The following is a 72,089-nucleotide window of genomic DNA, read 5'->3' as shown; positions in this document are numbered from 1 at the left end:
TGTCTCCTCCCCTTCATCTACACTGATTGAAGTGGATTTAACAAGTGACATCAGTAAGGGATCATAACTTTCACCTGGATTCACCTGGTCAGCCTACAGTGGGGCAAAAAAGTATTTAGTCAGCCACCAATTGTGCAAGTTCTCCCAATTAAAAAGATGTGAGGCCTGTAATTTTCAACATAGGTACACTTCAAATATGAAAGACAAAATGAGAAAAGAAATTCCAGAAAATCACATTGTAGGATTTTTAATTTATTTATTTGCAAATTATGGTGGAAAATAAGTATTTGGTCACCTACAAACAAGCAAGATTTCTGGCTCTCACAGACCTGTAACTTCTTCTTTAAGAGGCTCCTCTGTCCTCCACTCGTTACCTGTATTAATGGCACCTGTGTGAAGTTGTTAGCAGTATAAAATACACCTATCCACAACCTCAAACAGTCACACTCCAAACTCCACTATGGCCAAGACCAAAGAGCTGTCAAAGGACACCAGAAGCAACACTGTAGACCTGCACCAGGCTGGGAAGACTGAATCTGCAATAGGTAAGCTGCTTGGTTTGAAGAAATCAACTGTGGGAGCAATTATTAGGAAATGGAAGACATACAAGACCACTGATAATCTCCCTCGATCTGGGGCTCCACGCAAGATCTCACCCCGTGGGGTCAAAATGATCACAAGAACGATGAGCAAAAATCCCAGAACCACACGGGGGGACCTAGTGAATGACCTGCAGAGAGCTGGGACCAAAGTAACAAAGCCTACCATCAGTAACACACTACGCCACCAGGGACTCAAATCCTGCAGTGCCAGACGTGTCCCCCTGCTTAAGCCAGTACATGTCCAGGCCCGTCTGAAGTTTGCTAGAGAGCATTTGGATGATCCAGAAGAAGAGAATGTCATATGGTCAGATGAAACCAAAATATAACTTTTTGGTAAAAACTCAACTCGTCGTGTTTGAAAGATAAAGAATGCTGAGTTGCATCCAAAGAACACCATACCTACTGTGACGCATGGGGGTGGAAACATCATGCTTTGGGGCTGTTTTTCTGCAAAGGGACCAGGACGACTGATCCGTGTAAAGGAAAGAATGAATGGGGCCATGTATAGTGAGATTTTGAGTGAAAACCTACTTCCATCAGCAAGGGCATTGAAGATTAAACGTGGCTGGGCCTTTCAGCATGACAATGATCCCAAACACACCGCCCGGGCAACGAAGGAGTGGCTTCGTAAGAAGCATTTCAAGGTCCTGGAGTGGCCTAGCCAGTCTCCAGATCTCAACCCCATAGAACATCTTTGGAGGGAGTTGAACATTTGTGTTGCCCAGCAACAGCCCCAAAACATCACTGCTCTAGAGGAGATCTGCATGGAGGAATGGGCCAAAATACCAGCAACAGTGTGTGAAAATCTTGTGAAGACTTACAGAAAACGTTTGACCTCTGTCATTGCCAACAAAGGGTGTATAACAAAGTATTGAGATAAACTATTGTTATTGACCAAATGCTTATTTTCCACCAATAAATTCATTAAAAATCCTACAATGTGATTTTCTGGATTTTTTTTCTCATTTTGTCTGTCATAGTTGAAGTGTACCTATGATGAAAATTACAGGCCTCTCTCATCTTTTTAAGTGGGAGAACTTGCACAATTGGTGGCTGACTAAATACTTTTTTGCCCCACTGTATGTCATAGAAAGAGCAGGTGTTCTTAATGTTTTGTATACTCAGTGTAATATCTACTGGTTTTCACTGTACAATCTGGACAATGGATTGCATTTATACATCTCATTCTTTAAAGGAGTTTTGAAATATGTTAAATACTTGTCTTTGCTTTTAAAATACCTTCAAAAGTCATTTAAATCAAGAATGTACCTTTCAAGTTGCTTTTTGGAGGACAAAGGTACTGCTTAAATGGATGAGCATTCCAGAAAAAGGAACAAAGCTGTGTGTGTGTGTGTGTGTGTGTGTGTGTGTGTGTGTGTGTGTGTGTGTGTGTGTGTGTAGTCAACCATTAGCCCCCTCCATCTAGCTGTGTCGCCTGTACCACCATAGAAAGCCACAGGGCCCATCCGAGGTATCTGAGCACTCTGGGATAGGTATAAGCAACGCCTAGTCACTCAGTGGTGGGATAGAGATGTGTTTAACACACAAAAAAGTACACGCCCACACACAGACAGTCACACACGTGCGTGAAACATGTGTGTAGTTTGACGCGGCTTTAGCTCCAGATAGATGTGTAAATGTGCAGACTCAAAGGGAGTAGGATGCAGAGAGTAGGATGTAAGAAAGAAAAAAAAGAACCTGCCTGCCACAAACGTCCAGAAGACAGGCATGCGAGAAGGGAGGGAGGTAGGGAGGGAGGGTGACAGGCAGGCAGGCAGGCAGGGAGTGCCCTTAAGGTGCTCTGTGTAAGCAAGGAGGTGTGCCCTTTGAACTCTGCTCTGTTCTTTCTTCCGTTTGGGTTTTGTTTTGTTCGAGGCAAGGAGAGATGCAAAGTTGAATGCAGTGGGGCCACATCCACTGAAAACCAGTTGCGTATTAGCAGCTACAGTATATATTTTAGTGCTCTCCAAATACCTGCACAAAACATAAAGTACCTTGTAATATACACTGCTGTGCTTACCCCCAAAAATGTCAACTGCTGGACAGCAATGTATAAAGATGATAGAAAATGTATTTATCCTGAATCATTTTTACACTATTTAAAGCAATAACCAGCCGTATCTCTGTTGAAACTCCAGTAGCCCCAGCTGCTGTAGCAACATGGTATATACTTTCATAATGCCCCATAAAGGCTACCATGCTTGTCAGCAGCCTCTATACTTTCGAGAAACGTGATAGCATAATACCTTGTTGGAGGGAGTGTCTGGTGAGAGAGTGGGGGTGGGGGGGGGGGGGGGGGGGGGGGGTGGGGGGGGGGTGTTGTACAGAGGATCTGAACCCAGGTTGGGGTGAGTGTAAGGGGGATCTGATAAGGCGTTCCCCAGCTCCATCGCCCCATCGCCCTATGAGAGAATAATAAGCGTCTGTAACACATAGACACTCCCAGGCCTTGTGTCCCCAGCACAAAACCTGGCTGTCTTATCCACTTCTAAGAACATAATGTAAGGCAATACATGTGAGAAGGCCAGGGGAACAATGCGTGGAAAGTGCAGTGTGATATGAGGGAGACTCATGTCAGGAGCCATTGTTGTGGCCCTTTGTTGCTGTCGAGTACCTTGGGAACTTTGAACTCAGAGTCCTCTTCATCTGCAGGCCTGGAGTTTGTATGTGGTGAAATGTATGCAAAATGTATAGTAGAAAGTTCACTCTTAGAAAAAAGGTTCCAGAAGGGTTTAGGTGGGAATTCGTGCTTCAGCAAACAAAAGACAGTAGGGGTGTTCAACAACAATGACAAAAATCACGAGAAGGGCGTAACAAGAAAAAAATCCAAAAGGACTAATTCAAGGTAGAAAGGAGTTGGATCACTCAAAAAAAAGCAAAGATTTATTTATTTTAGGGTTATTCTGCGGTCCCCACAGGATAACCCTTTTTGGATCTGTGGAAAGGGTTCTACCTGGAACCCAAAATAGTTCTAGCTGGAACCATAAAGAGTTAGTCACAGGGTTATCCTATGTGGACAGCTGAAGAACCATTTTAAGTTATATATGATAAATTCTTAGAAAAAAAGTTGCTATTCCGCGTGTTTTTGACAGTAGCTACAGCATGTGTGTTTGTTGTGCTGTACTTGTAAGTCATATGTTTGGATGAACAGTTGGTTTGAATCAAAATATAAACTGTATTGTAACATACAGTGGCTTGCGAAAGTATTCAGCCCCCTTGGCATTTTTCCTATTTTGTTGCCTTACAACCTGGAATTAATATGGATTTTTGGGGTGTTTGTATCATTTGATTTACACAACATGCCTACCACTTTGAAGATGCAAAATATATTTTATTGTGAAACAAACAAGAAATAGGACAAAAAACGGACAATTTGAGCGTGCATAACTATTCACGCTCACTATTCACTATAACTAACTATAACTATTCACCCCCCCCCCCCCAAAGTAATTTTTTTTGTAGAGCCACCTTTTTCAGCAATTACAGCTGCAAGTCTCTTGGGGTACAGTATGTCTCTATAAGCTTGGCACATCTAGCCACTGGGATTTTTGCCCATTCTTTAAGGCAAAACTGATCCAACTCCTTCAAATTGGATGGGTTCCGCTGGTGTACAGCAAACTTGAGATCTGGGCTTTGACTAGACTATTCCAAGACATTTAAATGTTTCCCCTTAAACCACTCAAATGTTGCTTTAGCAGTATGCTTAGGGTCAATGTCCTGCTGAAGGGTGAACCTCCGTCCCACTCTCAAATCTCTTGAAGACTGAAACAGGTTTCCCTCAAGAATTTCCCTGAATTAGGCACCATCGATCATTCCTTCAATCCTGACCAGTTTCACAGTCCCTGCCGATGAAAATCATCCCCAAAGCATGATGCTGCCGCCACCATGCTCCACCGTAGGGATGGTGCCAGGTTTCCTCCAGACGTGACCCTTACCCACTGCATGATGCTGCCACCACCATGCTTCACTGTGGAGATGGTGTTCTCGGGGTGATGAGAGGTGTTGGGTTTGCGCCAGACATAGCGTTTTCCTTGATGGCCAAAAACATCAATTTTAGTCTCATCTAACCAGAGTACCTCCTTCCATATGTTTGGGGAGTCTCCCACGTGTCGTTTGGTGAACACCAAATGTGTTTGCTTATATTTTTCTTTAAGCAATGGCTTTTTTCTGCCCACTCTCCTGTAAAGCCCAGCTTTGGGGATTATACGGCTTAAAGTGGTCCTATGGACAGAGAGTCCAATCTCCTCTGTGGAGCTTTGCAGCTCCTTCAGGGTTATCTTTGGTCTCTTTGTTGCCTCTCTGATTAATGCCCTACTTGCCTGGTCTGTGAGTTTTGGTGGGCAGCCCTCTCTTGGCAGGTTTGTTGTGGTGCCATTTTTGAATAATGGATTTAATGGTGCTTCATGGGATGTTCTTGTATATTTTTGTATAACCCAACCCTGATCTGTACTTCTCCACAACTTTGTCCCTGACCTGTTTGGAGAGCTCCTTGGTGTTCATGGTGCCGCTTGCTTGGTGGTGCCCCTTGCTTAGTGGTGTTGCAGACTCTGGTGCCTTTCAGAACAGGTGTATATATACACTGAGATCATGTGACACTTAGATTGCACACAGGTGGACTATATTTAACTAATTATGTGACTTCTGAAGGTAATTGGTTGCACCAGATCTTATTTAAGGTCTTCATAGCAAAGGGGGTGAATACATATGCACGCACCACTTTTCTGAAACAAGTTTATTTTTTCACTTCACCAATTTGGACTATTTTGTGTATGTCCATTACATGAAATCCAAATAAAAATCAATTTAAATGACAGGTTGTAATGAAACAAAATAGGAAAAACGCCAAGGGGGATGAATACTTTTGCAAGGCACTGTAAACACATAGCTGTCCATTGGATAACAAAAGGAAAATACTATTCATTGCCTGGGGTATGAAAGTAATGCCCCTCCAAGTTCAAAGTTCCAAGTTCACCCAAGACACAAGAGTTTAACATGAAGAGAATGATCACTTGTACAGAGATTATATTGTTAAACTAATAGTGTGTGTTTGTCTTGTCTAGGTGGAGCATTGATCTGGGTGACTCTCTACAGCTGTCTCGAGTGGAGAGAGAGGCATGGACTGTCATTTCCATCTGATCATCAACAACAGTCAAGATACAGTATGCTGATGAAGAAGGATACAGCAAACTACTATTTCTTATCAGCATGCATAGTCAGCACTCAGTCATTTCTGTATCATTGTGATTTAAAAATCAGTTGCAACTGTTTACCTTCTACTGGGCTGTAAAAGTACAACATCATTTATTCTGAATTGTAAAAGTCTTTATTGTTGTACTGGATTTCAAGTGAATCTGTCCTTAGAATTGAGTATAAAACCCAAATGGAACCCACAGTGCACTTGCTCTTCATCTGAAATATGAATTGATTGAAACGGTACATCAAGACAATATTTTTGTACGTTCTCAAATCACTGTATTTTCTCAATAAATGGAATAAAGTATATTCAATAATATTTTTGAGAAGTATTAATTTTCCCCACATGATTTCTATCTACAGTAAGCCTTGTCTTATCTACAGTAAGCCTTGTCTGTATACCTTTGACATAATTAGGTCCTCTGTTGGATCAAAGGAGAACAGTTGCTGACATGGCTGTAGTTGTTTCTGATGGACCCTGACAATGCTGAGAAACATACAGTTTGCATACAGTACAAAGACAGTATGTATTCCTACATTGTCAATGTGTTAGTATATGTCAAATTAGACAAAACTGTAAAATCTAAAATGGATAAGATACTAGCTATGCTCATTACCCGAAGCACCTTGTCAACCAGAGAAAACTTTGTAGCATAGCATAGCCACATGTCAGGTTAGTGTTTGAATCTTCTACGTTTCTCCTACATACCCACATGTGACATGGAATACTAAATGCAAATAGATTTAATTACATTTTGAAATGAATGAATTCACATACAAAGCATACACTTAAATTACACACAAGGCATACGCTTAAGTCAACACTGGCATTAACAAAGCATTCATAATCTAGGTGTCATCAGAGAGGAAGAGAGAGAGAGAGGTCATGGCTTGAAAGGCCATGAGGAGGAAAGGAGGGAGAGAAGTGTATCTCACCATAGTAGTACGGAAAAAGTAAGAAAAATGTATGCATTCACAACTGTAAGTCACTCTGGATACACCTCTTCTCTCTCTCTCTCTCTTCCCCTTCTCCCTCTTTCTCCTTCCTCACCCTCTCCCTCCTTTTCATTTCCCTTATCAACTCTCTCTCTCCCTCCCCTCTTTTCACTCTCTTTCAGATGGTAGATCAGAGTCTAGTCTTCCTATTCGCCCTGTCATCACATTTTTCACGCAGCCCCATCCCTTAATTGGGCCTGTATCATCATATCATGTAGAGTACCTGGACGCTGCAGGAGATGAAAGATGGCTTCAATCTTTCCCTTACTTACACACACACACACACACACACACACACACACACACACACACACACACACACACACACACACACACACACACACACACACACCAGTGTGTGTGCCAGTGGAGGCTGGTGGGAGGAGCTATAGGAAGACAGGCTCATTGTAATGGCTGGAATCAATGTAATGGCGTCAAATATGTGGTTTCCATATGGTTTGATCTGTCTGATACCGTTCCATTGATTCCATTCCAGCTATTACAATGAGCCTGTCCTCCTTTAGCTCCTCCCACCAGCCTCCACCGGTGTGTGCTAACCTCGCTAGAGTGGAGCTGCGATAAACTGTCGTTATGTCCCATATTTTATTAACAAATTCAAACAGTACAATTATTTTTTCAAAGGTCCTATGTACCGTATTTCAGTCAGACAATCCAATGTGTCTCTTGCAGTCCCGTTGCGCTTATGAAAATATATATATATATCATAAGGATGTGGTACTGGTGATGTTATTAAACACTTCTCCAATTGTTGTTGAGATCTGATATTTGGCGCAGCAATCACATTTCTCAAATCCTAAATTCCAGCTAAATATATAACTACTTACAAAAAGTGTGCTTCTGACGAAGTGTGCTTGAGACCCACCAGAAATGTTTACATGGCCACATATTCACAGATTTTCTGCATTACAAAATGTATTTTTATTGTATTAATATTATTTTTCTGTTATTTTTACGGTATTGAAAATCATACCGTCGGTATTTCGAAATACCGAGGTATACGTAATAAATAGTTTATTGATATTGAATTCATTTTAACCTTTTTTTAACATATATCGCCCAAGCCTACAATGTTGCAACACAAGCAAAACACATGCTTGAGACTACAGTAGGTACACTCTTGGAGTAAATGGTTCCAAAATAGTTATTTGGCTGCCCCCATAGGAGAACACTTTTTGGTTCCAGATAGAACCCTTTTTGGTATCAGGTACAACCATTTTGGGGTCCATGTAGAACCCTCTGTGGAAAGGGTTGTACATGGAACCCAACAGGGTTCTACCTAGTTCTGCATTGGGGACAGCCAAATAACCCCCTTTAGGTTCTATGTTTTTCTATGATTGTACGCAGGGACTGGTAACTCCAGTCCTCGAGGGTCTGAATGGTGTCACACTTTTCCCCCATCCCTAGCAAACACAACTGATTAAACTAATTGAATTATAAACTGAAGATCATGATTAGTTGATTATTGGAGTCAGGTGTGTTAGCTGGGGCTCGGGCAAAAATGTGACACCACTCTGGCCCCCGAGGACTGGAGTTGCCCATAACTGGTGTAAAAAGTAAGGAAAGTGGCCATTCTGAAAATGAAACTACACTACCCATAACACCTTGGCAGTGGGGACACAAGGTTTCCTCCCGCAGTACACAACACATTCTCTCAGATGTAAATATACTTCATGTATATTAGTATTATGTGTGTTTTTTCCTTGACCAACTTTTTCAAATATTTGACCCAGACATGTGTCATGACTTTTACTGTTACCAGTATAAAGACATAACAGAGAATACAAAATGTAACCTCCCATCAATCTCAACTCAGGACCTTGAAGCCAGCTCCACTGCTTGTTTTCATTGTTCCCCTCTAATCGGGGACTGATTTAGACCTGGCACACCAGGTGGGGGCAATTCATTTTCAGATAGAATAGAAAACCCGCAGGCTTCGGGCCTCGTAGAGTAAGAGTTGAATAGCCCTGCGTGGACTACTCTATAGTTGACGAGAATATAATTTGATTATTCATCAGAAATGGTTTAGTGTAAACATTCAGATTAAGTATTTCTTGTCATATGTAATCCAGCATTAGCAATGAAAAATGGATGCCAGGGATCAAATTCTATCCGCCTGATTGTTTGACGAATGTCTATTGAAATCCAATGAAGACTGATGCAACATTTGAAGTCATGGATGACGGGGTAAACCATTCTTCCTGGAATCGTAATGCTGGGCTCTACATTTTTCAGCACAATTGAATTGAGCCAGGAGCATTTGGGAACCACAAAAAGCTCTGCCGGCCTTGCTCTGGAGTCACTTAGGATTGATCCCCAGTAAACAGTGAAGAATTTCACTGTTGACACGTCATTTGAAGGAAAAATGTTCAGGAGAGTTTCTTTTGACCTTGGTAGGGCAGGCGAGGAGTATCTAACTTCTAAACTCCATTATGTCTGAGAGAGAGGCTTTTTTTCCTCTCTTTTTTTTAAAGTCACAGTATTTCACTTTTATCTGCAGTTAACGGGACTTTGTTATCTTATTTGGTTTGGGAGAACACTCCCAAGTACCATCCACCTCATGATCCCAACGGGTGGCCAGATAATAAACCCAATTCTTTAAGTTTGTAAACTTCTCTGCAAAAAAAATGACATATAACTGTATATACTGTAGTGTTTTCCACACAATTCTCCCCAGTAGAAAGAGAAGTAAAGCAGGGCTGTTAGGAGAAACTTATTTTTGTATTTAAAAAAAATATATATATATTTAACCTTTATTTAACTAGGCAGAAGAGGAGAAACTGTAGGAAGAGGTAATGTGAAGTAGCATGCTTGTAGAATGGTAGAAAGGTAAACAGACATACTGTACTATCTTACAGGCAGTGTGATGCATATGACGGAACATAACATTGGAACGTATTGGCCCTGCTCTATTTATACATTTTAGGACCCTCACTCAAACCCTCCACCCCAACCGTGCCCCATCTTCCAAAAGTATCTGAAACTCGACATCTTCAAAGAATATCTAAATAATTCCCCCCCTCACTTCGCCCCCCCACACAACAAAAAAAATATATAATTCCTAAACCCCATCCCCGCTTTCTGGCACTGACTCTGCTGATAACTACTTTATTGAGGAAAAGTGTACTTACTATGCCGGTGATGTGATTGTCCCACCCAGCTATCTTAAGTTGAATGCACTAACTGTAAGTATCAAAAACAAGGATAGTGTACAGCACGTGTCAAACTCATTCCACGGAGGGTGTCTGCGGGTTTGCGCTCCACCCTTAGCGTCTGCTAAATTACTAAAGTGTAAATTAATTGTATTGAATACTTTCTACTGAAACTAGATTTTTAAAAATATATATATATCTTTACTACCATTTAATGTCCTCATTTGTCCTCTTGTATTTGCTCAGTGTCTCTGAAATGCATGTATGAGTGGACAGTGGACAGTCTGTAGGACATGGCCAGCCCAGGCACCAGACCTCTCTGTCTTCACAGGGAATCACATCTCATGTTATCACACTGACATGACATACTGAGACTGCTCAGGTGGAGCTGGACAAGACATTCTCAAACACATTCGGTGTGTGTGTGAGAGAGAATGTGTGTGTTTAAACCGGTGGATAGTGATTGATTATGAAGTGTAGAATCTTGACGGAGTGTCCGGGTATCCCATGAGGCACGAGACCACAGGGCCGAAACAGACAAACATCCTCTCACTCTACCTTTTTTCTTTCGTCCTCCATCTCTGTCCCTCTCTCATTCTCTCTGTTCCTCTGCCTGTTCCTCTCAATCTACTTATCTGCCTCTCTACTGTTGCTTCTCCCCCTTGCTTAGATGTTTTTATTGATATACAACATTACTATTTATGGCTGTCAAAATGAGCTGCCGTCTAGCGGGTGCGGAATCCTTTTGTGTGTCAATAATAGACAGTCTGCCTCTGATTTGATCTCAGTAAATTCACAGATGCTATATTTTCACTCTTGAGATATGGGCCCATGTCAAACTCTTAGAAGACAGGTAAATTAGAAAGGTCTCTAATAATATAACAGTGTTTTCAATAGCCTGAATAGCGTAGCCGTACACCAGGGGTGTCAAACTCATTCCACGGAGGGCCGAGTGTCTGCTGGTTTTTGTTTTTTCCTTTTAATTAAGAACTAGACAAACAGGTGAGGGGATTTACTTACTAATTAGTTAATTCATCAATCAAGTACAAGGGTGGAGCGCAAACCCGCGGACACCCTCCGTGGAATGAGTTTGACACGTGCTGTACACTATCCTTGTTTTTGATCCTCTACAATTTCAGTTAGTGTCCATAACCAAAGTGGACGTGTTTATTGTAAATGTGCAATGAGGGGAAAGCATGGTAGTAATAACAATGGTAAATAATGATGAACCAAATGGATTAAGGCCCATCGTCTCATTAGTCAATCGTGTATTCCCTTTTCTCCCCTTATCACCTGCACTGTAAAAATAGAACGTCTCAAAACACCATGATTGTGTAATCAAACCACGAAAAGTAGATCTGGTGTTTGGAGGGGGTGTTTAATGTAAGTGTTTTAATGCACAGAATGTGTTTTACAACATAAATTAAGTACTCCCAAGTACACCCAAAGTGGTTCTTCAACCTTAACGTTGGTGTATTTAAGAGTGTTGTGAAAACACTTTTTGAAGGTTGCAGCATCAAAACACAAAAATGGTGTTTCTCATACAATCAATGGTTTATACATGCAAATGTTGTTTTTTTTTTGCCTAAACACTGATTTATGATAAGGGCCTATGGAAAAAATGTTGGGGAATTGCACTTTGTTATTTTATTTTAAAAGTTTAGAAAACAGGAAGGGGCAGTAAGATGGTACATTTTGTTTGAATTTTACCCACTCAACCACTGGTAAGAAATTATTCTTGGGTGAATGGCAATTTACAAAAAAAAAAAAAAAAAAAAAAAAAACAACCAATATATACTTAATAAAAATGTATGCAAGTCATGCAAAGCCTGTGGTCTAACGATAAAGCACCCGGCTTGGACACGTCATCCCTCTCCCCACCGAAGACCGGGGTTAAATTCCCTGCTCTGACCCTTCAATCTGTTTCTCCCACCTATCTGTATCCCCTCTGTCAATTCAGAACTGTCTCAATGAAGTGTCAAAACACCCATTTATGCAAGTTGTTTCAATGATTTGTTCATTTCCTTTTACCAAAATGATCAAAGAATAGATCCAACTGAATATGTGGCTGAAAATGTAAGTATTTTTCATGACGTTAAACAAAGAGAGAGAAAATTGAGTGATTGATCATTGGAAGGTTTAAATCAACATATCTTGCCAGATTTTAGAGGCCTGTGATTTTAGAGGACTGTGGTTAATTAATTAAAACATCTTTTGACCTTTTGATTATTTCACACAATGTTGCATACATGTTTATATGAAGAAAATAATATTTCAACATTAAAATTAAGCTTGTTGTGCCATGAGGTGTAATGGTTCATATTGAACGGATATAAAACCGTTAAGGTTTCATCTTCTTCAGCATTGGTGGCAGCTCAGTTTGGTGTTACAAAGCACAACATTTTAACAGTGTGGAGAAAAACACCTGAGATCATCATAGCTGTTTCCAATGAGTAAAGGAGATACAGTATTCTATACTCAACGAGACCCGGTAACACATCCTCACAGAAATTCTATGGAATCCGGCAAAATATGCACCCCTCCCTATTATTATCAGAAGCCCACAGGCAGCCGCACTAAGCACGTCTCTTTACTACATCAGCTGGGAACCAGAGGACTCTTCTCGACTACTTGAAGACTGCATCAATGGCAGAAAATGCAGAAAATGCAACTGGCCAACATTTACAGGCTGTGGTATAGCTTGGAAGGAGGTCATGGAAACGATGACTGACAGCTAAAGGTGCAGATGGGAAAGTAAAACAATTCAAATAAACGTGTCAAAAGCTAATGATAATGGAACATGACACACACACACATTAACATACACATACCAGCGCACGCACACACACACACACACACACACACACACACACACACACACACACACACACACACACACACACACACACACACACACACACACACACACACACACACACACACACACACGCACACACACTCACCTATCCAGCTACAAAAGGGCCCGTCATTGTCCAGTCTCTGTCCCAGTCCTTCACACACAGAGTCAAGGGAGGGCCTGAGTCATCCTCAATTACTGTAGTATTTATAGATGCTAGAGTCAAGAGTAGGCCCTGGGTTTCTCCTCTACACACAGTAAGTCAAACTCAGCAGTCTGGGGTCCAGTGACTCACCATCTACACTGAACACGCCAGCCCAGCGATGACATCCCCAGGATGAGACGAACACACAGAGTTACTGCCCGGAGAGATGACATCACTCTGGGCCAGGCTGAAATAGGGCCTGCACTTACAGTATGTGTCATGTCAGAGCAGACCGCAATGAGGCTGCCTCATCTGGAGAAGAATGGGAAAAGGGTCCAGCCCAACCAATCAAGGAGGTGCTGCCGTAGCGTGATTGACGTGATTTCCCTCTGACCAAGGACTCTGATGAAGAGTCATTCAGATTAAGAACTGTAGAAATGTTATAATAATGGTCAAAATATCCTGGGTTGTATTTTCATAATATTAGTCACAAAACAATAAAGGTGAAAATATTTACTCAGTTGATACATTTGTTTGACAATTGGTATCTACATCTACTTCTATTTACCAAAGTCACATTCTCATCCAAATTGCTTTCATGATATTGTACGGCACGCAATCCAATATCAAAACTTACATTTTGTGCGCAACGACTTCTGCTACTATTGTCACTGCCATTTGTCCGCAGCCAAGTTAAGGTGTGTGTGTTGATTTAGACAAGGATGAATGGCTGTTCACGTTCAAGTTTGGAGGACAGACAGAGAACTAGTTCACACCAGCACTCCTCCCATCACCCCTCCTCACCACACACACACACACACAGGCTCTCAGGTCTCCATGTTGTTGATGTTTGAACATTTCAATTCAGGGGGCTAGAAGGCCTGCAGCTGCCCGTCTCGCCTGGCTGAATAGGGGGGGCTTTTCTTGGGCAGGAGTGCGAGGGGCCTGTGAATGCTTTCCCGATGAGAGATGAGGCATATTGAAAACTATATTAAATTACCCTGATTAACAATTTAGCAAGGAACAGGCGAGCCGTGGGGGCACTCTATGGGGAGGCCTGGGGGCTATTCATCGCCACAGCACCAGGGTCGAAAGGTGCCCCAAGTTCACAGGCTCTGGCGCTTTGTTATGCTAACGCTCAATCCAAAATCAGCTGCCTGCTCCATGGCCAGACACAAACACTTCCCTGAGAACTTTCAGGGAGTTGTCATTCCACTGCGTGCCTTTCCCCCCACTCCTCTCCCCTGCCCAAATACTGGGGACCTTTTTTTATGGATGTGTGCATTCATTTGTTTGTGTGTGTGTGTGTGTGTGTGTGTGTGTGTGTGTGTGTGTGTGTGTGTGTGTGTGTGTGTGTGTGTGTGTGTGTGTGTGTGTGTGTGTGTGTGTGTGTGTATGCTAAAATGATGAGCAAATGCATCAAATGATCACTATTTGACCATCTTACAACTGGGACAAAATAACCATATAATAATAGCAATAATAATGTTGTTGTTAATGTATTATTGAAAATATACTTTTATCCCTGCTTGGTGAGTCAGTGCGTCAAGATGTATGTAAGCCTATTAGCGCATGTTTCAATCGGCATCAGCTCATTTAATGTCAAAGTTTTTGACACTGCCAGCTACATGACAGACGTTTTCATGAATTGGCCATTTGATTTTGAAGTATAAGCCTACAGAACAGTGATTTTTCACATTCTTGTCCAAAAGCGTATCACTATATATGAGCATTTGGAGTCTACTTTTCTTTTCGTTTATACAGTCAGATCGACTGCAATGCACCCTATTATTCTCTACAAAGGATTGATATCTATACCTCAAAACTCATTTAAACAAGGCATGGTGAAATTTCCCAAATTATATGAGCAACAAAGCACAAGAATTGACATCAATAATTAATATAAACACTGGAAATCTACACGTAATTAATGTTCCTGATTGATTTGGCCTAGCATTGACTGAAGAAAAATAAAATGCTGTATGGGGTGGGAAGGGAGGGGAAAGGGGGTATTAATTTATACAATTAAGTATTTCATTTTCGTTGTTAGGTAGATAGTTTTTACTTACCTTTATAAAATGAAAATATCCAGTGAATATTCAAACATTTAATTCAAAGTAGGAAAAATCCAATTTGCAAGTAACAAGAATCAAAACAAACATGTACCAAACCTGTACAGTATCAATAATGTTTTGTTATTTTGTATCATTATTGTGTGATGTCTCCGGGGAGAGGTGATCAATAGCGGTTAACAAGCAGGGGTTGATAAGGTAACATATGTGAGGTCAAATGATGGTCAAACACCCTTAACCCCAAGGTCAAAGTCTTGCATGGAAACATATATTGTTATTATCTTACAATTGACTCATTTCTCAATAAACTGCTGGTGCTTTTCAAATCATTTTTGTATTAGGCTGCAATAACCTATCAAATGCAAATGTGTTAATTAAATGTATTAAAATACATACAAAAAGATTGCATAATTATATATCTACATAAAAAAAAGATATTGCTTAACATTCGTTTTCATTGAGAGCAATGAAAATTGACTGTTGTGGAGAAGCAAATTGCCAATATTATAAGCCTAATGCAAAACTGTGCTTCTTTCACATTGAAATTATAAGAAAGGTATCTTGATAATATAGGCACAACAACAAAAAAATATGACCTAGCCTATCTTTAAAGCAGTCTCTAAGTTAAATTTATAATTGACATTAAACAAATTCATTTGACTGGCAGGACACTTGACAAACACACATGTGACATCTCACAAACAACCAGTACCAAGTTCATTTAGTGGCAGGTATTATCCTACATTCATTATTGACGCAATTCATGGTTTACTATATTTGAATAGGCCTACTTGTACATATTATACATATATGGACACTGTACATACATATAGTTTATATTCATAAAACAACACAGAGGATATACTATTACATTGAATAACAAAAGTATGCACAAATATACAAAATATCCTATTAATTGGTAACTGGGTGGGTTTGTAAGTTGCATCCAGTGAGGCCAGAGACCTTGGTGAGAAGGATGCTGGGCCCCTCTCACTGTGCTGTGGTTATGAAGAGCTAAAGCATGAAGAAAATCCTCATCAATACAAATGACTGCCCAGAACCTGGGGAACACTGCGACCAGGCGCTCCCAGGCCTCACCTTAAAATCCAGTTGTCTTCCACCAGCCTACAGCCACTCCACATTATCCCAGAGAGTTTGCTCTATCCAAGGATTAAGTCTGGAATCACTTCAACGTCTCTATACTCCTGAGAAAATAAGGATACTTCTAATTCCACTGGCGTAATTACCTGATTAAAATAAGCATTCCTCTCCCTCCCTCCATCCCCTCCTTACTCACGCTGAACTGCTTCAAGAATGTTAGAAAAGCATTCCAGGTGAAGCTGGTTGAGAGAATGCCAAGAGTGTGCAAAGCTGTCATCAAGGCAAAGGGTGGCTACTTTGAAGAATCTCAAATATAAAATATGATTTGATAGATCTGGGGAAGGTTTCCAAAGCATTGGTCTGAAAGGAAGAAGTTTGGAACCACCAAGACTCTTCATAGATCTGGCCACCCGGCCAAACTGAGCAATCGGGGAGAAGGGCCTTGGTCAGGGAGGTGAGCAAGAACCCGATGGTCACTCTGACAGAGCTCCAGAGTTCCTCTGTAGAGATGGGAAAACCTTCCAGAAGGACAACCATCTCTGCAGCACTCCACCAATCAGGCCTTTATGGTCTTGTGGCCAGTTGGAAGCCAATCCTCAGTTAAAGGAACATGACAGCCCGCTTGGAGTTTTCAAAAAGGCACCTAAAGGACTCTCAGACCATGAGAAACAAGATTCTCTGGTCTGATGAAACCAAGATTGAACTCTGGCACCATCCCTATGGTGAAGCATGGTGGTGGCAGCATCATCAGTGGGGATGTTTTTCAGCGGCAGGGACTGGTAGGGACTGGTAGGGACTGGGAGACTAGTCAGGATTGAGGGAAAGATGAACGGAGCAAAGTACAGAGAGATCCTTGATGGAAAACCTGCTCCAGAGTGGCCTCAGGATAAGTCTCTGAATGTCCTTCAGTGGCCCAGCCAGACATGAACCAGATCTAATATCACTGGCGAGACCTGAAAATAACTGTGCAGTGACAATCCCCATCCAACAGAACTTGAGAGGATCTGAAGAGAAGAAAGTGAGAAACTCCCCAAATACAGGTGTGCCAAGCTTGTAGTGTCATACCCAAGAAGACTCAAGGCTTTGTCATTATGGGGTATTGTGTGTAGATTGATGAGGGAAAAAACAATTTAATCAATTTTAGAATAAGGCTGTAATGTAACAAAATCTGGCAAAAAGTCAAGGGGTCTGAATACTTTCCAAATTCCCTATATATAGTGCCTTCAGAAAGTATTCACACACCTTGACCTTTTCCGTATTTTGTTGTTACACCTTCAAATTAAAATTAATTAATTAAATGTAGATGTTGTGTCACTGGCCTACACACAATACCCCATAATGTCAAAGTAGAATTATGTTTTTAGTAATTTTAATTAAACAAATTCATAAAAAATGAAAAGCTGAAATGAACATTTCAAACACAGATTCAACCACATAGACCAGGGAGGTTTTCGAATGCCTCGCAAAGTAGGGCACCTACTGGTAGATAAAACACTTTGAAAAAGCACCCATTGCATATCCCTTTGAACATTAGTGAAGTTATTAATTACACTTTGGATGTTGTATCAATACACTCAGTCACTACAAAGATAGAAGCATCCTTCCTGACTTAGTTGCCGGACAGGAAAGAAGCCTCACCATGAGGCTAACGGTGACCAGTGACGATTTTAGCATGTAAATCTTGGTGGTGCAAAAAAGTATAAATAGTAGTATAAATAAAGGGGGCATATAAGCATGGAATGAAACTCTTACAATATTCAATAATTGCATTTCTCTAAAACAGGCTATAGGCTGGCTATATGTGCACCACCAAGTCAGAACTGTAGGTGAAATTAAGAGGGAAAAAGGGAAAAAATGATTAGGGTGAGGCACATGGGCTACTAACAGCTTACTACACAACATACACTTAGTATTACTTTTTAGCTACAGTATCTTCCTGGAATACTACATAATTTATGCAGCAGCATACAATACATGTTTGGACTCATCTTGTTGTGCTGTGCTCACTTGAACAGGAAGGTGTTGTGGCAGTACTTCGTGGGCAAATGTTGTCATCAAACTTTGTCATTCTCTGTATTCATGGTGCTTTCAGACAACTGGGAACTGTGAGAAAAAACAAGGTTGAATCATGATGACGTCAGTGATCTTCAGGTCAAAGCTCTAGAAAGAGGCCTGAGTTCCTGACTTACAATTCCGAGTTGAATGAAGTTCAAAACTTATTTTCCCAGCTTGTTTTTTCCTGAGTTCCCAGTTGTCTTGAACTCACTAAAGTCAGATTTCCCAGTTCCTGAGTTTCCAGTTGTTTTGAACAGATTGACTGGATTGACAGCATGGCCAATGTTTCATGCTTATCATTTTAAGCTTGGAAAATAAACCCTTAAACCCAGACTTGGACCACACATCCACTCCACTGAATAGCAGGCTAGTGACTACATTGCAATGCTTGCAGTTTACCACTTATTCCTTTCAAACCACTCATTGTTGAATTTGCGATTTCCAAATTGTTGTGCAATGTGTAAGTCCAATGGCCGATGAGCACCGGTTGTCACGCCCTGATCTGTTTCACCTTTGTGTTGTCTCCACCCTCCTCCTGGTGTCGCCGATCTTTCCCATTATCCCCTGTGTATTTATACCTGTGTTCTCTTTTTGTCTATTGCCAGTTCATCTTGTTTGTCAAGTCAACCACTGGTTTTGTGTCTCAACTCCTGCTGTTCCCAGTCTCTTTTTCTCACCCTCCTGGTTTTGCCCCTTGCCTGTTCTGACTCTGAGCCTGCCTGCCTGCCCCTGACCTGTAAAGTCGCCCCACCTCTGGATTATTGACCTCTGCTGACCCTGACTGCAGTCAGTACCGTTGCCCCACCTCTGGTTTACTGACCCCTGCCTGCCTTGACCTGTCTATTGCCTGCCCCTGTTGGATTATTAAACCATTGTTAATTCGACGTTGTCTGCATCTGGGTTTTACCTTAGTTTCTGATACTGATATGTTATATCTATAATTTCTCTTAATTATTCATCTTCATATGACAAGGATTAAAAAGGATTAGCCAGTAGATTGTCAACTTGATTCATGATGATGACTGCTAGCTAAGATTGTGAAAGTGTGATGTTGACATGATGAGTCCAATCAAAGCTACTGTACATATAACGTGATTTGACATAATTTTATCTGTGGCCAATGACCTTGAGCCTTATTGGATAGACACTTCTAATGTAAATCTATGGCAGCCCTCAAGGGCCTTGAATTTTCAAGATCTACCCTTAGATTTGGCGGTGATTTAGTGTCCCCATGAATGACAGAATGCTGAGCCAATCAAAGCGCAACTAGAGAACATTACCAACCCCTCCGCTCTGTATTTTCCAATGGCTGCCCCACCACCCGAGTGGCGTAGCGGTCTAAGGCACTGCATCTCAGCGTTTGAGGCGTCACTACAGACACACTGGTTTGAATCCAGGCTGTATCACAACCAGCTGTGAGTGGGAGTCCCATAGGGCGGAACACAACTGGCCCAGCGTTGTCTGGGTTTGGCAGTTGAAGGCCGTCGTTGTAAATAAGAATTTATTCTTAACTGACTTGCCTAGTTAAATAAAGGTTCAATAAAAAACAACAACGGAAACGACAGAAAGCACTGAGCTAGGCGGAAACACCTGCATTTCAGAGCTACAAAAAGGAAACCAAGATTGTATGTGGCCTTATTAACTCAATGTTATTTATAAAAATGTTACATTATTTGCAAACTGATATGTGACATATATCAATGCCAAAATAACATGCAAATCAGGCAGCCCAAAAAGTATTTTGTATTGTTTAAGCTAAAAAAAGGTGTAGCTTAAAACTGTTGGGGCTCGGCTTGCTCTGCCTCACTTGCCCTGAATGACGGGTCTCCACTGATGGTGACTTTAAAACAGTTACAGAGTTCAAAGGCTGTCATAGGAGAAAACTGAAGTTGGACCAACAACATTGTAGTTACTCCACAATACATATCCTAAATGACAGAGTGAAAATAAGGAATCCTGTACAGAATAAAACTATCCCAAAACATGCATCCTGTTTGCAATAAGACACTTAAGTAAGGCAAAGAAATAAAAGTTTTGTCCTGAATATAAAGTGTTAGGTTTGGGGCAAATCCAACACAACATATCACTGAGTACCACTCGTCATATTTCCACGTATGATGGCGTCTGCGTCACGTTATAGGTATGCTTGTCATCGGCAAAAATAAACTTCATAGAGCTAAGCACTGGCAAAATCCTAGAGGAAAACCTCACTCAGTCTGCTTCCCAACAGACACAGGGAGACAAATTCACCTTCCAGCAGGACAATAACCTAAAACACAGTTGTCTTCTTTACCAAGACAACATTGAATGATCCTGAGTGGCTTAGTTACAGTTTTGACTTAAATTGGCATGAACATCTATGGCAAGACTTGAAAATGGCTGTCTAGCAATGATCAACAACCAACTTGACAGAGATTGAAGAATTTTTTAAAGAATAATCTGCAAATATTGCACAATCCAAGTGAGCAAAGCTTTTAGAGACGTACCCAGAAAGGCTCACAGCTAGCCATAATCGCTGCCAAAGGTGATTCTTACATGTATTGACTCAGGAGTGTTGAATACTTATGTCAATTAGATATTTCTGTATTTCATTTTCAATAAAATTCTAAAAACATGTTTTCACTTTGTCATTAAGGGGTATTGTGTGTAGATGGGAGAGAAATTAAATATATTTAATCCATTTTGAATTCAGGCTGTAACAACAAATGTGGAATAAGTGAAAGGGTATGAGTATTTTCTGAAGGAAAATATATTTTTATTTTCTGAAATGGGAAACTATATAACCTACTGAATAGTGGATGTGTGGTGGAACAGTGTATAATTGAGGGAAAAGCTTGTCCTGTAAAAACACTGGGAATATTTTAGCACGGGGTCCAAGGAAGGGCATTGAAAGGTTCAAGTTGCGGGGTTGTATCACACAGAATTAGCATCAGATGGTGAGGAGCTAACGTCAGTGGTTTACATATTGACATATTCAATAGCAGAGGCAGAGAATATTAAAATAACCAAAATGTTTAATTTGCTATAGCTCCAGAAAATTTCACAAATCATTTGTGAGGAAAAATGAAGTATGTAATATTCAAAACAATGGCCATTCCCTCCAAGCAATGACAATGGATTTAAAATACAGAAATAAATAAAGTCATGAAATAGAGGTTCTGTATATCAGCTCCCTAGTATGTCCAGTAGGCCTACTGGCATTCAGGTATGGTAGAGATTATGGAGGTCAGGTTGATTACAGCACAGCAAAAACCCAGCCTGTCACACAATAATACGATTCAGAATCATGTATTGATGATCCTTGTAGAATACAGCCAGAGTAGATGATTACATGTGCAGCTTCTGCCAAATAGTCAAACAGAACCGTTTGTATGCTGCATTGCTTTGGCGAAAACAAATGTATGCTCCAAAGCTGCATTATTCTATTTAAGTGGAAAGCTCTTGGTTTGCATTAAGGAATACGATACATAAATGATTCAGTAGTATTTTCATTTGCATTTTCATTTGCATTCTTGTAGATTAGAGCGAATGAGGAAGGAGGCACTACACCAAAGAGACTTCAAAATTGCTCTCCGAACCATTTCAGTGTCCGGATTGACTGGGTTTTTTGTTCCATTTTCTTCCGCACCGAGGCAGTATACTGCTGAGATTAGTAGCATGCATTTCAAACTGTTGAATGATAAAAGAAGGAAATGATCTATAATGCTCACCAGCTATCAAATACCAAAAAGCTCTGTCATTAAAAATGAAGTGTGACATTGCGCAATGAGTGTGTTTGATTGACTATGCAGAGGTTTTACTGTAATATTTCTATCAGCTTTATTTATCTCGCAGGGCTCATGAGCGGGAACTCAAAAGAGCAGGAGACACTGAGGAGATGTCACATGGATTAAACCAGGAATGAGTTTGAAACTCAACAGTACGCACTGGATGCCGACTACTATGTTTCATCTAAAAATAAAACTACACTTGATATCTGGGCTGTGTTAAGAACAGAACTCCTCTGTTCCACAGAGAATACAGTCCATGTTCTAGCAATGACAGAGCTGCTGACTGTATGGGGGCTTACAACATAATACAGAGCATTGCTTTTCATTTCATTCAAAATGTTATTGTCACTAAGTCACAGTGTACTGTCAGAAAAGTATCACATTTTAAATAACCATGCACTATATATGAAATACGTACGTATAGAACTTGTGGTGTACGCATATGACAATATTTCCACAATTAATTGCATTCTCTGCTGGCTTTATATTACAACACATTAAGCTCAATTCAGGCCTGAGGTGTGATTTCTTAACAAGGGAAATGAGTGACATGGCAGATTGAGAAACAGGAGAGAAACACACTCCTGTGAGTGTGTGTGTGTGTGTGTGTGTGTGTGTGTGTGTGTGTGTGTGTGTGTGTGTGTGTGTGTGTGTGTGTGTGTGTGTGTGTGTGTGTGTGTGTGTGTGTGTGTGTGTGTGTGTGCGTGCGTGCGTGCGTGCGTGCGTGTGTGTGTGTGTGTGTGAAAGGGCTGCAGTTATGCATAATGGGGGTGGGGATCCCTGCAATAAGAGAGGAGGGCTCTACTCTGGCGAATGAACACCTTCGCATCTGCAAATACATACACACTCGCACATGCCCTAAAGCTGGCTGCCCACACCCATGCAGATGCACATTCACACTCCCAACACTTCCCCCAATCTCCCACCCTTTGATATCAATGGTAAGTATACATGACACAAGACATGTTGAGACTGAGAGTAGGCCTGCTATGAATCACTGCAGATATTTAGATTGCTTTTAGATTAGGAAGTTAAGAAACAATGTAGACTTGTTGATAACTCAATACGCATTGACTGTAGGCTACAGCGTATCAATCTATAATTTAGCTACACTATGCCATATTGTTTAGGCTAACATTCTGTACAGTCTTGTACTTGGCTGTATACTGTCTCCCCTACTGTTAGGGTAACATATCTACAAAATAAATTATCTAGACTGTTGGAAAAATACAGTGTTGTAATTATGTTGCTTCTTAAGTCCTAAACATGAGCCATTTGTTTCCATTTATTCATTATGGAAAGGATACGAGTAGGCCCTTCAAATTGAAATCTGGACCTTGAAGCCAGTAACTCTGCTTTTTTAAATTCTTTCCCTGTAATCAGGGAACAGAAGACCAGCAGTCATTTGGACCTCCAGGGAAAGATTTGAGTACCCAAGCAGTAGGCCATCTCTTGAACATTGTGCAGCATACATAATCTAATTGGCCATAGGCTATTTCCCTATTTACACTGTTGATGAAGGCCTTTTCACTGTAAAATGTATTATGATTCAGAAATACACAAACACAATTTAGCCTACTGCGAATGGACATTTAAACTCTTTGGCCAATCTCTGATGTACTATATAGGTAGGGGCATTCAACCTGTCTAACTGTTTATGGATAAATTACCATCTATCAGTCACACCCAAAGGACAATGTCAACCCTTTTCACCATCGCTATACACAACGCAAAAAGTTGTGAATGGCTAACACAATGTGGATTGGACAATGTAGTGATTCTTATGTTGACGATGTAAAGAATATTTTCTGGTCTGTGGTGTGTAATGAGGAGCAACCAGGCGCTGCACTTGACACATTCATGAAATTGATTATTCCAGTTAATAATAAGCATGCACCCATTAAGAAAATGACTGTAAAAACTGTGAAATCCTCTTGGATTGATGAGGAATTAAACAGTTGTAAGGTTGAGAGGGATGAGGCAAAAGGAATGGCAAATAAACACTAGTCACTTTAATAATGTTGACATATTTTGCATTATATCTCATATGTACAGTATACACTGTATTCTATCCTATTCTACTGTAGCAGTCTATGCCACTCTGACATTGCTCGTCCAAATATTCATATATTCTTAATTCCATTCCTTTACTTTAGATTGTGTGTATTGTTAGAGATTACTTGCTAGAAACACAAGCATTTCGCTACACCCGCAATAACATCTGTTTAACACATGTATGAAACAAAAAACATTTGACTTGATTTGGATAAAAAATTACTGAGGATAATAGCGGACAATATTGCCACTCCTATTTGCCATATCTTCAATCTAAGCCTACTAGAAAGGGTGTGCCCTCAGGCCTGGAGGGAAGCAAAAGTCATTCGCTACCCAAGAAGAGCAAAGCCCCCTTTCCTGGCTCAAATAGCCAACCAATCAGCCTGTTACCAACCCCTTAGTCAGTTGTGTTGTGAACAGATACAATGCTATTTTACAGAAAACAAATTGACAACAAACTTTCAGCATGCTTGTAGGGAAGGACTTTCAACAAGCACAGCACTTACACAAATGACTGATGATTAGCTGAGAGAAATTGATGATAAAAGATTGTGGGGACTGTTTTGTTAGACTTTAGTGCAGCTTTTGACATTAACGATCATAGTCTTCTGCTGGAAAAACGTATGTGTTATGGCTTTACACCCCCAGCCATATTGTGGACAAAGACTTACCGCTCTAACATAACACATAGGCTGTTCTATAATGGAAGCCTCTCCAACATAATCCAGGTAGAATAAAGAATTCCACAGGGCAGCTGTCTAGGCCCATTTGTAATTTCAATCTTCATTAATGACATTCCACTGGCTTTGAGTATGCGGATGACTCAACACTATACACGTCAGCTACTGCAGCGACTGAAATTACTGCATTACTTAACAAAGAGCTGCAGTTAGTTTCAGAATCGGTTTGGGACAAAATTTGAGACAAATCATTCACTAAACCCTAAACCTCAACTAAGTCGTGTAATGAATAATGTGGAAATTGAGCAAGTTGAGGTGACTAAATGGCTTGGCGTAACCCTGGATTGTAAACCGTCATAGTCAAAACATGTTGATACAACAGTAGCTAAAATTTGGAAACGTCTGTCCATAATAAAGGGCTACTCTGCCTTCTTAACAAAATTATCAACAAGGAAGGTTTCACAGACAATAGTTTTGTCACACCTGGACTACTGTTCAGTTTTGTGGTCAGGTGCCACCAGAGTGTGTGAGCGGAGAGGAGCTGGAGTGAGGAGCAGAACATGCCCAATTTGGCTGGAGCATCGGCCTTCTCGCTTCACGAGGTCAGGGCATGCCCGGCCCAGCATGCATTTGTAGTCTACTTAATTGCTGCTATAGCCCCTTGCTTTAGCTACTGTCATGGAGTTCGCTAAATATTTTCATATAGGGGGTGGCAGGTAGCCTAGTGGTTGTAGCTTTGGGCCAGTAAACGAAAGATTGCTAGATCGAATCCCTGAGCTGACAAGGTAAAAATCTATCGTTCTGCCCCTGAACAAGGCAGTTAACCCACTGTTCTTAGGCCGTCAATGTAAATAAGAATTTGTTCTTAACTGACTTGAATAGTTAAAGATTAAAATAAAAAATATATAGAAACTGATAAAAGAGAGGTACAAAATCAATTTGACTTACAAAGATGTGGACCAACAGCAAGAGAGGGAGTGCAGTGATGTAGGTAATCTGAAAAGAGACCCCGAAAGCATGATGGTGTATGTACTACATGTGTCACGACTTCCGCCGAAGTCAGCTCCTCTCCTTGTTCGGGTGGCGTTCAGCCTTGTTCGGGTGGCGTTCGGCGGTCGACGTCACCAGCTTTCTAGCCATCGCCGCTCCATTTTTTATGTATCCATCCTCTGCAGACATGGTTTTCATTCCCCAATCAATCTACATGTATTTATTCCTCTGTACCCATCATGTCTTTGTGTAAGATTGTGTGTGTTACGTGTGTATTGTTGAAGCGCCAGGCAGGCTAGTTTTTTCCGTGTTATTTTTCATGTTATGTTAAACATAATTCTTGTGACTGTTTTGCGCAACAGTCACTGACGTGGTCTTCCTGTCTGGATTGGCGCCCCCCCTTGGGTTGTGCCGTGGCGGAGATCTTTGTGGGCTATACTCGGCCTTGTCTCAGGATGGTAAGTTGGTGGTTGAAGATATCCCTCTAGTGGTGTGGGGGCTGTGCTTTGGCAAAGTGGGTGGGGTTATATCCTGCCTGTTTGGCCCTGTCTGGGGGTATCATCGGATGGGGCCACGGTGTCTCCTGACCCCTCCTGCCTCAGCTTCCAGTATTTATGCTGCAGTAGTTTATAAGTCGGGGGGGGGGGGGGGGGGGGGGGGCTAGGGTAAGTCTGTTATATCTGGAGTATTTCTCCTGTCTTATCCTGTGTCCTGTGTGAATTTAAGTATGCTCTCTCTAATTCTCTCTTTCTCTCTCTCGGAGGACCTGAGCCCTAGGATCATGCCTCATGACTACCTGGCATGTCCCCAGTCCACCTGGCCATGCTGCTGCTCCAGTTTCAACTATTCTGCCTGCGGCTATGGAACCCTGACCTGTTCACCGGACGTGCTACCTGTTCCAGACCTGCTGTTTTCAACTCTCTTGAGACAGCAGGAGCGGTAGAGATACTCTGAATCATCGGCTATGAAAAGCCAACTGACATTTACTCCTGAGGTGCTGACCTGTTGCACCCTCGACAACTACTGTGATTATTATTATTTGACCATGCTGGTCATTTATGAACATTTGAACATTGCCATGTTCTGTTATAATCTCCACCCGGAACAGCCAGAAGAGGACTGGCCACCCCTCATAGCCTGGTTCCTCTCTAGGTTTCTTCCTTGGTTTTGGCCTTTCTAGGGAGTTTTTCCTAGCTACCGTGCTTCTACACCTGCATTGCTTGCAGTTTGGGGTTTTAGGCTGGGTTTCTGTACAACACTTTGAGATATCAGCTGATGTAAGAAGGGCTATATAAATACATTTGACTTGATTTGAAATGCTGAGCGCTTTATGTCCCTACTAGCCTATTGTGTCACACTCGCAAATACTTCACAATGTATTTCTTTGTAGGCTATAGCCTTGAAATTATTGAAATAATATAGTCTAAATAATTCAACTTTGTTTCTTCTTAGGCTCCCTGTCTGGCTCCTGACCTATTTAGAGTGTTTAGATGCTGTTTAATATGACATGTATTCTATTTGAAATAATGTGTGCTTTTACATTCATTTTTCATTGTTTATTCAAATACTGTACTTTTCATTCAAATCATATGGTTTGGTTTCAATACTTCAAAACCAAATGGTAAGTCCAGGGAGTCACAAAAATAGATGGGTGCTGGTCAAATTATGATTTTAATGAATGGAGCGAATTCGGAGCTGCAGTTTTTTCACATCCAGAGCGATAAGTGGGACTTCCAACCACTCAACTCTGCTCACATACTCTGGGTGCCACAAAGAGGGACTTAGGAAAATTACAATTGGCTCAGAACATGGATGCACGGCTGGCCATTAAATGTACATGGAGAGCTAACATTAATAATATGCATGTCAATCTCTCCTGGCTCAAAGTGGAGGAGAGATTGACTTCATCATGACTTGTTTTTGTAAGAAGTGTTGACAAGCTGAATGCACCAAGCTGTCTGTTTAAACTACTAACACACAGCTCAGACATCCATGCATACCCCACAAGACATGCCACCAGAGGTCTCTTCACAATCCCCATGTCCAGAACAGACTATCGGAGGCGCACAGTACTACTGTGCTGCTATGGTGACCAGTGAGCTGAGACAGACCGGGGCTTTACCTAGCAGAGACTTGTAGATGACCTGGAGCCAGTGGGTTTGGCGTTGCGTATGAAGTGAGGGCCAGCCAACGAGACTGTACAGGTCGCAGTGGTGGGTATTATATGGAGCTTTGGTGACAAAACGGATGACACTGTGAAAGACTGCATCCAATTTGTTGAGTAGAGCGTTGAAGGCTATTTTGTAAATGACATCGCAATGTGATTTGATGTCCTTTTATCTGTGGCCAATGACCTTGAGCCTTCTTGGATGGGCCCTTCTAATGTAACTCTATGGCAGCACCCAAGGGGCTTCCATTTTCGAGCTCTCCCAGTAGATTTTGCAGTGATGTTGTGTCCCCATGAGTGACATAACACTGAGCCAATCACGGTGCAACTAGAATACATTACCAACCCCAACGCTCCATATTTTCCGCTGGCTGCCCCACCACTACAGAAAGTACTGCGCTAGGATGAAACACCTGTATTTTGGAGCTGCCTTACTCAAGAAAGCAAAAAAATAGACCATGTTTGTATTCTTTATTAACTCAATGATTCATTATTATTATATATATATATATATTTTTTACATTGTTTGCAAACTGATATGTGATGCGTATTAATGCCAAAATAATGTAACGACCTTGGGTTTATAATCGCGGAAATCGACTCTGCCGCACGAGCATGCTTTTGCGGCACAGTCGATAGTGCGCCTGACCTCGGTCCGGGATTAAGACCTGCTCCCTGCCTGTTCATTACATTGGCGTCAGAAGTAAAAACGTTGATAAAAGTTAGCCAGCTAGCTAGCTGACTTCTGTGGCTAGCTACCGTAGGTGAGAACGGGGGTTGAAAATGCTTTGAGGGAATCCGAAAGTGAAGGTGGAGGTAGGGGACGATTATGGCCAAGGAGGTGCGTGTGCATGGACGTTGGAGGATCTGGCTGAGGAGATCGCCAGGGCGTCGGACCCCAGAGGCCGCTGAAGGAGGACATTAGAGTGATGGTGGCCGAAGCGGGCATGAGTCCTTCGTCGACTGTGGTTCGAGCGGATTCTGGTGGGCAGGCTGAAGGGGTGACGTCGAAGCGGCGGGACGAGGAATCTGGGGCTCAGTATGTAAACAAACGTGGAGGCGCCCAGTTCCCGGCTGCGTCCGTATCTGTTAAAACCCCAAAGTATTCCGGTAACGCGGATTGGGAAGCTTTTCATGCTCAGTTTGAACTGTTAGCTCATTTTAGCGGGTGGTCGAATGAAGATAGGGCACTGCAGTTGGCTTTATGCCTCACGGATGATGCTCTGGCCTGTTTGATATTGATTGCCCCGAGGACAGACGTGATTATGGTGCTTTAGTGGGAGCACTGAGGAGGCGCTATGGACAGTGTGTACAGCCCGGGCTACTGCGCTCCGAACTGAGTAATTGACGCAGGCAGCCTGGAGAGCCTCTACGGGTGCTAGCTAATGACATTGAGAGCCTCTCTCGGCGGGCATATTCTCACATGCCACCCTCTGTGCAGAGCGAGCTAGCACGGGACCAGTTCATACAGGTGCTCTCTCCTACGGAGCTGCGCATACAGACCCAGCTGGCTCATCCTGAGTTATTGCAGATAGCCTTGGAGATGGCTTTGAAGAGAGAGCTGGTGTGGGCTGGGGCTTTGGTGGGGGTGCAGGGAGACAGACCCTCTGTACGAGCTAGGGGGCAGAGCAGCCCGGAGCTGGAAAAGCCTGCATGGGTGGCTGAAATGACAGAACTCATTCGTGCTGTGTCACTACAGGCGGCACGAAACACACGCCCTGATCCCAGGGTCTGCTGGGGTTGTTGCCAGCCAGGCCATCTGCGCCGGGATTGCCCCATGTCCCCCAGAGCTTAGGGATACAGCTCGGAGTCCGCATAGACCGGGTAGTGCGGACCCCTGGCTTTCTATCCCCAACCACCATCTTCTTCAGGAGGAGCCCACCAGCACAGACGGGGAAGCAAGGCTCACCTTCCCCCAGAAGCAGACGAGGGCAAGCGGATGGAGCCTGTTGTTGTGGTGGGCCGGACCTGTGTTGGGGACCTTTGTCATGTCACTGTGGAGGGGGTGCCCTGCTCTGTCCTGGTGGACACTGGGTCCACAGTTACCCTGGTGAGGCCAGATATTGTGCCAGGTTGGACTCAGTGTGAGCCCACAACTGTGCAGCTCTGCAGTCACAGGTGAGCTGACACCCATGAAAGGGAAGGGAATAATGACTCTGACAGTGGAGGCAGGTCTGTGCGTCATCCTGTGTGGGTGGAGGCTGTGCAGGACCCTTGTATACTGGGGTTGGACTTTCTTAGGAGCACAGGCTGCCAGTTAGACCTAAATGGGGCTAGAGTTAGACACTGAGCTTCCAGGGATGGCCGGAATTCACCCTAATGTCACATTCACTCAACCCAACAAACCCTTTACTCCAACAGTTAAAGGTGCAGAGACTCATGGCCTTCAACACCCTCAAACGTGCACTTCCCAGTGCTCGCCCCCCCTGACCTCACCTTGCCCTTTAACCTGGACACAGACGCGAGCAATGTGGGCATGGGTGGGGTGCTGGCCCAGGTGGGGCCAGAGGGGGAGAGAGTGAAGGCGTACTTCAACAAAACATTTGACAAACATGATCGCCGCTACTGTGTCACCCGGCGGGAGCTCTTGGCTGTTGTGGCTTCCATCAAACACTTCAAGTACTACCTGGGTGGCCTGCCCTTTACTGTAAGGACTGAACACTTTGCTCTCCAGTGGCCCTTGCCTTTCAGAGAGCCAGAGGGGCAGGTGTCACGCTGGTTGGATGAGCTTTAGCCGTATGACTTCACAGTGGTGCACAGGGCAGGGGCACTCCAACGCCGACGCCATGTCCCATCGGCCCAGTTCTGCAGACGGCTGCCTCCACTGTAAGCGGAGAGAGGGACGGGAGAGAGAGCTGTATGCAGAGGAGGGGGTCTGTGCCACAGTATGTCAGGCGAGCGGGCCTGTCTGTTGTGAGCTGCAGACTGTCGATGTGACTGAATGGGGGCAGCAGCAGGGACGGGACACAGACTTACAGCCAGTGCTACAGTGGGTAAAGGCGCAGGTGAGGCCACCATGGGGAAGAGGTGATAGCGCTCTCACTCACGACCAAAGGGCTGTGGTCAAAGTTTGAGAGACTGCAGCTGGCTGATGGCAGAGGAGAGGTGGCAGGTGGTGGTCCCAAAAGCATTGCGGGAGGTTGCGTTCCAGAGTACTTATTGGGGGGGAGGGAACTGGACACTTTGGGGTCACAAAAACACTGCGCTGCCTCCGTCAGGGCTTTTACTGGGGGCAGCACAAGAGGGATGTGGAGGACTTTTGCCACCGCTGTGACAACTGCACAGCGAGAAAGGGCCCCCCAGGCCGCTTTCATGCTCAGCTCCAACAGTTCCCAGTAGGGGCTCCCATGGAGAGGGTGGGAGTGGATGTAGTTGGGGCGTTCCCCACCACAGACAGTGGAAACCGCTGGGTGCTCATGGCCATGGACTATTTCACAAAATGGCCCGAGGCCTATACTCTGCCTGACCAGGAGGCAGAGACCATCGTCGATGCCCTGGCAGCGGGATGTTCAGCAGGTTTGGAGTTGCGGAGTCCATCCACCTCGACCAAGGCAGAACATTTGAGTCCCGTGTGTTCGCCACCATGTGTGAGAGGCTGGGTATGCACAAGACCCGCACTACTCCTCTCCATTCTCAAAGTGATGGCCATGTGGAGCGCTTCAACAAAATGCTTGTACAGCAGCTGGCCATCGTCTCTTCCAAACACCAGCGTGACTGGGACAAGCACCTGCCTATGGTCCTCATGGCATGCCGCTTCGCTGTCCAAGACTCCACCTCCTGCACGCCTGCCCTCCTCATGCTGGGGAGAGAGATCCGCACCTCTGCGGAGATGGCGTTTGGTCGGCCCCTGGATAGCCCTCATGTTCCCCCAGGGCCGGAGTATGCCCGGAGACTCCAGTACCGCCTGGAGACAGCCCACACCTTCACCAGAGAGCAGCTGGTGAATGCAGGTGTGAGGCAGAATAGGAACTATGACGTGCACACCCGGGGAAGGCACTTTGTGTCTGGGGAGCTGTTCTGGGTCTACAGCCCCCTAAGGACAAAAGGCAGATGCCCCAAGTTGGACAGTCACTGGGTGGGACCCTGCAGCGTCCTGGAGAGGGTTGTTTATCGGGTGCAGCTTCCTCCCAGGGGGAGAAAGGTGGCACTGCACCGGACAGGTTAGCCCCATACAGAGGGGCCTCTGCTCCCCAAACCCCAGGGCCCCCCAAAATTCCCCACTCTGGCAATGATATTCTCCAGGCACCCACCCCCAGGTGCCGCTGACAAGGTTCCAGACAGCCCACTCCCTCTGTCTCCCTCCCTGTGTCACCGCATGGTTCCCTGGAGCCATGGACTGTATTCCCTGTTCCCACTTCCTTGTCACCCATATCCCTTCCTTCATCCCCTGGGTCCCAGAGGGGAAGCCCCCTGCCACGAATGGAGCCCCCTGTTTCACATCTGGACACTTCGTGACCATCACGGCCACGCAGGCAAAGGAGACCTCCGGGTCGCTTCAGAGACTTTGTTTGTTCCCTCGGGGATGAGGGACTTTGTGGTCGGGGGGCTGTGTAGCGACCCGCACAGACATCGGTGTTATGTGTTCGGCTATTAGTGGGTTGTGTTGTGCTTACCAGTGTTCGCAGTGTCCGACATGCCAAACAACCTGCTATCTGCCAATCACAGGAATGCCTGGAATGTTCTGATGCAGGGCATCCTGGTGGTTGGTGGAGTGGTGTTGGAGAGGGTTGGGCAGGGGAATGGAGCATTGGAAGTTAAGACCAGGTTTAGCCATTTTTCTTTCTCTTACGTCTGGCCTTCCCAAACGACGGTCACGGTTGGCTTGTGGGGTATCTTTCATTTATTTGGCATGGGCTATGGCCAAACAGTAGCCTGTGTAAAGTTGGGTTAATAAACCGTCAATTCGTAAACTCAATCCTCTGAACAATTGTTCCTTTATGATCTAATTCAGGTCATTACATTGGTGTCAGAAGTGATCGTAACTTTCATCCACGACAGTGCGTGTGCTTGGCCGGTGAGCGCGTTCCTGTAAGACGTAGAGTTGCAAGCTAGCGCGAGGACGCGCTCTTTGAAAGGAGGGAGTAGTGTAAGACCCCGGGTTTATAAGCGCGGAAATCGACTCTGCCACACGAGCATGCTTTTGCAGCACAGTCGATAGCGCGCCGGACCTTGGGCTAGAAGGTCGAGGATTCGAGACCTGCTCCATGCCTGTTTTAATTACAATAACATGCAAAACAAACACAACATTATTTATTTTTAGCTAAACAGGTGTATTTTTTATTTTATTTTTGCATGTTGTTATTTTGGCGTTAATACGCGTCACATAACAGAATGACGGGTCGCCACTGCACTTACTACAGAATCATTTATGTTTTCTTTTCTTCTTTTTTTATTGAAATGGTGCATCATGTCAAATTAGGCCATAGGCTTCACTAAAGTAGTACAACCCACTGTAGCGCATGAGGCTATTTCAAATTCGCAATAGGCAAATATTAGAAAATCTTCACCTGCCAAATAAAACATTTCTAAAACACTGCACATTCTTCTTTAGTTTTAACATTCAGATCTTGCTGGGTTTCTCATCCATTGACAGACTGGTGAAAAGAAAAGTCACGTGTACCTTCAGCCGTTCTAGGGGTCCTTAGGTACATTTATTGTGTTCTAAAATGCCTAAATAAAATCCACATATTACAATAGAAAGTATGCCATATTTCATTGTCCGTAAATATGGGTTTACATTAAAGATATCCGTATCAAATGCAATGCACCAGGCTTTTGTTTAAAAGAAAGTAACGCCCACATATGTCACACTGTAAACAGGCATATCCAGAGACGCCTATATACCCAGAGTCTTAGCGTGACCTCTACTGCAGTTGAAAACATTTGGGAACCGAGCTTGAATGAATTGGTCATTGAAATATAATTGCAGCAGTTTGATTTATAAATGAATTAATCTTAAATATCACCAACTTCAGAAAGGCTTATGTGCTCCGCGCCGCTCGATTTCCGACTCGGGGAGCTTAGTGTGACAGTTGTCGGCGTTAAGTCCATTTCAGCACAACTGCATCAACATGGTGAGTATTCTATGCTTACCATTAACACCAGTTACCCGTTAGCTTGATATCAGAGTGCAACCAGCTAAGTAGCTGGATAATATTACACATCTGCTACAGCACTAGCTCTTAATGCATAACTTTCTAATATATACTGAAGTTTCACAACCAGATGTAATATTGCATGTTTAGTTCCAAGTCATGCATTCGGTTCCTGCGCTAGCGACCTAACGATATCTAGGTAGCTGACGTTAGGTTAGCAAGCTAGCTAGCTACTTTCTAATATATACTGAAGTTTCACAACCAGATGTAATATTGCATGTTTAGTTCCAAGTCATGCATTCGGTTCCTGCGCTAGCGACCTAACGATATCTAGGTAGCTGACGTTAGGTTAGCAAGCTAGCTAGCTAACGGCAGGTAGCTATCCAACCTCAGACACCTGTGCAGTGAACTCCAATTAGTTACTATTACTCGATAGCCAATGTTTTTATCCATCTTATTCTGACAACTACTTAGATTTGGGAGAATTTGGCGCTCGTGATGATCAGCAAACAGCTAGAACCTTGCTAGCTTGCCATGTTCACTTTGATTATGTCAATCATTGAGAATGTGCAGGTAGGGAAAGGTGTTTCTCACCTCTATATAGAACACTCGTTTTGACCTCAGAATGCCCTCCGCGAGGCCGTATGCTTGTGGGTTAATTTCTACCTTGCCATGTTGTGATATTGCATTTTATCCCATGTCCCTCGTACTTTTGTCTTTTATAATATTATGGTACTGGTAATGCTTGCTAAATCCTCAGGGCAACCTGTAAAGAATAACTTTAAACTTCTCAAGTTATACTTTGTATGGCACCGAATGTACAAACGATGTAACACAAAAGTAAGATCAGATTCCGTAGAATCCCTTGGCATGTTCTGAAATTCAAATGTACTACCAAAAACCAAACACTACAATTTAAAACATTCTGAATGGGAAGATGGGCCTACCATCTCTGATCTAAATGTAGATTTACGATTGATGTCCATTTATGTTTAGGTGAATTGTGTGTTATCATAAGGTCTCTTAAACTATAGGAGAAGGAGAATTCTTAATTTAGTAGTTAGGTTATACCAAAGCGCCTTATCTTTTTCAGATAGTGCTGGAATTCATTGCAATTTAGAAAAGGGACTTGAAAGCACTCATGGTTCATTTGTGAATAATGGAAGCACAGGGGTGAGATTTAGGATACTTCGTTGTTTTAAGGATGCACTCACCCACTGAGGGTGGTCTTTGATATGCCGATTATAAGCAGTTTATAACACATTTGTAACATCATGGAGATACCTTTTTTTTAATGGCATTTATGCCTTATGATGCCTGGGCTATTCAGATTGGACATGTTAGATAAACTATTAAGCTACATAGTCATGTGTGATGGTCAGTGCAACACACAGTCAGAAAGTCACTGATATGCCTTGCCTGTACTTGCAGCTCTCATGCAATTGGCCCACGATTCACAGGTAAGGTGGCCGTAGTAAGCTTTTTTAATGGGGTGCACTATGGCTGCTCAATATTAGATATGGATAATAGCTTAACAATAATCAATCAGTGCGTGTGTAGCACACCATTATTGTCTATTATTCACAAGTGATATTGGTCTACACAGAATTATTTGACTGACTTTGATATTCTTGCATGTTTTCTCTGTGAATCCATATTGCTAGTAGTGAGTACCATTTCCAGGCAGGGAAACCTTGAAGCTTTTCACCAACTGTCAGCTTAACCAGAGAGCAGGGGCAGTGGAGATGGGCTCCCCTCTCTGGTCTCCAGTTGGTTTCAGGGGCAAGATGGCAGGCTGCCTGTTGGGGGCGATTGAGCTCTGAGGTGTTTGTTATCTCCCCTGTGCCCCCCCCCTGGCCTTCAATTGGCCCCTGTGTGGATGGGGTCGTGGGGACTGGGGAAGATAAGAGAGCCCATGCTGATGTTCAATTTCCCCAGGCTTGGGAGTCCTAGAGGACCCTATGGAGAATGTTCAAGACCGACCCAACTGTGTGTTAGTGTGTGTTTGACCTATATACCCTGTACATCCAAGAGTTTGAGAAATTCCATCCTGCCTGTTATTGTCAGATACCAGAGGTCACATTTCTAAAGATGTCAGATGAAGAGTAAATTGCAACATTATGGGTCCTACTCCCCCCCTCTGTGACTCTAGTGGAGGTATTGACTTTGGCTTTAAGAGTGCATGCTGCACTGTGTGATGCCTGCCTGGGGTCTCCCAAATTCCAGTCAACCCCCCCTCCGCACGCACACACACACACATCTATTCCCTCCATCTTCTCTTCCGCATTCTCTACACACATCTCTCTACACACATCTCCCTTCACTCTCTCAAATCCAGTAATAGTGAGTGGTCAGAATCAGGAAACCAGTGAACTTAAAACACTTAATTTCTCTTATTTTCTGCTCACAGAGCCTCATGAATGTGCTACATCAGCATATTCTGCAGTAGAGTACTCTTAGAGGGGAAAGTGAGGTAAAATTAGCCATAAAATGCACAGTAGAAACACTATGAAATTCACCCTTTCACTCACATTTCTTCCCCCACATGATGACCAAATTTTCTCTCATGGTAGCAGTCTCCCAGCTGATGGAAAAGGCAGTCTCAGTTGTCCAAGGCTTCTCGATGTATTCTGAGCCAGTGTTAATTTTGTCAACAGAAATAGTGACTAAAATATTCGTTAACACCCATCTTTCCATGGTAATTGACCAGACTATCGCTGACCAAATGGACCCAGAAAAAACTAAAACCAAAATTATTTTTCTAAAATGAGACTAGACACAATTCTCTGTGACTAAAATCTGACTACTAAATGGACTGGAAAATAGTTTTTGATAGAGATTGAGAGCTTTTCAGTGATAATCACAATCAATATTAGCTGCATAGATGCGCAAGCGTTGAGTGTGGGCAGACAGTCTCCGCTCCGGCTCTGATTTATATACATCTCGCAGGCGACTCTTGCTTCCCAGTAGCTATTCAGTCACCACCAGCCTTCTAGTTAGCTACCCTTTGCTTGGTTAAGAAGCACCAGCTGCTTTACAAAATTAAAAAATGAGCAGCATTGAGCTTCATAGTAAAACAACAGTTTAGCTATGTTTTCTCTCCCTTCAGTATAGAAAAGTAGGCCGTTTGTGGAATTGTTGTCTCGTTAAACCCTCCCACTTTCCCCACTGCATTTCATAGCCAGGTTCTGTAGCCCATGCAGCCAAGTCTCCTTATTTTCATCAGAGAAAACATCTTGTTTCTAGCCCTTGCCGTTCAAACGATATGACCCATAATAACGGCCCAACGTTTTTTTCACTACGTTTCTTTTTAAAATGCATTGGCGGCGGGGCTGTTCTAAAACTAGGGTACTTGCAGACCGTTAACCATTTGTTTAGGCTACACCTTGTTCAGTCATGATACCTCATTGGCTAGCTATAGATGACAACCTAGGGCGTTTTCAGTAGGACGCAACATTTTGGATCGTTCAGATCGAAACATGCTATGTAGAACACACGTGTATCTGACATTTTTGAATAAGGAATAACATCAGCTCTATTCATGGAATGTCTATCTGCCACGTTCAAGATAATTTTGCAACGGAACGTGGCCCTGGTAACATCATCGTTAGCCTTTATGCAAACATTTGGTGCCACATAAGAAGGGAAAGGGATAGCAACAGTGTCTAAATGGAAAAGGGACTTAATTTTATTAAGTTAATGTAGACCTAGTGACTCAAACTTGAGCACTTGGACCAGGGCTCGAGCACTGGAACTCGGACTTGTGACACGACTCGTGACTTGACCATTGTTGACTCGGACTTGGACTCGAGCACAGGGGACTTGGGACTCGATTCGGATGAAAGGTTTAGTGACTTGACCACATCACTGGAGTCATTAGCTCTTGTTCAAAGTAATGAGCCCCTGTTCTACTTTGGACACCAATGTGGCTGTGGGGTCTGTAGAATGTTGATAACAATGGCAATGATGCCACCGAGTGATGGAGGTGAAAGCCATACTACTTTTTATTTACAGTAGCAGTCAAAAGTTTGGAGACACCCACTCATTCAAGTTATTATTTTTAAAAGCAAACTATTTTCTACATTGTAGAATAATAGTGAAGATTAAAACTTTATTGAATCATGCAGTAACCAAAAAACTGTTAAACAAATACAAATTTAGGAAATATTTGAGATTCTTCAAAGTAGCCACTCTTCGTGTTGATGACAGCTTTGCGCACTCTTGGCGTTCTCTCAACCAACTGGAATGCTTTTCCAAAAGTCTTGGAGTTCCCACATATGCTGAGCACTTGTTGGCTACTTTCTCTTCACTCTTCAACTCATCCCAAACCATCTCAATTGGGTTGAGGGTGGGTGATTGTGGAGGACAGGTCATCTGATGCAGTACTCCATCACTCTCCTGCTTGGTCAAATAGCCCTTACACAGCCTGGAGGTGTGTTGGGTCATTGTTTTGTTGAAAAACAAATTATTGTCCCACTAAGATCAATACAGATGGAATGGCTAATCGCTGCAGAATGCTGTGGTAGCCATGCTGGTTAAGTGTGCCTTGAATTCTAAATAAATCACTGACTCTGTCACCAGCAAAGCACCATCACACCACCTCTTCCATGTTTTACCGTGGGAACCACAGATGCGGAGATCATCCACCTACTCTGCGTCTAAAAAAGATACGGTGGTTGGAACCAAACATCTCAAATTTGGACTCATCAGACCAAAGGACAAATTTCCACCGGTCTTATGTCCATTGCTCATGTTTCTTGGCCCCAGCAAGTCTCTTCTTATTGGTGTCCTTTAGTAGTGGTTTCTTTACAGCAATTTGACCATGAAAGCCTGATTCACGCAGTCTCCCCTGAACAGTTGATGTTGAGATGTGTCTGTTACTTGAACTCTGAAGCATTTATTTGGACTGCAATCTGAGGTGCAGTTAACGCTAACGAAGCAGAGGTAACTCTGGATCTTCCTCCTCATCATAGCGCTCAATGGTTTTTGCGACTGCACTTGTAGAAACTTTTTTACGGATTGACTGACCTTCCTGTCTTAAGGTAATGATGGACTGTCAATTCTCTTTGCTTATTTGAGCTGTTCTTGCCATAATATGGACTTGGTATTTTTCCAAATAGGGCTATCTTCTATATACCACCCCTACCGTGTCAAAACACAACTGATTCTCTCAAACGCATTACGGAAAGAAATTCCACAAATTAAATTTCAACAAGGCACACCTGTTAATTGAAATACCTTCCATGTGACTACCTCACCACGCACACCTCCAACTCAATCAAGTTTGCATAAGACACAACAGTAGTAGGCCTGATTGCCAACAATGATGAGACAGCCTACAGGGAGGAGGTGAGGGCCCTGGGAGTGTGGTGCCAGGAAAATTACCTCTCACTCAATGTCAACAAAACAAAAGAGATGATCGTGGACTTCAGGAAACAGCAGAGGGAGCACCTCCCTATCCATATCGACTGAACCGCAGTGGAGAAGGTGGAAAGTTTCTCAGTGTACACATCACTGACAAACTGAAATGGTCCACCCACACAGACCGCGTCGTGAAGAAGGCGCAACAGCGCTTATTCAACCTCCAGGAGGCTGAAGAAATGTGGCTTAGCACCTAAAACCCTCAAATGTTTTAAAGATGCACAATTGAGCGCATCCTGTCGGGCTGTATCACTGCCTGGTACGGAAACGGCACTGCCTACAACTGCAGGGCTTTCCAGAGGGTGGTGCGGTCTGCCCAACACCTCAACTGGGCAAACTACCTGCCCTCCAGAATGCCTAAAGCACCCAATGTCACAGGAAGGCCAAAAAGATCATCAAGGACAACAACCAACCGAGCCACTGTCTGTTTACCCCGCTATCATCCAGAAGGCGAGGTCAGTACAGGTGCATCAATGCTGGGACAGAGACTGAGAAACAGCTTCTATCTCAAGGCCATCAGACTGCTAAACAGCCATCACTAGCAGCTTAGAGGCTGTTGCCCTATATGCATAGACTTGAAATCACTGGCCACGTTAATGTTTACATACTTTGCATTGCTCATCTCATATGTACAGTGAGGGGAGAAAAGTATTTGATCCCCTGCTGATTTAGTACGTTTGCCCACTGTCAAAGAAATTATCAGTCTATAATTTTAATGTTAGGTTTATTTGAACAGTGAGAGACAGAATAACAACAAAGATTCCAGAAAAACGCATGTCAAATGTTATAAATTGATTTGCATTTTAATGAGGGAAATAAATATTTGACCCCTCTGCAAAACATGACTTAGTACTCGGTGGCAAAACCCTTGTTGGCAATCAGAGGTCAGATTGTTCTTGTAGTTGGCCACCAGGTTTGCACACATCTCAGGAGGGATTTTGTCCCACTCCTCTTTGCAGATCTTCTCCAAGCCATTAGGTTTCGAGGCTGACATTTGGCAACTCGAACCTTCAGCTCCCTACACAGATTTTCTATGGGATTAAGGTCTGGAGACTGGCTAGGCCGCTCCATGACCTTAATGTGCTTCTTCTTGAGTCACTTCTTTGTTGCCTTGGCCATGTGTTTTGGGTCATTGTCATGCTGGAATACCCATCCATGACCCAGTTTCAATGCCCTGGCTGAGGGATGGAGGTTCTCACCCAAGATTTGATGGTACATGGCCCCGTCCATCGTCCCTTTGATGCGGTGAAGTCGTCCTGTTCCCTTAGCAGAAAAACACCCACAAAGCATAATGTTTCCACCTCCATGTTTGACGGTGGGGATGGTGTTCTTGGGGTCATAGGCAGCATTCCTCCTCCTCCAAACACGGCAAGTTGAGTTGATGCCAAATAGCTCCATTTTGGTCTCATCTGACCACAACACTTTCACGCAGTTGTCCTCTGAATCATTCAGATGTTCATTGGCAAACTCCAGACGGGCATGTATATGTGCTTTCTTGAGCAGGGGGACCTTGCGGGTGTTGCAGGATTTCAGTCCTTCACGGCGTAGTGTGTTACCAATTGTTTTCTTGGTGACTATGGTCCCAGCTGCCTTGAGATCATTGGCAAGGTCCTCCCGTGTAGTTCTGGGCTGATTCCTCACCGTTCTCATGATCATTGCAACTCCGCAAGGTGAGATCGTGCATGGAGCCCCAGGCCGAGGGAGATTGACAGTTCTTTTGTGTTTCTTACATTTGTGAATAATCGCACCAACTGTTGTCACCTTCTCACCAAGCTGCTTGGCGATGGTCTTGTAGCCCATTCCAGCCTTGTGTAGGTCTACAATCTTGTCCCTGACATCCTTGGAGAGCTCTTTGGTCTTGGCCATGGTGGAGAGTTTGGAATCTGATTGATTGATTGCCTCTGTGGACAGGTGTCTTTTATATAGGTAACAAACTGAGATTAGGAGCACTCCCTTTAAGAGCGTGCTCCTAATCTCAGCTCGTTGCCTTTATAAAAGACACCTGGGAGCCAGAAATCTTTCTGATTTGAGAGGGGGTCAAATACTTATTTCCCCGATTTAAAATACAATTCAATTTACAACATTTTTGACATGCGTTTTTCTTTTTGTTATTCTGTCTCTCACTGTTCAAATAAACCTACCATTAAAATGTATAGACTGATCATTTCTTTGTCAGTGGGCAAATGTACAAAATCAGCAGGGGATTAAATACTTTTTTCCCTCACTGTATGTACTGTATTCTATTCTACTGTATTTGTCTTTGCAACTCCAACATTGCTTGTCCAAATATTTACATATTCTTAATTCCATTCCTTACTTTAGATGTGTGTGTTGTTGTAAAATTTTTGATATTACTTGTTCGATAATACTGCACTGTTGGAGTTAGAAACACAAGCATTTCGTTACACCCGCAATAACATCTGCTAAACATGTGTATGTGACTGATTTTAATTTGGATTTGAGAGAATACCAAGAGTATGCGACGCTGTCATCAAGGCAAATTGTGGCTGCTTTGAAGAAGCTCAAATATAACATTTTGATTTGTTTAACACTTTTATTTGGTTACTACATGATTCCATATGTTATTTCATGGTTTTGATGTCTTCACTATTATTATACAATGAAGAAAATAGTAAAAACAAACTAAGAAAAACCCCTGAATGAGTAGGTATGTCAACGTTTGACTGGTACTGTATGTTTGTCATATTTCTGCTGTTGGGAAGAGAATAGGATGTTATGCAGAAAAATGTGTTGGTAGGACAAGGCTATGTATGTTTGCACATAGAAGTCAGAGATTTTATATTTACTATAGGTTAATGAGGCATACAAATGTGGCGTGTGACTAAAATGTGGCACATGAAAGGGCATTTTGTTGACCACAATGGCCCACTGTTTTTGTCAGTTTGACAACTCGACTCAATCATTATTCAAATGACAAAAATGTGTCTAAGATTTAGTGCTATTCAAGGGCCTACATTTGTGTGTGCGGGCGCACATCCACATGAGTACGTGCTGATATGGCTAAGGCACTTGCAAAAACAGCCATCAGTGTGTAAAAGTTGGACTACCCTACACTGAGCGTGTAAAGTAAGAGCACGATATGAATGATTCTACCCAGCCTGTTTAAGAGAGTATTGATCCGTAAGGGTTGAAATGAAATCCCCTGTGCTAAAGCCTAAGCTGGCTATCACAGGACCAGCTTCCCACTGTTGAGTGCTGCTTGTTCTCGGATGAGCATAATAGGTGATGAGAGTCACACATTTTTTTTTATTGCACTGATGGCTGTTTTTGCAAGTGCCTCAAATGTGCCAATAAAAACATTTAATGGTCTCACTTCTTTGTTTCTGCAGTTGTATATCATAACAGAAGAAGTGCACCTTGCTGCTGTGTAGCCTACTCCATTGTTGGAAATTATTTGTTCAGTTTCTTCCCTAACAGCCCGTAACCTGTTATCTTCCAAGGACGAAAATCAAATCGAATTGTAATTTTCAAATGTGCTGAATACAACAGACCTTACAGTGAAATGCTTACTTACAAGCCCTTAACCAACAATGCAGTTTTAAGAAAATCCCTAAAAAAGTAAGACATAAGAATAACATATAAAGAGCAGTAGTAAATAACAATAGCGAGGCGTAATACAGGGGGTACAGGAACAATGTGCCGGGGGCACCTGTGTCAGGGGTAATTACGTACATGTAGGTAGAGTTATTTAAAGTGACTACGTATAGATAATAACAGAAAGTAGCGGGGGGGGGGGGGGCAATGCAAATAGTCTGGGTAGGCATTTGATTAGCTGTTCAGGAATCTAATGGCTTGGGGTAGAATCTGTTTAGAAGCCTCTTGGACCTAGACGTGGCGCTCCGGTAGGGTAGCCTAGTGGTTAGAGCGTTGGACTAGTAACCGGAAGGTTGCAAGTTCAAACCCCCGAGCTGACAAGGTACAAATCTGTCGATCTGCCCCTGAACAAGCAGTTAACCCACTGCTCCTAGGCCATCATTGAAAATAAGAATTTGTTCTTACCTGACTTGCCTAGTTAAATAAAGGTAAAAAAAATAAAAAAAAGGTCAGGTAAAGGGCTTTGTTTGTCTTAAGTTGTGTTGTATTGAGACTGTCTTGAATAAGCTAAGTAGCCAATAGCCAGAGGCTAGCATCATTTTGGATTCTCTGTAATAATGGTATGGGAATAATAATTAATTTTATTTTGTAAAGTAGTTTCTAGCATCAAACAACACATTTTCAGTCACCTTGTCTGAAGGACAAGTGGATGAACAGGTTAATGTGTAGCCCTTGTTTTTTTTTTTTTCAAAAGTCTCATGGAATGTAGGCTTACATTGAACACATTTGCTGCTACTGTAGGCTGAATGATAGAACAGCTATTTCCATGTTAAAATGTTATGGGTTGCATTTTTCACCATAATTTTTTTATGGTAGGCCCCTCGTAGGCCTACATTATGATCAAATAGCCACAGTAGCCTACTTGGCCTCTGTTAAAACTGTAACTTAAAGTGTGTACAGCCTCAGTGTTCTGAGTAAATGTGTGCTGGAAGTTGCACACAATTTTCACGATGTTCAAGTTTTGTTCTCAGCAGACCTGAAATTTGCTCAGTGCCAGATTTCTATTTTCTTTTTTTTTTTACATTGGTTATGACCTACAATATCTGCGGGTCTTTAGGAAAAAAAGCTTATCTTTACTCTCGTGTGTTGGTCGGGAGGACAAGAAGGTGAAATGACATTGAGGGACAACTAAACCAGCTTTCCACTCTTAACTGTCCCTATCTCAACTCAGTTGAAGGTCACTGTAGAAGTTCCCAAATTGATGTAATCTAATCAAACGTAAACAAGACTTCCATTCTTTGCTTGGCAGTGATTTTTCAGTGCCTTGCACTGTTTTAATGAGACAAATTGCACAAATAGTCGGCTATTTTTCTTTAAATGAACAGCTACACCGTAGTCTAGGCCCAGTACTGTACATTTTAGTAATTTAGCAGACACTCCTATCCAGATTGACTTACAGTAGTGAGAGTGCATACATGTTTTTTCCCCCTACACTGGTCCCACATGGGAATCCAACCCACAACCCTGACATTGCAAGCGCATTGAGCAGCACGGTCCCGCACCTCACTATACGATATTATCACTTTACTTAGGTGGCGATATTGCTATTCTCATGATTCTATATGTATTGTAATTCAGTACTGTGATTTGATTTTCCAAACATATGTCTGCTGCAGAGAAACGAGTTTTGGTCCGTCAGGGAAATCAAAGTGCTGAAAACATGTTGGGTCACTATTTAAAAAGAAGATGGAGAACAAGCTATAGTTTTGGCGCAGGTACAGCCAACTAACAGAGGGGGGTGGGTTAAATGCGGAAGACATTTAAGTTGAATACATTCAGTTGTACAACCCTTTCTCTTTCCTAACAATGTTTTCTGTAAGTAGGCGTACATGGAGTAGCCAGCCAACTAGAAGAAGTAGCCAGCCAGCGAGTTATTAAAGAAGAAGCTGTATTTTGCTTACCTCTCTTGATTCCACCCGAAATACACAACTAAGTTATTAAATACTTTAACGACTTTACCTCCCAGCGTTGTAAGATTTGTTGTGTATTGAGTAGAGAGACAACTTTAAAATGACTGAACATGTATGAATTCAGTGTGTTGCGTTGTTTTGGATATCGCCTATATGATCGGGGGTATTTTCTAAGTAAGTGACCTTTTTAAACAGAAAATCTGTTTTGAGATTAAAGCCATAGTTACTGTTTTGCTGCAAGATATAAATTGCCACACTGATGTTTGTTCTTCAAATGATGTATTTTATTGGCTCTGCTGCTCTGGATACTTAAGGTAAGGAAACCAATTTTGTTTTGTAATTTGGGGGAATAATCCTTTTAACTGTTTGGCCTGTCAATCATTCACTGTGGGTGGGAGGGGGCAGGATGTGTTTGAGTCACAGAATTGGTAGGGTTTCAGACCTGTCAATCACTGTGGGTGGGACTTTGAGGGAGGGCGGTAGATTAGTAATCTAGTCTGAAAAACGACTCTTTCAATTGAATGTATTGTTGCAAAAACCTAAGAATAAAGGTTGTGTTCTGTCAAGAGCATGGATTCTGTCATAAACATTGATTCCCTGTTGAGAAACAATCTAGAATTGCAGGGAAATTCAACCACAAAGACCCATTTTTTTTTCAAATGCCTTGCAAAAAAGGGCACCTATTGGTGGATGAGTAAAACAAAAAAAGCAGACATTAAGTATCCCTTTGAGTATGGTGAAGTTATTAAATACACTTTGGATGGTGTGTCAATACACCCAGTCACGACAAAGATACAGGCGTCCTTCTGAACTTCATTGCCGGAGAGGAAGGAAACCGCTCAAGGATTTTGCCATGTGGGTAATGGTGACTTTTTAAACAATTAGAGTTTAATGGCTGTGATAAGAGAACTGAGGATGGATCAATAAAATGTTAGTTACTCCTAGGATTGCACATTTTGGGGAATATTCAATAGGTGGGGATCTTTGGGGAAGGCAACCAAAGCTTCCCCAAAGAAGGGAATTAATGGAACTATATGCAAATTAATACCATTTCAATGTAGATGTTTGCATTGGATATATGTATCATATGGAGACAAACAAACCTTTTACCTTATCATAAGTAGACAATTGCAAATTCTTAAAATAGAAATACATGGAAATGTAAAATAGTAATAAAATGTACTTACAAATTGAACTTCAATTAAATGAGTTGACTTTTCACATGAGATGATTTCACAGAACAACAAAAGAAAGGGAATATTGAATGATCCCCAATGATCCATTGCATCTCCCCAAAAGCTTTGGTTGCCTTCCCCAAAGATCCCCAAAGTTCCTTCCGCCAGGTGGCTGAGGAAATATGTTGGCATGACTGCCATATTGCATCTCCATCCCAAAGCCCTTGCTTGGAAGTGTACTTTGCCAGAGTGCCAAGAACCTTGCCCTCATCCAGGCCAAGGTGGCGAGACACGGTAGTGATGACACCATAGGCCTTGTTAATCTCTGCACCAGACAGGATGCTCTTGCTAGCATACTTGGTGTCCAACATGTACGAGCTTCAGGTAGAAGTCTTCACGCTTTTTGATGTTTTTCAAAACTGCAGTTTTCTCTGCTTGGAGTAACAGTGAAGTGGGCAGGGCAGTACGGATTTATTCTCTTACATCTGCAAGCAGAGTCTGAACATCAGACAGGATGGCATTGTCTCCTTCAATCCGTGCAATGGCTACTGCTATAGGTTTCAGGCTGCTTACCACTCTCTCCCAAAATACATAATCCGGATCCTCTTGATGTGGCTGTCCATATCGGCAGACTGTGATCTGGCCATTTCTTGGAGAGACTCCTTCCCCACCAGGAGACTGTCAAATATGATGACACCACCCCAATGAGTGTTGCTGGGCAGCTTCAATGTGGTGCTCTTATTCTTCTCACTTTGCTTACTGAGGTAGATTGCTGCTATAACTTGATGACCCTTCAAATACCTAACCATTTCCTTGGCTCTCTTGTAGAGTGTTTTGAGGAGCAGATTCAATGCATGAGCAGCACAGCCAATGGGTAGGACTCCTCCACTTTAGACCCAGCATCCTTCATGTTCTCAGCATTGTCTGTCACCAGTGCAAATACCTTCTGTGGTCCAACATATGATTTGGCAGAGTGTTTACAAATGTACACTGCTTTTCCTTCTACATTGGCTGCAGGGAAATGTCTTCACACATCAGATAGTGCCCGTGGCATTTTCCTATAAAGATTAGAAAGAAATTTAGTAAAAATATATATATTTTTAAATTCCATGTACAGATAAATAGTTAATAAGTTGGATAAAACATTTATCTTACAAAGGAGTTGTTTAAAAATGAAACGTGTATGGAAACAGGTGAATTAACACTCCTCAGTTAGCAGACGCAAGCAAGCTAAAATCCACATGGTAGCAAAAACTAACTAGCAAAAATTGTTAACAAGTTAGAAATGATTTAAACACACTTTGCTGTAGGCCACTATTTACTAGTAAACAACAAATCATGCATGTCATATAAAAATATTCACCCCACCAAATATTGTAATCAAAACTTACCAGAAAGCATGTAAGTCCTTGGCTCAGACAGTGTAGTAGTTTGGGCTCAATAGCATCTCATTCGTGTACAAGATCTTGAGAATAAGTTGCACATGTGATGGAAGAATGCGCTGTTCATGCAGAGGGTTGCAATTTCATTGAATTGGGGATAGGTTAACCAAAATATGCCACAAGACCTAGAATTGCCTTGTGTATCTCACAAAAAAAAGGTTCACTGTGCACAGACGCGTATGCGTGTCCGGTTTGGTCAGCATGTTAGAGACTTATCTAGAAAGACAAACCGCTGTAATCACTGCCAAAGTTGATGTATTGACTCATGGTTGTGAATACTTATGTACATTTGTCTTTCTGTATTTCCTGTCAAAATGTGCACACATCTAACATGTTTTCACTGTCTTTATGGGGTATTGTATACAGATGGCTGATTTTTGAATTCAGGCTGTAACACAACAAAATGTGGAATAAGTCAAGGGGTGTGTACATTCTGAAGGCATTGTAAGTATCATGACATTAGCTTTTATAATGCTCAATCTGTTTTCTTTCATAGTCAACATCTTCATCAAATGTTTTCATAATTTATCTGCAGATAATTGCACAAAAGCAGTAGTAGCCTAGTATGCAAATTAGGGAGCCAAATAAATGTCTCTCTCTCCGATGATTTGATTCCGTTCACCTAAAATAAGTTTTTTAAAACAGCCGTTCGGTCGCGAACAACCCATTTACTTTTGCTACACTGACGAGTCACTTTAGGGGTCGCTGGCAAGTCTCGACATGGGCTTAGAATATTGGGAAAATACACACAATCGTTGGTTTACTTGTCACTATGGACATACAACGTATTTATATGATTTATGAATAGCAAAGGGATATTGGAGATTGACTTTATTCAGTCAGTTTATTTTTTTTATTGTACCATTTTCTTCGCAAGCCATAGCTGCAACTCCCGTACGGACTCGGGAGAGGCGAAGGTCGAAAGCCATGCGTCCTCCGAAACACGACGCTGTCAAGCCACGCTCCTTCTTGGGACACTGCTCGCTTAACCCAGAAGCCAGCCGCACCAATGTGTCTAAGGAAACGCGGTACAACTGGCGACCGAAGTCAATGTGCATGCTCCCGGCCCGCCACAGGAGTTGCTCGAGCGCGATGGGACAAGGACATTCCGGCCGGCCAGACCCGGACGACACTAGGCCAATTGTGCACCCCTCATGGTCTGTAGTGACACCTCTGCGCCACGCTGGAGGCCCCTTATTCAGGCAGTTTGACGCCTTTTATGAACTAGTCAACACAAGTTTGGTTGTCAATCAAGGAACAGTAAATAGCCTATGTGCCCCGACTCAGTGGCTGGTTAAAGACCTATGATACATGTGAAAGAAGATGAATTATTAAGTGGATTAGAACTCATCGTTAACACTTACATGGGATGTGTAAATTCACTCACAGGAGACGATGAAGAAGCATCATGCTCTCCATTCGTGAAAATAAATGTGAATGCAGCCAACGACATCGCAAACAAAAACAACACAGAGGCAGGACAAACCGCAGACTGACAAACGAGCAGTTTCCTGTCATCGCTCGCTTTGTGACAAAGGCACATGTCCTGTCAATAGATCACTAGAAGATGCATATTGTTCATTCTAGCGGGAGAAGGCTTCAGACTTGACTAGCGAATTGAAACTTTTAAATGAAAAGTCTAATTTATAAGGTGGAAAATACTGGAAAAGTTTCTATTGAAAGCACTGGACTTGTAGTCAAATATTGATACACAGTATTCAGACCCCTTTTTTCCATTTCTTTTTTTTTTTTTTTACCTTACAGCCTTATTCTAAAATTGATGAAGTGAACATGTAATCGATCTACACACAATACCTCATAATGACAAAGCGAAAACAGGTTTTTAGAAAGGTTTACTAATAATAATAATAATAATAAAACTAAAACAGAAATACCTAATTTACTAGTGTTCCGACCCTTTGCTATGAGATTTGAAATTGAGCTCAGGTGCATCCTGTTTCATTGATCATCCTTGATGTTTCTACAAATTGATTGGAGTCCACCTGTGGTAAATTCAACTGATTGGACATGATTTCGAAAGTCAGATACCTGTCTATATAAGGTCCCACAATTGACAGTGCATGTCAGAGCAAAAACCAGGCCATGAGGTCGAAGGAATTGTCCGTAGCACTCAGGCAGGATTGTGTCAAAGCACAGATCTGGGGAAGGGTACCAAAACATTTCTGCAGCATTGAAGGTCCCTAAGAACACTGGCCTCCATCATTCTTAAATGGAAGGAGTTTTGAACCCCCAAGACTGTTCCTAGAGCTGGCTGCCTTGCCAAACTGAGCAATTGGGGGAGAAGGGCCTTGGTCAGGTAGGTGACCAAGAACCCGATGGTCACTCTGGCAGAGCTCCAGAGTTCCTTTGTGGAGATGGGAGAACCTTCCAGAAGGACAACCATTTCTGCAACACTCCACCAATCAGGCCTTTATGGTAAAGTGGTCAGACGGAAGCAACTCATTAAATGGCACATGACCGCCCGCTTGGAATTTGCCAAAAAGCACCTGAAGGAGTCTGACCATGAGAATCGAGGCCTGGTCTGATGAAACCAAGATTGAACTCTTTAGCCTGAATGCCACGGTGGAGCATGGTGGCGGCAGCATCATGCTGTGGGGATGTTTTTCAGCGACAGGGACTGGGAGACTGGTCAGGATTGAGGGAAAGATGAACAGAGCAAAGTACAGAGATCCTTGATTGAAACCTGCTCAAGAGTGTGCAGGGCCTCAGACAGGGGCGAAGTTTCACCTTCCAACAGGACAACAGCCCTAAGCACACGCAGGAGTGGCTTCGGGACAAGTCTCAATGTCCTTGAGTGGCACAGCCAGAGCTCGGAATTCTCTGGAAAGGCTTGAAAATAGCTGTGCAGCGACGCTCCCTATCCAACATGACAGAGCTTGAAGGATCTGCAGTGAAGGGAGAAACTCCCCAAATATATATGTGCAGCGTCATACCCAATAAGATACAAGGCTGTAATCGCTGCCAAAGTTGGTTCAACAAAGTACTGAGTAAATGGTCTGAATACTTAGTGGGGCAAAAAAGTATTTAGTCAGCCACCAATTGTGCAAGTTCTCCCACTTAAAAAGATGAGAGGCCTGTAATTTTCATCATAGGTACACTTCAACTATGACAGACAAAATTAGAAAATAATTTGCAAATAAATTCATTAAAATCCTACAATGTGATTTTGTTTCTAATTTTGTCTGTCATAGTTGAAGTGTACCTATGATGGAAATTAAAGGCCTCATCTTTTTAAGTGGGAAAACTTGCACAATTGGTGGCTGACTAAATACTTTTTTGCCCCACTGTATGTAAATGTGATATTTCAGTTAATTTTTTTAATATAAATTAGCTAGCATTTCTAAACTGTTTTTGCTTTGTTGTTATTGGGTATTGTGTGAAGATGGATGAGGGGGAAAAATACAATTTAATCAATTTTAGAATAAGGCTGTAATGTAACAAGATTTGGACAAAGTGAAGGGGTCTGATTACTTTCCGAATCCACTGTAATAGTATTCAAAATAATATTGTGATATCTAACTGTATCCCCCCTCCCCCCAACAAATGCAGCACTAATACTCAAATCTCAAATCCACCACTTCCACCCTGTATACCTTTTGGCTAGGCTGTATCAAATTAAGCACGAATTATCCTTGTTGTGCCAATACTACAAGAGACCATGCATACCAAAGCCAAATGAATGATGCTCTCATCAGAAGTGAAGGCCACAGGTTGGATCCCATACACATGGTAATGCATCTACCTTGTTCACACTGCAGGCCTTTTTCAAATCCCATTCGGTATACTGACTGTTCAAACCAGTTACAAGTGACCAAATGTGGATTTGTGTTCAGACTGAAGTCCATTTTCTGACATGGCTACGCTAGTTGTCATAGTAACGACCTGTGTGTGTGCACGGTGGTGTAGGCTGATTGGTGGTGCTCATGCTCCCTATCACTCAGAAGTTGTATAGCAAGCTAACGTGACAACAATGCCTGTCATGAACATTTCCCAGTTTTTTTGAATGTTCAAAGTCAGTGTAAGAACACTTTTAAAGGCTCAAAGGAGAAGCTGATCCAACTTTTTAAATGAGTTATTTTTGGCTAGCCACAGCAGTCAAACTAGCTAACTAGGTAGCTGTTTAGCTTTCGAGTACATTCACTAATTTGTTTGTAAACCATTCTCAAGCTAGTTGGCTACCACATGTTCTTGTCAAATGGTCAACAGAGTAGCTAACTAGCAAGCAACAAGATATGCGATAAAACAGACTAAAAACCACTTGAGAGCAAATAAATCCAATTTGACCGTCTAGTGTGCACGTACAGTGGTTGCTCAACTGAAAATGTTGAGATTATGCTGTTTGATTTAGGTAATTTGTGGTTTAGTACGGTACCCTGCGTCACTGCTTCGTTGCTCCAGACCAACGCAAGGGGGTTACTGATTATGCTTTTTGGTCCTACTGTGTCTCTAACTGACAGTGAATGGGTGACATAAACCTAAATAGAAACTAATTGTGCACGACTTCACTATTACTTACTAAAACTGTTACACTAAGGTTTTTATTTTATTTTGTTAGGATTAGTTTGCTCTTACTGTAGTCCACTCCCGACTGTTCACGTTGTACAGTGGTGCAACGGTCTAAGACACTGCATAACAGTGCAAGCTGCATTGCTACAGATGCTGGTTCAATACCCGTGCCGCCCTTGACTGGGAGACCCATGAGATGATTGTAGGTTTCTCTCCCTCTAAAAACAGAAATAAATCATTCTAAATAACAAACTGGCTTAATTTACAAATTAGTAGCAAAATTAAATTAGTGAGAGACCCCATGTTCAAGAATCACCTTTTTCTCACCAATTCTACATTATTTGAAAACAAAATCATCTCAAATATTGTTATTTTTTTATTATATATTATTATTATTAATTTAGAATTATATAAAAGCCTGCTGGATATTCTCAGATATATTATTAACCCTGTTATTAGCAGGACAATATATATTGGTCATGGCTCCCGAGTGGCGCACAGTGGGATTGCCTTGCAGTTCTCCAGCTGCATCCATTGAACGCGCGCAAGGTTGAAGGTTCCATGCAAGAGGGCAGGGGCACGGGATGGGCCGCAGAGCTGCGCACAGACCTGACCCATGGGGGGAGGGTGTAATTGGTTGGACTAGAATTAGAAAATTAGGGTGTAGAAATGTTATGCTCTTAGTGTAACCTTTTATTTAACCGAGTAGGCTAGTTGAGATCAAGTTCTCATTTGCAACTGCGACCTGGCCAAGATAAAGCAAAGCAGTTCGACATGTAGAACAACAGAGTTACACATGGAATAAACAAACATACAGTCAATAATACAGTAGAAAAAAGTCTATATACAGCATGTGCAAATGAGGTAGGGTAAGGCAATAAATAGGCCATGGTGGCAAAGTAGTTACAATATAGCAATTAAACACTGGAATGGTAGAATGTGCAAGTAGAGATACTGGGGTGCAGAGGAGCAAGATACATAAATAATACAGTATGGGGATGAGGTAGTTGGATGGGCTATGTACAGGTGCAGTGATCTGTGAGCTGCTCTGACAGCTGGTGCTTAAAGCTAGTGAGGGAGATATGAGTCTCTAGCTTCAGCGATTTTTGCAGTTCGTTCTAGTCGTTGGCAGCAGAGAACTGGAAGGAAAGGCGGCCAAAGGAAGAATTGGCTTTGGGGGTGACCAGTGAGATATACCTGCCGGAGCGCGTGCTACGGGTGGGTGCTGCTATGGTGACCAGTGAGCTGAGATCAGGCGGGGACCTAGCTGAGACTTGTAGATGACCTGGAGCCAGTGGGTTTGGCAACGAGTATGAAGCAAGGGCCAGCCAACGAGAGCGTACAGGTTGCAGTGGTGGGTAGTATATGGGGCTTTGGTGACAAAACGGATGGCACTGTGATAGACTGCATCCAATTTGTTGAGTAGAGTGTTGGAGGCTATTTTGTAAATGACATCGCCGATGTCGAGGATCGGTAGCATGGTCAGTTTTATGAGGGTATGTTTGGCAGCAGGAGTGAAAATTAATTTTAATTTGATTGAAATTAATTTGATTTAATTTCGGATTGGAGATGTGAGTCTGGAAGGAGAGTTTAGTCTAACCAGACACCTAGAATATGTGGATAACTACAAATACCTAAGTCAGAACCGTCCAGAGTAGTGATGCTGGATGGGCGGGCAGGTGCAGGCAGCGATCGGTTGAAAAGCATTAATTTAGTTTTACTTGCATTTAAGAGCAGTTGGAGGCCACGGAAGTAGAGTTGTATGGCATTGAAGCTCGTCTGGAGGTTAGTTAACAGTGTCCAAAGAAGGGCCAGAGGTAAACAGAATGGTGTCATCTGCGTAGAGGTGGATCCAAAGAATTACCAGCAGCAAGAGCGACATCATTGATGTATACGGAGAAGAGTCAACCCGATAATTGAACCCTGTGGCACCCCCATAGACTGCCAGAGGTCCGGACAGCAGACCCTCCGATTTGACACACTGGGCTCTATCAGAGAAGTAGTTGGTAAACTAGGCGAGTCAATCATTTGAGAAACCAAGGCTTTTGAGTCTGCCAATAAGAATGTTGTGATTGACAGAGTCGAAAGCCTTAGCCAGGTCGATGAATACGGCTGCTCAGTAATGTCTCTTATCGATGGCGGTTATGATATCGTTTAGGACCTTGAGTGTGGCTGAGGTGCATCCATGACCAGCTCTGAAACCAGATTGCATAGCGGAGAAGGTATGGTGGGATTCAAAATGGTTGTTAATCTGTTAACTTGGCTTTCGAAGACCTTAGAAAGGCAGGTTAGGATAGATATAGGTCTGTAGCAGTTTGGGTCTAGAATAGAGGTCGACCGATCACGATTTTCAACGCCGATACCGATTATTAGAGGACCAAAATAAGCTGATACCGATTAATCAGTTGATTTTTATGTATTTATTTGTAATAATGACAATTACAACAATACTGAATGACCAATGAAAACTTATTTTAACTTAATATAATACATCAATAAAACCAATTTAGTCTCAAATAAATAGTGAAACATGTTCAATTTGGTTTAAATAATGCAAAAACAAAGTGTTGGAGAAGAAAGTAAAAGTGCAATATGTACCATGTAAAAAGTTCCTTGCTCAAAACATGAGAACATATGAAAGCTGGTGGTTCCTTTTAACATGAGTCTTCAATATTCCCAGGTAAGAAGTTTTAGGTTGTAGTTATTATAGGACTATTTATTTCTATACCATTTGTATTTTATATACCTTTGACTATTGGATGTTCTAATAGGTACTTTAGTATTGCCAGCCTAATCTCGGGAGTTGATAGGCTTGAAGTTATAAACGGCTCAATGCTTGAAGTACAGCGAAGAGTTGCTGGTAAATGCAGGAAAGTGCTGTTTGACTGAATGCTTACGAGCCTGCTGCTGCCTACCACCGCTCAGTCAGACTGCTCTATCAAATCATTGACATAATTATAATATAATAACACACAGAATTACGAGCCATAGGTCATTAATATGGTCAAATCCAGAAACTATCATTTCGAAAACCAAATGTTTGTTTTTTCAGAGAAATACAGTACCGTTCCGTATTTTATCTAACAGGTGGCATCCATAAATCCAAATATTGCTGTTACATTGCACAACCTTCAATGTTATGTCATCATTACGTAAAATTCTGGCAAATTAGTTTGCAACGAGCCAAGCGGTCCAAACGGCTGCATATACCCTGACTCTGCGTGCAATGAACGCGAGAGAAGTGACACAATTTCCCTATTTAATATTGCCTGCTAACATTAATTTCTTTTAACTAAATATGCAGGTTTAAAAAAATATATACTTCTGTATATTGATTTTAAGAAAGGCATTGATGTTTATGGTTGGGTGCATTCGTGCAATGATTGCTTTTTTCGCAAATGCGCTTTTGTTAAATCATCCTACTTTGCCAACTTCGCCAAGTCTTTGTTAGGAAAAAATAGTCTTCACACAGTTCACAACGAGCCAGGCGGCCCAAACTCCTGCATATACCCTGACTGTTGCACAGAACAATTTCCCTAGTTAAAAGAAATAAATGTTAGCAGGCAATATTAACTAAATATGCAGGTTTAAAAATATATACTTGTGTATTGATTTTAAGAAAGGCGTTGATGTTTATGGTTAGGTGCAACGACAGTGCTTTTTTTTGCGAATGCCCTTGTTGAATCACCTGTTTGGCGAAGTAGGCTGTGATTCAATGATAAATTAACAGGCGCCGCATCGATTATATGCAACGCAGGACAAGCTGGATAACTACACATGGTTGGTGATATTACTAGTTTAACTAGTGATTATGTTAAGATTGATTGTTTTTTAAAAATATATGTTTAATGCTAGCTAGCACCTTATCTTGGTTCCATGCTGCACTTGCATAACAGGTAGTCAGCCTGCCACGCAGTATATTTATGGAGTCTAATGTAATCGGCCATGATCGGTGTCCAAAAATGCTGATTACCGATTGTTATGAAAACTTGAAATCATCCCTAATTAATCGACCATTCCGATTAATCGGTCGACCTCTAGTCTAGAGTGTCACCCCTTTGAAGAGGGGGATGACCACGGCATCTTTCCAATCTATGGGAATCTCAGACGATACGAAAGAGGTTGAACAGGCTCGTAATAGGGGTTGATTTGTAGTGGTCCAGATTTTGCAGCTTTTTCAGAACATCAGCAATCTGGATTTGGTTGAAGGAGAAATGGGGGAGGCTTGGGCGAGTTGCTGTGGAGGGCTGTTGATCGGGGTAGGGGTAGCCAGGTGGAAAACATGGCCAGCCGTAGAAAAATGCTTATTGAAATGATCGATTTATAATAGATAAAACTAGTTTTTCAACCACTCCACAAAGTTCTTGTTAACAAACTATAGTTTTGGTAAGTCGCTTAGGACATCTATGCATGACACAAGTAATTTTTCCAACAATTGTTTACAGACGTATTATTTCACTTCAGTTAGTTCCCTGTACCACAATTCCAGTGGGTCAGAAGTTTACATACACTAAAATGACTGTGCCTTTAAACTGCTTGGAAAATTCCAGAAAATTATGTCATGGCTTTAGAAGCTTCAGATAGGCTAATTGACATCATTTGAGTCAAATGTAGGTGTACCTGTGGATGTATATCAAGGTCTACCTTCAAACTCAGTGCCTCTTTGCCTGACATCATGGGCAAATCAAAAGAAATCAGCCAAGACCTCAGAAAAAAAATTGTAGACTTCCACCTCCACAGTCTGGTTCATCCTTGGGAGTGATTTCCAAACACCTGAAGGTACCACATTCACCTGTACAAACAATAGTATAAACACCATGGGACCACACAGCCGTCATAACGCTCAGGAAGGAGACGCATTCTGCCTCCTAGAGATGAACTTAGTTTGGTGCGAAAAGTGCAAATCAATCCCAGAACAACAGCAAAGGACCTTGTGAAGATGCTGGAGGAAACTGGTACAAAAGTATCTATATCCACAGTAAAACGAGTCCTATATCGACATAACCTGTAAGGCCGCTCAGCAAGGAAGAAGCCACTGCTCCAAAACCGGCATAAAAAAGTCAGACTACGGTTTGCAACTGCACATGGGGACAAGATCGTACTTTTTGGAGCAATGTCCTCTGGTCTGATGAAACAAAAATAGAACTGTTTGGCCATAATGACCATCGTTATGTTCGGAGGAAAAAGGGGGAGGCTTGCAAGCCAAAGAACACCATCCCATCCGTGAAGCACGGAGGTGGCAGCATCATGTTGTGGGGGTGCTTTGTTGCAGGAGGGAATGGTGCACTTCACAAAATAGATAGCATCATGAGAAAGAAAAATTGTGGATATATTGAAGCAACATCTCAAGACATCAGTCAGGAAGTTAAGCTTGGTCGCAAATGGGTCTTCCAAATGGACCATACAAGCATACTTCATACAGTTGTGGCAAAATGGCTTAAGGACAACAAAGTCAAGGTATTGGAGTGGCCATCACAAAGCCCCGACCTCAATCCCATAAAAAATGTGTGGGCAGAACTGAAAAAGCGTGTGTGAGTAAGGAGGCCGACAAACCTGACTCAGTTACACCAGCTCTGTCAGTGGGAATGGGCCAAAATTCACACCTTATTGTGGGAAGTTTGTGGAAGGCTACCCAAAACATTTGACCCAAGTTTAACAATTTAAAGGCAATGCTACCAAATACTAATTGAGTGTATGTAAACTTCTGACCCACTGGGAATGTAATGAAAGAAAGAGATCTGAAATAAATAATTTTCTCTACTGTTACTCTGACATTTCACATTCTTAAAATAAAGTGGTGATCCTAACTGACCTAAGACGGGGAATTTTTACAAGGATTACATTTCAGGAATTGTGAAAAACAGAGTTTAAATGTATTTGGCTAAGGTGTATGTAAACCTCCTACTTCAACTGTATGTATTTCATATCTGTCCAATTCCTATTAAATTATAACTTGAGTTGTTTTCCCTCCCTCAGGGGGTGATCGGTGTGCAGCTGGTGGTTACTATGGTAATGGCCAGTGTAATTCAGAAGATCATTCCTCATTATTCCTTTGCAAGATGGCTACTCTGCAGTGGCAGGTAATGTAGAACTCTGTACCTGACATTGTTTTTAATGGTGTATTTAAGAGCCATGATTTAATCTCCTCAGTGGTTTTCCCATCAGAACAATTCATTTCAAGTCTTGACAATGCGGGAAATAGTATTTGCTAAATTTGTACACAGTCTCTTTATTCATTGTCTGCTGAAAGGGAATAAAAAATAATAATAATTTAAGTTGCGTCGCATAGACCAAAGGGCATCATCAAATATTGGGAGAACCCGAGAGGACGGGCAATACAAATAAAGCACCCGTCTCGTTTCCTCTAATTAGTGCGATATGTGGTTTTGAGTAAACAGCTCCCCAGAAAACACTTAATAATTCACCAGTGCTTGTTTTTTTTCTAGGGGGCTGTTAATGCATTTAAAAAAAAAAACTTTAGCCCAAACAGGAGGCTCAGTGTTGCTTCAGAGAGATCTGCAATTAAGTTTCCCCTAATAAATAAATAAATAAAGATGAATGAATGAAAACAAGCCCTCCATCCCTCCCTCACGCCTATGCCTCTCAGGGCTTGTGACAAAGTTAGAGTTTGCGTGAAATGTTAGTCTTCAAAAGGCTGCTCTTAAATTAGCTCTTGTTTTAAGTACAGTCCTCAAAGGACGCGATAACTACCCTCTTTGTAAACTTCTGGCAAGTATTTGTCATAGGTGTATTAGTTGTCTTGAATACATTGAATTTGCTTTGATGCTTTGAGGGATGTCTTTTGTGTATTTTCTAAGGTAAATTATCGCAAAACCCAGATTGTTTGCTAATTGATGGTCCTAATCATTTTCAATCATGAAGGCCTGGAACCACAAACAATAGAAGGGCTCACTTTTTGGGGTATGTGAGGTATAACGTCACCAATACTGGTCCTAGTGGGCCATAGCCTGTGTAAATATATTGTTCTTGCACAACACAAAAAAACAACAATCCAACTGATGTATTGGTTAGTTAATTGAGTGATGTATAAAAGCCTGAACACCCTTCATCCCTCCAGGACATGGGACCACTGGTGTAGTTCTAAAGCTACCTTGATTACTCACTTGTCTCCTCCTTTCCCAGTCTGCGGTGGTACCAGCACCCTACGGAAGATGAGTTGAGGAGCCTTGCCGGAAAGCAACAAAAAACTAAGAGCAAGAAAGACCGGTAAGGAGGGGGGGGGGGGGGGTGGAGCAGAGGGGAGCGAGTGGCACCTCTCATCAGGCAGGAAGGAAAGGCAGACGTGTGAGATGGATGGTGAACACGGGCGTAGCATTTGAGAGATTAAGCTGATGTGTTTAGGAGGCTTGTTCAAGGCCCGTTTGAAGTGAGAGGACTGACATATTTTTTGTTTGTTTGCCTTGCCTTCGAGAATGGTCTCTGGCTGTCTTACGGTAGTGAGTTAAGGTGGGAGAACCTTGAATGGTTGGTCAGTCCTGGCCATGCAGGTGACATCTTTCAGTAGTGTATAAACCGTAGTTTAAGACTCCCAACAAAAAAAGCTTTAGGGCCAACCCCATGTAATGGTTTCAGGTAGAAGTCATGACGATACTATGGCGAGTTCTGAAATAAGACTTACGTTATGTTGATATTTATTCCTCATCTCCATTTTGTGTTCATGCCTTTTAGCCTAATTGAAAACAAGGTTTGGCAATGTGAAATGTCCTCAAACATTTGAAAATTAAGTCTCATGAAGTTTATCTTCTAGATTCTTGCTTGGAGCCATTACGTAGTTCTAGTCCAATTCCTAGGCCTCCATGAGGCAGGTTGGAGCTCAACGCCACGTTTACTAACACGGAACCCAAACCGGCTGCGCGCGTGCGCTATCGTGAATAAATGTATTGTGTCCCCCTACACCAAACGCGATCACTACTCGCAGGTTAAAATATCAAAACAAACTCTGAACCAATTACATTAATTTGACAGGTCGAAAAGCATTAAACATGTATGGCAATTTAGCTAGTTAGCTTGCACTTGGTAGCTAATTTGTCCTATTTAGCTAGCTTGCTGTTGCTAGCTAATTTGTCCTGGGATATAAACATTGAGTTATTTTATAAATAAATTTTGAAATCCATGTTATTCAATTATTTCACCCACACTGCTAGTGCGCGCCAACGAGCATCTGCGTTGCCAAGGGCTAAAATAGAAGTCATTCCTATTTCTGACGCAGATCGCGCTTCAAGTCCAGCCTCTCCCATCTCCTCATTGGTTTATAGAAGCAGGTACCCACGTGCCATCTCCTCATTGGTTATACCCACATGGGTGATTGAAAGACGAAATGTCTTGGGTTGGGAAATGTCGGTTTGGGTTCCGTGTTACGCTTCAAAAACGGACCACTGTCCCTTTGCCTGCTTGTGCCACACATCTCCATTCCTTTTGTTGTGAAGCCAAGAGCACTTTTTCCTGTCAGGTCCCCCAAAGATGCCTTGGACACATTTCAAGTTTGGCCCCAGTGTCTTGCCATAGTATTGTCCTCTGAATCCAGCACACACACACATGGCTGAACAAACACTGCCCTGTGTCCCGGAGGCCCTCTAGAAAGGTTGGCTTGTCCAAGGAACAGCTGGCCCAGCCAGTGCCGTGTGCTGCTCCTGCAGTCTGTACTGCATGTTGCACCCTGTAGCCCTATGACAAAATATTGGACTTATGAATTATATGGGCCCTACTCCTTACTACAAAAGAGCTAGCGTCAGTGCTCAGTATGCCTTGGTTGGGTTGACAATAGACTGGTTGGTTGTTAGGCAACAAAACCGACACGTGTGCAACTATGGGCCAAAACATACTGGGTTGGCTTGGATTGTTGACAACATGTAAACTATATTCAGTCTTCAAATGTTTATTGAAAACATACATTTGCACAATGAGCACTTGTTGTCTCTCAAATACATGGTTACAGTTGTTTGTTAGCTAGCTAGCTAATTTTAGCCATATTAGGGTAGACCTGACATGAATCAACTAAAATTAAAATATACAATGAGCTGAAATGAGCCACCTACGATTCCTCCCATGGCAGCTTCTTGTCATTGTTGCTAACTATCTGACTGCTCAGAAACACAACACGGCCTTCTGCCTCATCAATGTTCCAGGTCGCAATTGTAAATGAGAACTTGTTCTCAACTTGCCTACCTGGTTAAATAAAGGAAATAAAAAAAAAAAAATGTGCGCACATAGTATTTTGTCACGTTTTTCGTGACCTCCATGACGCTAGCTATCTCGCAGATGCCCAAATGACCTTGTACACAGATTAAGTTTGATATAGTCCGGGATATGATGTGTTTTTCTTTAGGACAGCCAGTAAATTGACACGATAGCAGTAGATTTTTATTTAGCACTCTGTGCTGTGCCCGTGTTTTAGAGGTGGACTAATGACCAGAAAAATGACAGAGTACACCTGCCTGCAACATAGGACATGTCTGTCTCTCTCTTCTCCCATGTCTGTCTGGTATTGATTTGGCGCTCTGTCTTTTGTCCCAGGAGGAACAATGGCCACATAGAGAACAAGCCTCTGACCATTCCCAAGGACATAGACCTGCAGCTGGAGACTAAGTGTATCACAGAAGTGGACACGTTAGGTATGAGGCCATATCTACTGGCACCATTCAGTTATCCTCTTATCTTTATAACCAGTTTTGTTTTCCCCTCTTAAACCTCAACAAATCTTCATCGTTCAGTATTTGAGCACATCATCACAGTCCAGAATTACTGTCATAAATCAACCAAGTAACAGAACAGTAAATCAGTCATCCTCCTCTTCGTCCTCCTGCAGCGTTGCACTACTTCCCAGAGTTCCAGTGGCTGGTGGACTTCACGGTGGCTGCCACAGTGGTGTATCTGATCACAGAGCTGTACTACACAGTGGCCCAGCCCTCTGGGGAGATGAACATCAGCGTGGTGTGGTGCCTGCTCGTCCTCGCCTTCGTCATGCATCCTTCAGTCAGTACATCGTCCAATCCCTTTTTCTCTCTTTCGATCATTCCTTCTATATAACATCCATCTGTCACAATGTCCTGCTGAACAGCGATCCAGGTCTAGAGGTTGTCGGGGTTTCAGTGGAACCCCAGTCTCAACGAATGGCAACGTTTGACAAGCCAAGTCATTAATGGCGAAACGTCTATTACATAACGAAAAGACGTTACTGCGAACAGTGAACACTGTTTTTTTTTTCTCCCCTTGTGACAATACCACATGCACGATGGTACATATTCTGCTGTTTTATTTATTTATTTGCACACTGCTCAACGTACCTCGCCCCTATTTTGTCCACAAATCAAAATCGATAACACAGGTGCTGTAAAAGGCCTAGTAAAAGACTTTCATTAGAGTTCTTGCTTTTAATCACTCCGTGCACATACTGAGAATCCTACCTTTTGTTCCCTACCTGTTGCCGGTTAACATCTCTTTGTCTACGAGAGTGTAAAAAAACATGTGAGAGAGAGCCTTGATTGTTCCCAGGTTCCATTTCAGCAGGCAGACGGCAGTAAGTAGCCATAAACTGACAGACACAGCTCCAGCCACTGCCTGCCACCACATGCTTCCCTGCTACTCTCTTCTGCCGACGCGTCACCAAATCATACGCATTATCCTCCGCCGCAGTCCATGGGGATCAATCTTTCCCACGCTCCCTGGCTGAGTGCGGTCAGAAGGCATGCCATTTCCTGCGTGCCTGCTGAGGAAGATTGGAGGCCCAATTTTTCACAGCCCACCAGACTGATTTGCTTGGGAAAAGAGGTGACTGGGAGGGGGTGGTACGTGGAGGAGGGGTTGCACGGCTAGGTGGATGATGAAGATGGTGTGTGTGTGTGTTAATGGCACACTTGATTTCATATTCCCTTCTCGGGCAACCCTCTTGGAGAAGTAAAGAGCCAGAGGCTGCAGCCGGGCAACTGTTGTGTTAACCTCGACTTAACACACCTCAGCCATGGAATGGAGTCTTAAAACTGCCAAATTGGAATGGATTTAGCAGATTGCATTTTTTGTAAAGTTACAGTATGAGGTATTGGAACATTGGATTCTTCCCAAGCTCTGTGATTTCCACCTAACAGAAAGGGATTTCAATAAGCGTTTCTGAAGTTGAATGCACAACAGGTAGACATCCCATTGAGTGGCCTGTTGGTTAGCCTAGATTTACCCTGACAATCAGTGATGGTATAACGAAGTGGGCTAAAGCTACTCTCGCTGAAATGTTGCATCGAAATTTGCCACTTGTGTTCTGTGGCTGCTTCCCAAGGTGTATTTAGGGCTACATTAGCAGCTGCCTCACTGAGCTCTGACAATGGGGCTTCATTGCTCCTTTGAGAGAAACTAGCTCTTAAGTTACCTTTTTTTTTTTTTTTTTTTTAAATGCAGCCTTTAGTATCCTGGTTGTGACCCCCAGGAAAAGGCAAATCCATTGGCTTGCCTACATTACCATGATTCCCCATTCAGAATGGCCTGAGAGATTGCTATGTGGAATAAAGGCTGAACTCCATCACCTTGGAGATGCAAGGCAGCTCTAGAAGCACGCTATGTCCTTACTTAGCCCCCTAGAAACACTGCAGCAAGGCACCGCAGAAAACACCATTCTAGTTCTGAGGAAGCCCGGCCCATTGAGCCCCATGGTAATGTGTGACAGCCGCTGCCTAAGAGAGTGAGAGAAGCTAGACTGCGTGTGCGCATGCTTGTTGCAGGGTCACTGTCGAGTACTGTTGCGTGCATCTGATCCTTCGAGTCCATTATGTTAATGAGCCACCACCATTACTCCAGAAATGTCTCTACACGGCCATGGCTCACAGCAATATGATTAGTAGGCTATATTTCATGAGTGGTGTGTTTCTGCTGGCATTTTCCTTAACTCCCCTGCCCCACAGTAAGACCCTGTTCTCCCTGACGGCCTTCTACTTCAAGCTGGAGGAAGGTGGCGAGCGCTCGCTCTGCATCACCTTCGCTTTCTTCTTTTTTGTCAAAGCCATGGCCATCCTCATCGTCACTGAGAACTATCTGGAGTTTGGCCTGGAGACAGGTGAGTGGGCGATGAGCCATCTGTCAGTATGGCTAGCCCACAATGCTCTTCCGTCTTGCACCTGGGTCCTATTCATTAGTATAAAACATAGCACAACATTTTGTAATGGAAAAAGAAAACTAGTGTTTTCGTCCCGTTTGCTTCCTAGTGATTACAACCCTTGGGACCCACAGGCTGTTGTTCCAGACCAGTACTAACACATCAAGTTCTATCTAACTAGCTGTGTTCGTGATGAGAGTGAACAAAAGCCTGCAAACTCTGTGCTTCCCTAGGACCAGGGTGGAAGAACACTACATTAGAGGAATAGATTAAATCTGTTACTAGAGGAATAGATTCCATTTGTTTTGTCTAATGTACTGTAATTGTTGTTTTTCTGGGCAATTTTAAAATTGAATCATGTTTTCATTTCAATCTAGGTTTTGCAAATTTCTCTGAAAGTGCCACACAGTTTTTGGAAAACCAGGGGTTAGAGTCCCAGTAAGTATGAGCTTTTTTTTTATCAGTATGCATGGGTCTTGGACTGTGTGTGTGCGCGTTTTCACAAGTTGTATGACTGTGACGTACGCTTTAGCCCAGTACAACTGGGTCTGTTCTTTTCTCCAGGGGTCCCATATCTAAACTCACCTTTAAGCTGATCCTGGCCTTGCTCTGCTCTCTGATTGGTGCATTCCTCACCTTTCCCGGCCTACGATTGGCTCAAATGCACCTGGACGCCCTCAACCTGACCACAGCCAAAGTCACACAGTGAGTCCCTCTCTTCTCTCCTGTCTTCCTCACCCTCCGCAGTTACACTGTTGTCCCATTCATAAATGGGCTGGTTGAAGTAGGTGTGAGTTTTTAAATTATTGTTTTTTTTGTGGACCCCAGGAAGAATAGCTGCTGCATCGGCAAAAGCTAATGGGGATCTGAATAAACCAAGAAGTAATGTGGTCTACTGGCTGGTCCTCAATGAGTGTAGAATAGAGGTCGACCGATTAATCGGAATGGCCGATTTAATTAGGGCCGATTTCAAGTTTTCATAACAATCGGAAATCTGTATTTTTAGGTGCCGATTTGTATTTATTTTATTTAAAAAATATATATATTTTTTACACCTTTATTTAATCTTTATTTAACTAGGCAAGTCAGTTAAGAACACATTCTTATTTTCAATGACGGCCTAGGAACGTTGGGTTAACTGCCTCGTTCAGGGGCAGAAAGACGGATTTTCACCTTGTCAGCTCGGGGGATCCAATCTTGCAACCATACAGTTCACTAGTCCAACGCAATAACGACCTGCCTCTCTCTCGTTGCACTCCACAAGGAGACTGCCTGTTATGCAAATGCAGTAAGCCAAGGTAAGTTGCTAGCTAGCATTAAACTTATCTTCTAAAAAATAATCAATCATAATCACTAGTTAACTACATATGGTTGATGATATTACTAGATAGTATCAAGCATGTCCGGTGTTGCATATAATCTGACTAAGCATACAAGTATCTAAGTATCTGACTGAGCAGTGGTAGGCAGAAGCAGGTGCGTAAACATTCATTCAAACAGTACTTTCGTGCATTTTGCCAGCAGCTCTTCGTTGTGCGTCAAGCATTGCGCTGTTTATGACTTCAAACCTATCAACTCCCGAGATGAGGCTGGTGTGACCGAAGTGAAATGGCTGGCTAGTTAGCGCGCGCTAATAGCGTTTCAAACTTCACTCGCTCTGAGCCTTGGGGTGGTTGTTTCCCTTGCTCTGCATGGGTAACGCTGCTTCGATGTGGTGGCTGTTGTCGTTATGTTGCTGGTTCAAGCCCAGGGAGGAGCGAGCAGAGGGACGGAAGCTATACTGTTACACTTTCAAAACTAAAGTGCCTATAAGAACATCCAATAGTCAAATAGTCAATAGTTATTGAAATACAAATGGTATAGAGGGAAATAGTCCTATAATAACTACAACCTAAAACTTCTTACCTGGGAATATTGAAGACTCATGTTAAAAGGAACCACCAGCTTTCATATGTTCTGAGCAAGGAACGTTAGCTTTCTTACATAGCAAGTATTGCGCTTTTACGCTCTCCAACACTTTGTTTTTGCATTATTTAAACAAAATTGAACATGTTTCATTATCTACTTGAGGATAAATTGTTTTTAGTGATGTATTATATTAAGTTAAAATAAGTGTTAATTCAGTATTGTTGTAATTGTCATTATTACAAATACATTTTTTTTAAATCGGTATTGGATTTTTTTGGTCGGTATCGGCTTTGAAAAATCATAATCGGTCGACCTCTAGTGTAGATGATAGTATGCCATAAACATATAGTGCTCATACAGTATTCACATTGTACTCCTGGATAAGCAAAGCGTTTTACTGACAAGAATGTGTGACCATTTATTTTGTTCTTCTCTTCCAGGACTTTGCTTCATATCAACTTCCTTTCCCCTCTTATTATGGTACTGCTGTGGGTGAAGCCTATAACCAAGGACTACTTCCTGAATCCTGCCCTGGGGAAGGAGAGTATGCCTTTGTAAGTTCACCTTGTTTTGTTTGTCAGTACATTTTTCAACCACATGCATGGTCAAAGGATGAAGCCTTCCCAAAGTTTCACATCTCTGTAACATCTCTTTCCACCTCTCCCTGTCACTCCTGGCTTTCATACCCTCACATTCTCTCACACACTATCTCATCTTCTCACAATTGTCGACGTGGGTTGGCTTATTCCTTCACCCATCTCTTGCTCGCTCGCCTGCTCACTCACTCACTCACTCTCTCACACACACACACACACACACACACACACTTGCTGTGTCTGACTCCTCACCAGGATGACTGAGGAGACCTATGACACGTTGCGGTTGTGGGCCATCCTGCTGCTGTGTGTGCTGCGCCTGGCCATGATGAGGCACCACCTCCAGGCCTACCTCAACCTGGCCCAGAAGGGCGTGGAGCAGATGAAGAAGGAGGCGGGACGCATCAGCACCATTGACCTGCAGAAGATGGTGAGTGGCGCCTCAAATCAGCCAATCATTTGGCCTTGACAGATGGGCAGAGTATGATAAAACAAATGGGGTTTTAAGAGTTCCTCTTGACAGGGAGTACTCTTTTTTCTTTTGTTTCCAAGGTGGCCCGTGTTTTCTACTACCTATGTGTAATCGCACTGCAGTATGTGGCACCCTTGGTAATGTTGCTACATACAACCTTCCTGCTAAAAACCTTAGGTGAGTTTGGCACATCATCTGAAATTTTTGCTCATATATTAAATTGAACCATTTAGCAGCCGTCATTAGTCCACCACACTGCTAATGTAGCACCCTACTCTTTGTGTTATAGGTGGACACTCCTGGGGGGTGTACTCTGAGGAAGACCTCCCCTGCCCAATGGAGATTAACTCTGACCCTGCTGTGGTTGCAGTAGCAACTGCAGCTCCAGGGCTGGCTGTGGTGGCCCAGGCATCGGTGGTCCAGTTGTCGGTGGCCCTCGGGGGCCTGCGAACAGTGTTCACCCCCTTGCTTTTCCGTGGCCTCCTCTCCTTCCTCACCTGGTGGATCGCTGCCTGCCTCTTTTCCACCTCCATCTTCGGCCTCTTCTACCACCAGTATCTCATGGCGGCATAGCAGCATTCCCCCAGGGTCAGGGTGGTGTCCCACTGGGCTCTGTTCCAGCCCCGTTCAGAAACGACTGTGTGGGGCAGGGCTCTAAGGACAACCCTTCTCCTCTCCCACAGCCACGTCACTCATGACCATATCTGCAGAGAACCCCTGGTTCACCCCCCAGTGCTTCCTTCATGGATGACTCTTAACTTGACTTTTACTACCTTTTTATTTTGAGAGCAGGATTCACAAATCCTTAACAAAAAGACACTAATATAAATGAGAGTAATGGTAATATTTATGTGTGTACAGTCTTAAACAGAGCAGCAGAGAACCTTGTGGTGGGGGGGGGGGGCGGCTGTGGATGTTGTAAAGGGATGTGTGAACTAAAGCAGCCAATAAGAGGTCACCACTGCGATGCTTGTCCTACTGGAGAAGGAGGGGACACCTCACTGGGAGAGTCCCTGCTGAGATCCCGTCACTTGAAACTGTTAAACTTAAATATGTCTAACTGGCTACCAAGGACGAACATGGGTTTTTAAATGTACGTTCCTTATGATTTCTGAAATATTTTATCCCCCCTTTACTGTCCTTGGTACAAACTGAGCCATACTGGAAGAGCTGACCAGTTGTGACGACAGTCAGGGAGGGCAGCAACACACAGGCCTTGGTCAAGGGAATGGTACGTGTGAATGTGAGTAAGATCCCTGCTGTTAGGTTGGTGTACAACTAAAAGGGCATGTTGATCAATAGGAGAAGTGTCAAGTCAAATGCCAATTGTAAGATACAGCCTCTTTCCTCCACCCTCCCCTGTCCCCGTCCACCCCTTGTAGAGCCAGTAGGGAAACTACCATTTTTATGTCTTCTGTTTTTGTTTCATGGATCAAATTGTGAATTTAGAAATGTTTTTATTTGAAAGAGCTGCCAAGTAAGAGTGACCCCTCCAGTGGGCTGTAAAATTTGATGACTGATAGTTTTACAGCAACAATGCGGCCTTCTGTCTTCAGAGTCCCCATGAGGAACCAATAGAGCACAAGTGTGTACTCAGAACAAGATATGCACAAGTGTATATGTACAGACTTTCATAGGCTTACTGACACTCTCTCACACACACACACACACACACACACACACACACACACACACACACACACATATATATAGTCACAAGCTCAAACACAGGGATAATTGTCCAGCCCGTTCAGGAGTAAAGAACAGTTGTCTGGACAGAGTGGTATACTACAAAGCACGGTCAATGAGTTAGCCAGATAACTTTGTCAAACAGTTTATTTAATGGTTCATTAAGAAAGCTAAACATAGATACAGTACCAGTCAAAAGTTGGACACACCTACTCATTCAAGGGTTTTTCTTTATTCTTACAATTTTCTACATTGTAGAATAATAGTGGTGACATCAAAACTATGAAATAACACATATCACCCTCCTTGGTCAAATGGCCCTTAAACAGCCTGGAAGTGTGTTGGGTCATTGTCCTGTTCAAAAACAAATGATAGTCCTACCATGCTTCACGGTGGGAACCACACATGTGGAGATCATCTGTTCTACTCTGCGTCTCACAAAGACACGGCGGTAGGAACCAGAAAAAATGTGGACAGATTTCCACCGTTCTAATATCCGTTGCTCATGTTTCTTGGATCAAGCAAGTCTCTTCTTCTTATTGGTGTCCTTTTAGTAGTGGTTTGTTTGCAGCAATTCGACCATGAAGGCCTGATTCACGCAGTCTCCTCTGAACAGTTGATGTTGAGATGTGTCTGTTACTTGAACTCTATGAAGCATTTGTTTTGGCTGCAATCTGAGGTGCAGTTAACTCTAATGAACTTATCCTCTGCAGCAGAGGTAACTCTGGGTCTTCCTTTCCTGTGGCGATCCTCATGAGAGCCAGTTTTATCATAGCGCTTGATAGTTTTTGCGATGGAACTTATCATTTTTTATATATATTTTTTAAAACTTTTACCCCTTTTCCTCCCCAATTTTGAGTTATTCAATTGGTAGTTAGTCTTGTCTCATCGCCGCAACTCCTGTAAGGACTCGGAGAGGCTTATGTCGCGAGTCATGCGTCCTCCTTAACACACCCCAACCAAGCCGCACTGCTTCTTGACACAATGCCCTCTTAACCCGGAAGCCAGCCACACCAATGTGTCGGAGGAAACACTTTACACCTGGCAACCTTGTCAGCCTGCATGTGCCTGGCCCGCCACAGGAGTTGCTAGAGCACGATGGGACAAAGAAATCCCTGCCGGCCAAACCCTCCCTTAACCAGGACAACGCTGGGCCAATTGTGTGCTGCCCCATGGGTCTCACAGTCGTGGCCGGCTGACTCAAACCAGTATCTCTAGTGGCACAGCTAGCAACTGCGATGCAGTACCTTAGGCCACAGCGTCACCCGCTGCCACTACTGAACTTGAAGAAACTTTCAATGTTCTTGAAATGTTCCCGGATTGACTGACCTTTATGTCTTAAAGTAATGATGGATTGTCGTTTCTCTTTGCTTATTTGAGCTGTTCACTGCAAAGGGTGGCTACTTTGAAGAATCTCAAATATAAAATATATTTTGATTTGTTTCTCACTTTTTTTGGTTACTACATGATTCCATGTGTTATTTCATTGTTTTGATGTCTTTGCCATTCTACAATGTAGAAAATAGCAAAACTTCAGAAAAACCCTTCCACGAGTAGGCGTGTCCAAACTTTTGACTCGTACGGTATGTTTTTGGATGTCGAGTACATTAGACCGTACTCATTTCAAGCTTTTAAAGAGCGGTCAAGAGTCTTCACTTGTTCTTATTTATTTGAAAGGTGGAGAGTATGCACACTATGAATGTATCAATCCTGCCTAATTTCAGATGTTTCTTTGTGATTTAAATTATTGGTATGTGATTTTAATTTGTACCCTCAACGGTTAATGACTGCACTTGGCTCCTATTCCTAGCCCTATGCCTCGTGATTAGGTCAACAGAATATTCTTTTTTTACCTCTGAACACCATGTTTTCTTTTTTGACCAACTTTTTATTTAGTTTTGTCATTTTTCTTTTTCAGAGAGGGGGGGGGTTACAAGCACTAAAACAATCAAATAGAAGAATATGAAGCTAACCCTGACCCATCCCCCTCCACCCGCCCACATCCTCCCTACCCACTCGGAAACTGGGTTTTAAGTTCAATATATTTTGGGGCCTGTAAAAAAATATATATAATCTTAACACCAAACATTGTATTATTGGACTATGATGTTTTCAATCAGTTCAGAAACGTGTACAAGACAAATCACATCTTTTTAGATATATATTTCCCCTGATATGTCAAAAGTAGCTGGGATACTTTTACAATCCATTGGCCAAAAAGGTGTTGTTTGCCTTGTCTGCCACCACTTTAGTGTTTTATTTAGTTAAAAAGTATTACTATTCCTCCATGTATGTATTTATTTTTTTCTGGTTTAGTTTGTCTTTAATAAATTCCAATCATTACCATGTGTTTTGGAATTTGGTTTTGATCTAAATACTTTTTATTTACTGACTTACTGGTTGATAATTGGCCGGGATGAAATACTGCACAAGGAAAAGCTATTTTATTGGCCCAGAGGCTTATTATCCCAGAGGTATAGGTTGCGTGACTGTTACAAATAGTTACTCAGCTTGAGGGTTACATTCAAGTCTTTATCTAAAGTTTAAATTTTTTTTGAACAGGTTTGTTCTGAAATATTAGTGAGGACCTTTTTAGACTGCTGTTCACTTGAGCTTTCCGTATCAGAGGTGTGGACATTGCAGGAAGGACCCACTTTACCCACCATAGGCATGGCATATGGGTACCTGTTCTCGACAGCTAATGCAGACATTTGCCAATGGACAAGTGTTAAAATAAGGACTGTGAGAATATAGTGTCCAGATTCCTAATAATCCATATGTTACCAGTGCAAAACATTAGCTACAGTTTTAATTTTCTACTAGTCTTTCAGTATTGTTAGGTAGTGTTCAGTACAACACACATGGTGGACAACTTCAGAAACGGTGCCTTCCAAAAGACTGTGAAATGTGTCCTTGTCTTGTCCCTCCCTCTGTGTCAACCCCTCTGTCGAGGCATTGCGATGACAGTCAGTCAATGGTTGTGTTCCCCAGCTCAGACGTTGCAGCCCTCAACCAATGGTTGTGTGCCACGTCATCGATTGACAGATTTCTATAACGTATGATGTAGTTAGCTGATACTTAAAATGCCTATCTAGGCGTTGTAAGATCTGGCATTCATTAGCAATGCCTGGACAGTGGAACGTGCCCAATGTGTTAAGGCCCAATGTGTTATTGTCAATCCAAAAAGGCTCCTGTGCATCACCCAGGTAGACCTAAACATTGGCCATGGATGGGATGAGTTACATCCATACAATTTTGAGTGTTTTTAAAACCATAATGAAAAGTGGCA

At 42.6% G+C, this 72,089-nt stretch overlaps 1 protein-coding gene and 1 long non-coding RNA gene across 5 annotated transcripts in view; both read left to right on the top strand.

Moving 5' to 3' along the window:
• The window catches only part of LOC110535727, a 71,653-nt gene extending 65,539 nt beyond the window's left edge, over positions 1-6,114 (top strand). For all 4 annotated transcript variants that reach the window (XR_002475301.2, XR_005034635.1, XR_002475302.2 and 1 more), the window contains one exon: positions 5,663-6,114. This is a non-coding gene — a long non-coding RNA (uncharacterized LOC110535727). The remainder of the gene's footprint in view (positions 1-5,662) is intronic.
• A 27,568-nt stretch (positions 6,115-33,682) lies between these two features.
• Positions 33,683-69,102, top strand: LOC110535726 (transmembrane protein 161B). Its single transcript, XM_021620928.2, has 12 exons — positions 33,683-33,927; positions 58,015-58,118; positions 59,182-59,265; positions 61,573-61,670; positions 61,865-62,021; positions 63,945-64,096; positions 64,513-64,573; positions 64,700-64,840; positions 66,484-66,597; positions 66,895-67,069; positions 67,192-67,288; positions 67,401-69,102. The coding sequence occupies exons 1-12, from the start codon at positions 33,925-33,927 to the stop codon at positions 67,682-67,684; spliced, it is 1,470 nt and encodes a 489-aa protein (XP_021476603.1). The 5' UTR covers positions 33,683-33,924; the 3' UTR covers positions 67,685-69,102.
• Positions 69,103-72,089: the final 2,987 nt, after the last annotated feature.

The sequence above is a fragment of the Oncorhynchus mykiss genome, chromosome 11 (assembly GCF_013265735.2).
Source record: "Oncorhynchus mykiss isolate Arlee chromosome 11, USDA_OmykA_1.1, whole genome shotgun sequence".
Lineage (NCBI taxonomy): Eukaryota > Metazoa > Chordata > Actinopteri > Salmoniformes > Salmonidae > Oncorhynchus > Oncorhynchus mykiss.
Note: the sequence above shows the minus strand (reverse complement) of the source record. Positions and strands in the feature narration are given on the sequence as shown.

Excerpts from the sequence above, each read along its gene's own strand:
- LOC110535726 (XM_021620928.2), top strand. Across the intron at positions 58,119-59,181 it reads TGGCTACTCTGCAGTGGCAG|TCTGCGGTGGTACCAGCACC; the intron begins GTAATGTAGAAC and ends CTCCTTTCCCAG. Across the intron at positions 59,266-61,572 it reads ACTAAGAGCAAGAAAGACCG|GAGGAACAATGGCCACATAG; the intron begins GTAAGGAGGGGG and ends CTTTTGTCCCAG.